Genomic DNA, 72,089 nt, shown 5'->3' with positions numbered 1-72,089 from the left:
AAACCAGTTTGTGATGTGTGCGTTCAACTCACAGAGTTTAATCTTTCTTTTCATAGAGCAGTTTGGAAACACTCTGTTTCTTAAGTCTGCAAGGGGATATTTAGACATCCTTGAGGCCTTCGTTGGAAACGGGGTTTCTTCATATAAAGCTAGACAGATGAATTCTCAGTAACTTCTTTGTGTTGTGTGTATTCAACTGACAGAGTTGAACCTTTCTTTAGACAGAGCAGATTTGAAACACTCTTTTTGTGGATTTTACAGGTGGAGATTTCAAGCGATTTGAGGCCAATTGTATTAAAGGAAATATCTTCGTTTAAAAACTAGACAGAACCATTCTCAGAAACCACTTTGTGATGTGTGCGTTCAACCCACAGAGTTTCACCTTTCTTTTCATAGAGCAGTTTGGAAACACTCTGTTTGTTAAGTTTGCAAGAGGATATTTGGACCCCTTTGAGGCCTTCGTTGCAAACGGGATTTCTCAGTTAAATGCTAGACAGATGAATTCCCAGTAACTTCTTTGTGTTGTGTGTATTCAACTCACAGAGTTGACCCTTCCTTCAGACAGAGCAGTTTTGAAACACTCTTTTTGTGGAATTTGCAAGTGGAGATTTCAAGCGATTTGAGGCCAATCTTAGAAATCGAAATATCTTTGTATAAAAACCAGACAGAATCATTCTCAGAAACCACTTTGTGATGTGTGCATTCAACACAGAGAGTTTAAACTTTCTTTTCATAGAGCAGTTTGGAAACACTCTGTTTCTTAAGTCTGCAAGGGGATATTTAAAACTCTTTGAGGCCTTCGTTGGAAACGGGATTTCTTCATATAAAGCTAGACAGATGAATTCTCAGTAACTTCTTTGTGTTGTGTGTATTGAACTCACAGAGTTGAACCTTTCTTTAGACAGAGCAGATTTGAAACACTCTTTTTGTGGATTTTACAAGTGGAGATTTCAAGGGATTTGAGGCCAATTGTATTAAAGGAAATATCTTCATTTAAAAACTAGACAGAATCATTCTCAGAAACTACTTTGTGATGTGTGCGTTCAACTCACAGAGTTTCACCTTTCTTTTCATAGAGCAGTTTGGAAACACTCTGTTTGTTAAGTTTGCAAGAGGATATTTGGACCCCTTTGAGGCCTTCGTTGGAAACGGGATTTCTCAGTTAAATGCTAGACAGATGAATTCCCAGTAACTTCTTTGTGTTGTGTGTATTCAACTCACAGAGTTGAACCTTCCTTGAGACAGAGCAGTTTTGAAACACTCTTTTTGTGGAATTTGCAAGTGGAGATTTCAAGCGATTTGAGGCCAATCTTAGAAATCGAAATATCTTTGTATAAAAACCAGACAGAATCATTCTCAGAAACCACTTTGTGATGTGTGCATTCAACACAGAGAGTTTAAACTTTCTTTTCATAGAGCAGTTTGGAAACACTCTGTTTCTTAAGTCTGCAAGGGGATATTTAAAACTCTTTGAGGCCTTCGTTGGAAACGGGATTTCTTCATATAAAGCTAGACAGATGAATTCTCAGTAACTTCTTTGTGTTGTGTGTATTCAACTCACAGAGTTGAACCTTTCTTTAGACAGAGCAGATTTGAAACACTCTTTTTGTGGATTTTAAAAGTGGAGATTTCAAGCGATTTGAGGCCAATTGTATTAAAGGAAATATCTTCATTTAAAAACTAGACAGAATCATTCTCAGAAACTACTTTGTGATGTGTGCGTTCAACTCACAGAGTTTCACCTTTCTTTTCATAGAGCAGTTTGGAAACACTCTGTTTGTTAAGTTTGCAAGAGGATATTTGGACCACTTTGAGGCCTTCGTTGGAAACGGGATTTCTCAGTTAAATGCTAGACAGATGAATTCCCAGTAACTTGTGTTGTGTGTATTCAACTCACAGAATTGAATCTTCCTTGAGACAGAGCAGTTTGGAAACACTCTTTTTGTGGAATTTGCAACTGGAGATTTCAAGCGATTTGAGGCCGGTCTTAGAAATTGAAATATCTTTGTATAAAAACTAGACAGAATCATTCTCAGAAACCACTTTGTGATGTGTGCGTTCAACTCACAGAGTTTCACCTTTCTTTTCATAGAGCAGTTTGGAAACACTCTGTTTGTTAAGTTTGCAAGAGGATATTTGGACCACTTTGAGGCCTTCGTTGGAAACGGGATTTCTCATTTAAATGCTAGACAGATGAATTCCCAGTAACTTCTTTGTGTTGTGTGTATTCAACTCACAGAGTTGAATCTTCCTTGAGACAGAGCAGTTTTGAAACACTCTTTTTGTGGAATTTGCAATTGGAGATTTCAAGCGATTTGAGGCCAATCTTAGAAATCGAAATATCTTTGTATAAAAACTAGACAGAATCATTCTCAGAAACCAGTTTGTGATGTGTGCGTTCAACTCACAGAGTTTAATCTTGCTTTTCATAGAGCAGTTTGGAAACACTCTGTTTCTTAAGTCTGCAAGGGGATATTTAGACATCCTTGAGGCCTTCGTTGGAAACGGGATTTCTTCATATAAAGCTAGACAGATGAATTCTCAGTAACTTCTTTGTGTTGTGTGTATTCAACTGACAGAGTTGAACCTTTCTTTAGACAGAGCAGATTTGAAACACTCTTTTTGTGGATTTTACAGGTGGAGATTTCAAGCGATTTGAGGCCAATTGTATTAAAGGAAATATCTTCGTTTAAAAACTAGACAGAACCATTCTCAGAAACTACTTTGTGATGTGTGCGTTCAACTCACAGAGTTTCACCTTTCTTTTCATAGAGCAGTTTGGAAACACTCTGTTTGTTAAGTTTGCAAGAGGATATTTGGACCCCTTTGAGGCCTTCGTTGCAAACGGGATTTCTCAGTTAAATGCTAGACAGATGAATTCCCAGTAACTTCTTTGTGTTGTGTGTATTCAACTCACAGAGTTGACCCTTCCTTCAGACAGAGCAGTTTTGAAACACTCTTTTTGTGGAATTTGCAAGTGGAGATTTCAACCGATTTGAGGCCAATCTTAGAAATCGAAATATCTTTGTATAAAAACCAGACAGAATCATTCTCAGAAACCACTTTGTGATGTGTGCCTTCAACACAGAGAGTTTAAACTTTCTTTTCATAGAGCAGTTTGGAAACACTCTGTTTCTTAAGTCTGCAAGGGGATATTTAAAACTCTTTGAGGCCTTCGTTGGAAACGGGATTTCTTCATATAAAGCTAGACAGATGAATTCTCAGTAACTTCTTTGTGTTGTGTGTATTCAACTCACAGAGTTGAACCTTTCTTTAGACAGAGCAGATTTGAAACACTCTTTCTGTGGATTTTACAAGTGGAGATTTCAAGCGATTTGAGGCCAATTGTATTAAAGGAAATATCTTCATTTAAAAACTAGACAGAATCATTCTCAGAAACTACTTCGTGATGTGTGCGTTCAACTCACAGAGTTTCACCTTTCTTTTCATAGAGCAGTTTGGAAACACTCTGTTTGTTAAGTTTGCAAGAGGATATTTGGACCCCTTTGAGGCCTTCGTTGGAAACGGGATTTCTCAGTTAAATGCTAGACAGATGAATTCCCAGTAACTTCTCTGTGTTGTGTGTACTCAACTCACAGAGTTGAACCTTCCTTGAGACAGAGCAGTTTTGAAACACTCTTTTTGTGGAATTTGCAAGTGGAGATTTCAAGCGATTTGAGGCCAATCTTAGAAATCGAAATATCTTTGTATAAAAACCAGACAGAATCATTCTCAGAAACCACTTTGTGATGTGTGCATTCAACACAGAGAGTTTAAACTTTCTTTTCATAGAGCAGTTTGGAAACACTCTGTTTCTTAAGTCTGCAAGGGGATATTTAAAACTCTTTGAGGCCTTCGTTGGAAACGGGATTTCTTCATATAAAGCTAGACAGATGAATTCTCAGTAACTTCTTTGTGTTGTGTGTATTCAACTCACAGAGTTGAACCTTTCTTTAGACAGAGCAGATTTGAAACACTCTTTTTGTGGATTTTACAAGTGGAGATTTCAAGCGATTTGAGGCCAATTGTATTAAAGGAAATATCTTCATTTAAAAACTAGACAGAATCATTCTCAGAAACTACTTTGTGATGTGTGCGTTCAACTCACAGAGTTTCACCTTTCTTTTCATAGAGCAGTTTGGAAACACTCTGTTTGTTAAGTTTGCAAGAGGATATTTGGACCACTTTGAGGCCTTCGTTGGAAACGGGATTTCTCAGTTAAATGCTAGACAGATGAATTCCCAGTAACTTGTGTTGTGTGTATTCAACTCACAGAATTGAATCTTCCTTGAGACAGAGCAGTTTGGAAACACTCTTTTTGTGGAATTTGCAACTGGAGATTTCAAGCGATTTGAGGCCGGTCTTAGAAATTGAAATATCTTTGTATAAAAACTAGACAGAATCATTCTCAGAAACCACTTTGTGATGTGTGCGTTCAACTCACAGAGTTTCACCTTTCTTTTCATAGAGCAGTTTGGAAACACTCTGTTTGTTAAGTTTGCAAGAGGATATTTGGACCACTTTGAGGCCTTCGTTGGAAACGGGATTTCTCAGTTAAATGCTAGACAGATGAATTCCCAGTAACTTGTGTTGTGTGTATTCAACTCACAGAATTGAATCTTCCTTGAGACAGAGCAGTTTGGAAACACTCTTTTTGTGGAATTTGCAACTGGAGATTTCAAGCGATTTGAGGCCGGTCTTAGAAATTGAAATATCTTTGTATAAAAACTAGACAGAATCATTCTCAGAAACCACTTTGTGATGTGTGCGTTCAACTCACAGAGTTTCACCTTTCTTTTCATAGAGCAGTTTGGAAACACTCTGTTTGTTAAGTTTGCAAGAGGATATTTGGACCACTTTGAGGCCTTCGTTGGAAACGGGATTTCTCATTTAAATGCTAGACAGATGAATTCCCAGTAACTTCTTTGTGTTGTGTGTATTCAACTCACAGAGTTGAATCTTCCTTGAGACAGAGCAGTTTTGAAACACTCTTTTTGTGGAATTTGCAATTGGAGATTTCAAGCGATTTGAGGCCAATCTTAGAAATCGAAATATCTTTGTATAAAAACTAGACAGAATCATTCTCAGAAACCAGTTTGTGATGTGTGCGTTCAACTCACAGAGTATAATCTTTCTTTTCATAGAGTAGTTTGGAAACACTCTGTTTCTTAAGTCTGCAAGGGGATATTTAGACATCCTTGAGGCCTTCGTTGGAAACGGGATTTCTTCATATAAAGCTAGACAGATGAATTCTAAGTAACTTCTTTGTGTTGTGTGTATTCAACTGACAGAGTTGAACCTTTCTTTAGACAGAGCAGATTTGAAACACTCTTTTTGTGGATTTTAAAGGTGGAGATTTCAAGCGATTTGAGGCCAATTGTATTAAAGGAAATATCTTCGTTTAAAAACTAGACAGAACCATTCTCAGAAACTACTTTGTGATGTGTGCGTTCAACTCACACAGTTTCACTTTTCTTTTCATAGAGCAGTTTGGAAACACTCTGTTTGTTAAGTTTGCAAGAGGATATTTGGACCCCTTTGAGGCCTTCGTTGGAAACGGGATTTCTCAGTTAAATGCTAGACAGATGAATTCCCAGTAACTTCCTTGTGTTGTGTGTATTCAACTCACAGAGTTGACCCTTCCTTCAGACAGAGCAGTTTTGAAACTCTCTTTTTGTGGAATTTGCAAGTGGAGATTTCAACCGATTTGAGGCCAATCTTAGAAATCGAAATCTCTTTGTATAAAAACTAGACAGAATCATTCTCAGAAACCAGTTTGTGATGTGTGCGTTCAACTCACAGAGTTTAATCTTTCTTTTCATAGAGCAGTTTGGAAACACTCTGGTTCTTAAGTCTGCAAGGGGATATTTAGACCTCCTTGAGGCCTTCGTTGGAAAAGGGATTTCTTCATATAAAGCTAGACAGATGAATTCTCAGTAACTTCTTTGTGTTGTGTGTATTCAACTCACAGAGTTGAACCTTTCTTTAGACAGAGCAGATTTGAAACACTCTTTTTGTGGATTTTACAAGTGGAGATTTCAAGCGATTTGAGGCCAATTGTATTAAAGGAAATATCTTCGTTTAAAAACTAGACAGAACCATTCTCAGTAACTACTTTGTGATGTGTGCGTTCAACTCACAGAGTTGCACCTTTATTTTCATAGAGCGGTTTGGAAAAACTCTGTTAAGTTTGCAAGAGGATATTTGGACCACTTTGAGGCCTTCGTTGGAAACGGGATTTCTCAGTTAAATGCTAGACAGATGAATTCCCAGTAACTTCTTTGTGTTGTGTGTATTCAACTCACAGAGTTGAACCTTTCTGTAGACAGAGCAGATTTGAAACACTCTTTTTGTGGGTTTTACAAGTGGAGATTTCAAGCGAATTGAGGCCAATCTTAGAAATCGAAATATCTTTTTATAAAAACCAGACAGAATCATTCTCAGAAACCACTTTGTGATGTGTGCATTCAACTCACAGAGTTAAACCTTTCTTTTCATAGAGCAGTTTGGAAACCCTCTGTTTCTTAAGTCTGCAAGGGGATATTTAAACCTCTTTGAGGCCTTCGTTGGAAACGGTATTTCTTATATAAAGCTAGACAGATGAATTCTCAGTAACTTCTTTGTGTTGTGTGTATTCAACTCACAGAGTTGAACCTTTCTTTAGACAGAGCAGATTTGAAACACTCTTTTTGTGGATTTTACAAGTGGAGATTTCAAGCGATTTGAGGACAATTGTATTAAAGGAAATATCTTCGTTTAAAAACTAGACAGAACCATTCTCAGAAACTACTTTGTGATGTGTGCGTTCAACTCACAGTTTCACCTTTCTTTTCACAGAGCAGTTTGGAAACACTCTGTTTGTTAAGTTTGCAAGAGGATATTTGGACCCCTTTGAGGCCTTCGTTGGAAACGGGATTTCTCAGTTAAATGCTAGACAGATGAATTCCCAGTAACTTCTTTGTGTTGTGTGTATTCAACTCACAGAGTTGACCCTTCCTTCAGACAGAGCAGTTTTGAAACACTCTTTTTGTGGAATTTGCAAGTGGAGATTTCAACCGATTTGAGGCCAATCTTAGAAATCGAAATATCTTTGTATAAAAACCAGACAGAATCATTCTCAGAAACCACTTTGTGATGTGTGCATTCAACACAGAGAGTTTAAACTTTCTTTTCATAGAGCAGTTTGGAAACACTCTGTTTCTTAAGTCTGCAAGGGGATATTTAAAACTCTTTGAGGCCTTCGTTGGAAACGGGATTTCTTCATATAAAGCTAGACAGATGAATTCTCAGTAACTTCTTTGGGTTGTGTGTATTCAACTCACAGAGTTGAACCTTTCTTTAGACAGAGCAGATTTGAAACACTCTTTTTGTGGATTTTACAGGTGGAGATTTCAAGCGATTTGAGGCCAATTGTATTAAAGGAAATATCTTCATTTAAAAACTAGACAGAATCATTCTCAGAAACTACTTTGTGATGTGTGCGTTCAACTCACAGAGTTTCACCTTTCTTTTCATAGAGCAGTTTGGAAACACTCTGTTTGTTAAGTTTGCAAGAGGATATTTGGACCCCTTTGAGGCCTTCGTTGGAAACGGGATTTCTCAGTTAAATGCTAGACAGATGAATTCCCAGTAACTTCTCTGTGTTGTGTGTACTCAACTCACAGAGTTGAACCTTCCTTGAGACAGAGCAGTTTTGAAACACTCTTTTTGTGGAATTTGCAAGTGGAGATTTCAAGCGATTTGAGGCCAATCTTAGAAATCGAAATATCTTTGTATAAAAACCAGACAGAATCATTCTCAGAAACCACTTTGTGATGTGTGCATTCAACACAGAGAGTTTAAACTTTCTTTTCATAGAGCAGTTTGGAAACACTCTGTTTCTTAAGTCTGCAAGGGGATATTTAAAACTCTTTGAGGCCTTCGTTGGAAACGGGATTTCTTCATATAAAGCTAGACAGATGAATTCTCAGTAACTTCTTTGTGTTGTGTGTATTCAACTCACAGAGTTGAACCTTTCTTTAGACAGAGCAGATTTGAAACACTCTTTTTGTGGATTTTACAAGTGGAGATTTCAAGCGATTTGAGGCCAATTGTATTAAAGGAAATATCTTCATTTAAAAACTAGACAGAATCATTCTCAGAAACTACTTTGTGATGTGTGCGTTCAACTCACAGAGTTTCACCTTTCTTTTCATAGAGCAGTTTGGAAACACTCTGTTTGTTAAGTTTGCAAGAGGATATTTGGACCACTTTGAGGCCTTCGTTGGAAACGGGATTTCTCAGTTAAATGCTAGACAGATGAATTCCCAGTAACTTGTGTTGTGTGTATTCAACTCACAGAATTGAATCTTCCTTGAGACAGAGCAGTTTGGAATCACTCTTTTTGTGGAATTTGCAACTGGAGATTTCAAGCGATTTGAGGCCGGTCTTAGAAATTGAAATATCTTTGTATAAAAACTAGACAGAATCATTCTCAGAAACCACTTTGTGATGTGTGCGTTCAACTCACAGAGTTTCACCTTTCTTTTCATAGAGCAGTTTGGAAACACTCTGTTTGTTAAGTTTGCAAGAGGATATTTGGACCACTTTGAGGCCTTCGTTGGAAACGGGATTTCTCATTTAAATGCTAGACAGATGAATTCCCAGTAACTTCTTTGTGTTGTGTGTATTCAACTCACAGAGTTGAATCTTCCTTGAGACAGAGCCGTTTTGAAACACTCTTTTTGTGGAATTTGCAATTGGAGATTTCAAGCGATTTGAGGCCAATCTTAGAAATCGAAATATCTTTGTATAAAAACTAGACAGAATCATTCTCAGAAACCAGTTTGTGATGTGTGCGTTCAACTCACAGAGTATAATCTTTCTTTTCATAGAGTAGTTTGGAAACACTCTGTTTCTTAAGTCTGCAAGGGGATATTTAGACATCCTTGAGGCCTTCGTTGGAAACGGGATTTCTTCATATAAAGCTAGACAGATGAATTCTAAGTAACTTCTTTGTGTTGTGTGTATTCAACTGACAGAGTTGAACCTTTCTTTAGACAGAGCAGATTTGAAACACTCTTTTTGTGGATTTTACAGGTGGAGATTTCAAGCGATTTGAGGCCAATTGTATTAAAGGAAATATCTTCGTTTAAAAACTAGACAGAACCATTCTCAGAAACTACTTTGTGATGTGTGCGTTCAACTCACACAGTTTCACTTTTCTTTTCATAGAGCAGTTTGGAAACACTCTGTTTGTTAAGTTTGCAAGAGGATATTTGGACCCCTTTGAGGCCTTCGTTGGAAACGGGATTTCTCAGTTAAATGCTAGACAGATGAATTCCCAGTAACTTCCTTGTGTTGTGTGTATTCAACTCACAGAGTTGACCCTTCCTTCAGACAGAGCAGTTTTGAAACTCTCTTTTTGTGGAATTTGCAAGTGGAGATTTCAACCGATTTGAGGCCAATCTTAGAAATCGAAATCTCTTTGTATAAAAACTAGACAGAATCATTCTCAGAAACCAGTTTGTGATGTGTGCGTTCAACTCACAGAGTTTAATCTTTCTTTTCATAGAGCAGTTTGGAAACACTCTGGTTCTTAAGTCTGCAAGGGGATATTTAGACCTCCTTGAGGCCTTCGTTGGAAAAGGGATTTCTTCATATAAAGCTAGACAGATGAATTCTCAGTAACTTCTTTGTGTTGTGTGTATTCAACTCACAGAGTTGAACCTTTCTTTAGACAGAGCAGATTTGAAACACTCTTTTTGTGGATTTTACAAGTGGAGATTTCAAGCGATTTGAGGCCAATTGTATTAAAGGAAATATCTTCGTTTAAAAACTAGACAGAACCATTCTCAGTAACTACTTTGTGATGTGTGCGTTCAACTCACAGAGTTGCACCTTTATTTTCATAGAGCGGTTTGGAAAAACTCTGTTAAGTTTGCAAGAGGATATTTGGACCACTTTGAGGCCTTCGTTGGAAACGGGATTTCTCAGTTAAATGCTAGACAGATGAATTCCCAGTAACTTCTTTGTGTTGTGTGTATTCAACTCACAGAGTTGAACCTTTCTGTAGACAGAGCAGATTTGAAACACTCTTTTTGTGGGTTTTACAAGTGGAGATTTCAAGCGAATTGAGGCCAATCTTAGAAATCGAAATATCTTTTTATAAAAACCAGACAGAATCATTCTCAGAAACCACTTTGTGATGTGTGCATTCAACTCACAGAGTTAAACCTTTCTTTTCATAGAGCAGTTTGGAAACCCTCTGTTTCTTAAGTCTGCAAGGGGATATTTAAACCTCTTTGAGGCCTTCGTTGGAAACGGTATTTCTTATATAAAGCTAGACAGATGAATTCTCAGTAACTTCTTTGTGTTGTGTGTATTCAACTCACAGAGTTGAACCTTTCTTTAGACAGAGCAGATTTGAAACACTCTTTTTGTGGATTTTACAAGTGGAGATTTCAAGCGATTTGAGGACAATTGTATTAAAGGAAATATCTTCGTTTAAAAACTAGACAGAACCATTCTCAGAAACTACTTTGTGATGTGTGCGTTCAACTCACAGTTTCACCTTTCTTTTCACAGAGCAGTTTGGAAACACTCTGTTTGTTAAGTTTGCAAGAGGATATTTGGACCCCTTTGAGGCCTTCGTTGGAAACGGGATTTCTCAGTTAAATGCTAGACAGATGAATTCCCAGTAACTTCTTTGTGTTGTGTGTATTCAACTCACAGAGTTGACCCTTCCTTCAGACAGAGCAGTTTTGAAACACTCTTTTTGTGGAATTTGCAAGTGGAGATTTCAACCGATTTGAGGCCAATCTTAGAAATCGAAATATCTTTGTATAAAAACCAGACAGAATCATTCTCAGAAACCACTTTGTGATGTGTGCATTCAACACAGAGAGTTTAAACTTTCTTTTCATAGAGCAGTTTGGAAACACTCTGTTTCTTAAGTCTGCAAGGGGATATTTAAAACTCTTTGAGGCCTTCGTTGGAAACGGGATTTCTTCATATAAAGCTAGACAGATGAATTCTCAGTAACTTCTTTGGGTTGTGTGTATTCAACTCACAGAGTTGAACCTTTCTTTAGACAGAGCAGATTTGAAACACTCTTTTTGTGGATTTTACAGGTGGAGATTTCAAGCGATTTGAGGCCAATTGTATTAAAGGAAATATCTTCATTTAAAAACTAGACAGAATCATTCTCAGAAACTACTTTGTGATGTGTGCGTTCAACTCACAGAGTTTCACCTTTCTTTTCATAGAGCAGTTTGGAAACACTCTGTTTGTTAAGTTTGCAAGAGGATATTTGGACCCCTTTGAGGCCTTCGTTGGAAACGGGATTTCTCAGTTAAATGCTAGACAGATGAATTCCCAGTAACTTCTTTGTGTTGTGTGTATTCAACTCACAGAGTTGAACCTTCCTTGAGACAGAGCAGTTTTGAAACACTCTTTTTGTGGAATTTGCAAGTGGAGATTTCAAGCGATTTGAGGCCAATCTTAGAAATCGAAATATCTTTGTATAAAAACCAGACAGAATCATTCTCAGAAACCACTTTGTGATGTGTGCATTCAACACAGAGAGTTTAAACTTTGTTTTCATAGAGCAGTTTGGAAACACTCTGTTTCTTAAGTCTGCAAGGGGATATTTAAAACTCTTTGAGGCCTTCGTTGGAAACGGGATTTCTTCATATAAAGCTAGACAGATGAATTCTCAGTAACTTCTTTGTGTTGTGTGTATTCAACTGACAGAGTTGAACCTTTCTTTAGACAGAGCAGATTTGAAACACTCTTTTTGTGGATTTTAAAAGTGGAGATTTCAAGCGATTTGAGGCCAATTGTATTAAAGGAAATATCTTCATTTAAAAACTAGACAGAATCATTCTCAGAAACTACTTTGTGATGTGTGCGTTCAACTCACAGAGTTTCACCTTTCTTTTCATAGAGCAGTTTGGAAACACTCTGTTTGTTAAGTTTGCCAGAGGATATTTGGACCACTTTGAGGCCTTCGTTGGAAACGGGATTTCTCAGTTAAATGCTAGACAGATGAATTCCCAGTAACTTGTGTTGTGTGTATTCAACTCACAGAATTGAATCTTCCTTGAGACAGAGCAGTTTGGAAACACTCTTTTTGTGGAATTTGCAAGTGGAGATTTCCAGCGATTTGAGGCCAATCTTAGAAATCGAAATATCTTTGTATAAAAACTAGACAGAATCATTCTCAGAAACCAGTTTGTGATGTGTGCGTTCAACTCACAGAGTTTAATCTTTCTTTTCATAGAGCAGTTTGGAAACACTCTGTTTCTTAAGTCTGCAAGGGGATATTTAGACATCCTTGAGGCCTTCGTTGGAAACGGGATTTCTTCATATAAAGCTAGACAGATGAATTCTCAGTAACTTCTTTGTGTTGTGTGTATTCAACTGACAGAGTTGAACCTTTCTTTAGACAGAGCAGATTTGAAACACTCTTTTTGTGGATTTTACAGGTGGAGATTTCAAGCGATTTGAGGCCAATTGTATTAAAGGAAATAGCTTCGTTTAAAAACTAGACAGAACCATTCTCAGAAACTACTTTGTGATGTGTGCGTTCAACTCACCGAGTTTCACCTTTCTTTTTATAGAGCAGTTTGGAAACACTCTGTTTGTTAAGTTTGCAAGAGGATATTTGGACCCCTTTGAGGCCTTCGTTGGAAACGGGATTTCTCAGTTAAATGCTAGACAGATGAATTCCCAGTAACTTCTTTGTGTTGTGTGTATTCAACTCACAGAGTTGACCCTTCCTTCAGACAGAGCAGTTTTGAAACACTCTTTTTGTGGAATTTGCAAGTGGAGATTTCAACCGATTTGAGGCCAATCTTAGAAATCGAAATATCTTTGTATAAAAACCAGACAGAATCATTCTCAGAAACCACTTTGTGATGTGTGCATTCAACACAGAGAGTTTAAACTTTCTTTTCATAGAGCAGTTTGGAAACACTCTGTTTCTTAAGTCTGCAAGGGGATATTTAAAACTCTTTGAGGCCTTCGTTGGAAACGGGATTTCTTCATATAAAGCTAGACAGATGAATTCTCAGTAACTTCTTTGTGTTGTGTGTATTCAACTCACAGAGTTGAACCTTTCTTTAGACAGAGCAGATTTGAAACACTCTTTTTGTGGATTTTACAAGTGGAGATTTCAAGAGATTTGAGGCCAATTGTATTAAAGGAAATATCTTCATTTAAAAACTAGACAGAATCATTCTCAGAAACTACTTTGTGATGTGTGCGTTCAACTCACAGAGTTTCACCTTTCTTTTCATAGAGCAGTTTGGAAACACTCTGTTTGTTAAGTTTGCAAGAGGATATTTGGACCCCTTTGAGGCCTTCGTTGGAAACGGGATTTCTCAGTTAAATGCTAGACAGATGAATTCCCAGTAACTTCTTTGTGTTGTGTGTATTCAACTCACAGAGTTGAACCTTCCTTGAGACAGAGCAGTTTTGAAACACTCTTTTTGTGGAATTTGCAAGTGGAGATTTCAAGCGATTTGAGGCCAATCTTAGAAATCGTAATATCTTTGTATAAAAACCAGACAGAATCATTCTCAGAAACCACTTTGTGATGTGTGCATTCAACACAGAGAGTTTAAACTTTCTTTTCATAGAGCAGTTTGGAAACACTCTGTTTCTTAAGTCTGCAAGGGGATATTTAAAACTCTTTGAGGCCTTCGTTGGAAACGGGATTTCTTCATATAAAGCTAGACAGATGAATTCTCAGTAACTTCTTTGTGTTGTGTGTATTCAACTGACAGAGTTGAACCTTTCTTTAGACAGAGCAGATTTGAAACACTCTTTTTGTGGATTTTAAAAGTGGAGATTTCAAGCGATTTGAGGCCAATTGTATTAAAGGAAATATCTTCATTTAAAAACTAGACAGAATCATTCTCAGAAACTACTTTGTGATGTGTGCGTTCAACTCACAGAGTTTCACCTTTCTTTTCATAGAGCAGTTTGGAAACACTCTGTTTGTTAAGTTTGCAAGAGGATATTTGGACCCCTTTGAGGCCTTCGTTGGAAACGGGATTTCTCAGTTAAATGCTAGACAGATGAATTCCCAGTAACTTCTTTGTGTTGTGTGTATTCAACTCACAGAGTTGACCCTTCCTTCAGACAGAGCAGTTTTGAAACACTCTTTTTGTGGAATTTGCAAGTGGAGATTTCAACCGATTTGAGGCCAATCTTAGAAATCGAAATATCTTTGTATAAAAACCAGACAGAATCATTCTCAGAAACCACTTTGTGATGTGTGCATTCAACACAGAGAGTTTAAACTTTCTTTTCATAGAGCAGTTTGGAAACACTCTGTTTCTTAAGTCTGCAAGGGGATATTTAAAACTCTTTGAGGCCTTCGTTGGAAACGGGATTTCTTCATATAAAGCTAGACAGATGAATTCTCAGTAACTTCTTTGTGTTGTGTGTATTCAACTCACAGAGTTGAACCTTTCTTTAGACAGAGCAGATTTGAAACACTCTTTTTGTGGATTTTACAAGTGGAGATTTCAAGAGATTTGAGGCCAATTGTATTAAAGGAAATATCTTCATTTAAAAACTAGACAGAATCATTCTCAGAAACTACTTTGTGATGTGTGCGTTCAACTCACAGAGTTTCACCTTTCTTTTCATAGAGCAGTTTGGAAACACTCTGTTTGTTAAGTTTGCAAGAGGATATTTGGACCCCTTTGAGGCCTTCGTTGGAAACGGGATTTCTCAGTTAAATGCTAGACAGATGAATTCCCAGTAACTTCTTTGTGTTGTGTGTATTCAACTCACAGAGTTGAACCTTCCTTGAGACAGAGCAGTTTTGAAACACTCTTTTTGTGGAATTTGCAAGTGGAGATTTCAAGCGATTTGAGGCCAATCTTAGAAATCGAAATATCTTTGTATAAAAACCAGACAGAATCATTCTCAGAAACCACTTTGTGATGTGTGCATTCAACACAGAGAGTTTAAACTTTCTTTTCATAGAGCAGTTTGGAAACACTCTGTTTCTTAAGTCTGCAAGGGGATATTTAAAACTCTTTGAGGCCTTCGTTGGAAACGGGATTTCTTCATATAAAGCTAGACAGATGAATTCTCAGTAACTTCTTTGTGTTGTGTGTATTCAACTCACAGAGTTGAACCTTTCTTTAGACAGAGCAGATTTGAAACACTCTTTTTGTGGATTTTAAAAGTGGAGATTTCAAGCGATTTGAGGCCAATTGTATTAAAGGAAATATCTTCATTTAAAAACTAGACAGAATCATTCTCAGAAACTACTTTGTGATGTGTGCGTTCAACTCACAGAGTTTCACCTTTCTTTTCATAGAGCAGTTTGGAAACACTCTGTTTGTTAAGTTTGCAAGAGGATATTTGGACCACTTTGAGGCCTTCGTTGGAAACGGGATTTCTCAGTTAAATGCTAGACAGATGAATTCCCAGTAACTTGTGTTGTGTGTATTCAACTCACAGAATTGAATCTTCCTTGAGACAGAGCAGTTTGGAAACACTCTTTGTGGAATTTGCAACTGGAGATTTCAAGCGATTTGAGGCCGGTCTTACAAATTGAAATATCTTTGTATAAAAACTAGACAGAATCATTCTCAGAAACCACTTTGTGATGTGTGCGTTCAACTCACAGAGTTTCACCTTTCTTTTCATAGAGCAGTTTGGAAACACTCTGTTTGTTAAGTTTGCAAGAGGATATTTGGACCACTTTGAGGCCTTCGTTGGAAACGGGATTTCTCATTTAAATGCTAGACAGATGAATTCCCAGTAACTTCTTTGTGTTGTGTGTATTCAACTCACAGAGTTGAATCTTCCTTGAGACAGAGCAGTTTTGAAACACTCTTTTTGTGGAATTTGCAATTGGAGATTTCAAGCGATTTGAGGCCAATCTTAGAAATCGAAATATCTTTGTATAAAAACTAGACAGAATCATTCTCAGAAACCAGTTTGTGATGTGTGCGTTCAACTCACAGAGTTTAATCTTGCTTTTCATAGAGCAGTTTGGAAACACTCTGTTTCTTAAGTCTGCAAGGGGATATTTAGACATCCTTGAGGCCTTCGTTGGAAACGGGATTTCTTCATATAAAGCTAGACAGATGAATTCTCAGTAACTTCTTTGTGTTGTGTGTATTCAACTGACAGAGTTGAACCTTTCTTTAGACAGAGCAGATTTGAAAAACTCTTTTTGTGGATTTTACAGGTGGAGATTTCAAGCGATTTGAGGCCAATTGTATTAAAGGAAATATCTTCGTTTAAAAACTAGACAGAACCATTCTCAGAAACTACTTTGTGATGTGTGCGTTCAACTCACAGAGTTTCACCTTTCTTTTCATAGAGCAGTTTTGAAACACTCTGTTTGTTAAGTTTGCAAGAGGATATTTGGACCCCTTTGAGGCCTTCGTTGGAAACGGGATTTCTCAGTTAAATGCTAGACAGATGAATTCCCAGTAACTTCTTTGTGTTGTGTGTATTCAACTCACAGAGTTGACCCTTCCTTCAGACAGAGCAGTTTTGAAACACTCTTTTTGTGGAATTTGCAAGTGGAGATTTCAACCGATTTGAGGCCAATCTTAGAAATCGAAATATCTTTGTATAAAAACCAGACAGAATCATTCTCAGAAACCACTTTGTGATGTGTGCATTCAACACAGAGAGTTTAAACTTTCTTTTCATAGAGCAGTTTGGAAACACTCTGTTTCTTAAGTCTGCAAGGGGATATTTAAAACTCTTTGAGGCCTTCGTTGGAAACGGGATTTCTTCATATAAAGCTAGACAGATGAATTCTCAGTAACTTCTTTGTGTTGTGTGTATTCAACTCACAGAGTTGAACCTTCCTTGAGACAGAGCAGTTTTGAAACACTCTTTTTGTGGAATTTGCAAGTGGAGATTTCAAGCGATTTGAGGCCAATCTTAGAAATCGAAATATCTTTGTATAAAAACCAGACAGAATCATTCTCAGAAACCACTTTGTGATGTGTGCATTCAACACAGAGAGTTTAAACTTTCTTTTCATAGAGCAGTTTGGAAACACTCTGTTTCTTAAGTCTGCAAGGGGATATTTAAAACTCTTTGAGGCCTTCGTTGGAAACGGGATTTCTTCATATAAAGCTAGACAGATGAATTCTCAGTAACTTCTTTGTGTTGTGTGTATTCAACTCACAGAGTTGAACCTTTCTTTAGACAGAGCAGATTTGAAACACTCTTTTTGTGGATTTTAAAAGTGGAGATTTCAAGCGATTTGAGGCCAATTGTATTAAAGGAAATATCTTCATTTAAAAACTAGACAGAATCATTCTCAGAAACTACTTTGTGATGTGTGCGTTCAACTCACAGAGTTTCACCTTTCTTTTCATAGAGCAGTTTGGAAACACTCTGTTTGTTAAGTTTGCAAGAGGATATTTGGACCACTTTGAGGCCTTCGTTGGAAACGGGATTTCTCAGTTAAATGCTAGACAGATGAATTCCCAGTAACTTGTGTTGTGTGTATTCAACTCACAGAATTGAATCTTCCTTGAGACAGAGCAGTTTGGAAACACTCTTTGTGGAATTTGCAACTGGAGATTTCAAGCGATTTGAGGCCGGTCTTACAAATTGAAATATCTTTGTATAAAAACTAGACAGAATCATTCTCAGAAACCACTTTGTGATGTGTGCGTTCAACTCACAGAGTTTAATCTTGCTTTTCATAGAGCAGTTTGGAAACACTCTGTTTCTTAAGTCTGCAAGGGGATATTTAGACATCCTTGAGGCCTTCGTTGGAAACGGGATTTCTTCATATAAAGCTAGACAGATGAATTCTCAGTAACTTCTTTGTGTTGTGTGTATTCAACTGACAGAGTTGAACCTTTCTTTAGACAGAGCAGATTTGAAAAACTCTTTTTGTGGATTTTACAGGTGGAGATTTCAAGCGATTTGAGGCCAATTGTATTAAAGGAAATATCTTCGTTTAAAAACTAGACAGAACCATTCTCAGAAACTACTTTGTGATGTGTGCGTTCAACTCACAGAGTTTCACCTTTCTTTTCATAGAGCAGTTTTGAAACACTCTGTTTGTTAAGTTTGCAAGAGGATATTTGGACCCCTTTGAGGCCTTCGTTGGAAACGGGATTTCTCAGTTAAATGCTAGACAGATGAATTCCCAGTAACTTCTTTGTGTTGTGTGTATTCAACTCACAGAGTTGACCCTTCCTTCAGACAGAGCAGTTTTGAAACACTCTTTTTGTGGAATTTGCAAGTGGAGATTTCAACCGATTTGAGGCCAATCTTAGAAATCGAAATATCTTTGTATAAAAACCAGACAGAATCATTCTCAGAAACCACTTTGTGATGTGTGCATTCAACACAGAGAGTTTAAACTTTCTTTTCATAGAGCAGTTTGGAAACACTCTGTTTCTTAAGTCTGCAAGGGGATATTTAAAACTCTTTGAGGCCTTCGTTGGAAACGGGATTTCTTCATATAAAGCTAGACAGATGAATTCTCAGTAACTTCTTTGTGTTGTGTGTATTCAACTCACAGAGTTGAACCTTCCTTGAGACAGAGCAGTTTTGAAACACTCTTTTTGTGGAATTTGCAAGTGGAGATTTCAAGCGATTTGAGGCCAATCTTAGAAATCGAAATATCTTTGTATAAAAACCAGACAGAATCATTCTCAGAAACCACTTTGTGATGTGTGCATTCAACACAGAGAGTTTAAACTTTCTTTTCATAGAGCAGTTTGGAAACACTCTGTTTCTTAAGTCTGCAAGGGGATATTTAAAACTCTTTGAGGCCTTCGTTGGAAACGGGATTTCTTCATATAAAGCTAGACAGATGAATTCTCAGTAACTTCTTTGTGTTGTGTGTATTCAACTCACAGAGTTGAACCTTTCTTTAGACAGAGCAGATTTGAAACACTCTTTTTGTGGATTTTAAAAGTGGAGATTTCAAGCGATTTGAGGCCAATTGTATTAAAGGAAATATCTTCATTTAAAAACTAGACAGAATCATTCTCAGAAACTACTTTGTGATGTGTGCGTTCAACTCACAGAGTTTCACCTTTCTTTTCATAGAGCAGTTTGGAAACACTCTGTTTGTTAAGTTTGCAAGAGGATATTTGGACCACTTTGAGGCCTTCGTTGGAAACGGGATTTCTCAGTTAAATGCTAGACAGATGAATTCCCAGTAACTTGTGTTGTGTGTATTCAACTCACAGAATTGAATCTTCCTTGAGACAGAGCAGTTTGGAAACACTCTTTGTGGAATTTGCAACTGGAGATTTCAAGCGATTTGAGGCCGGTCTTACAAATTGAAATATCTTTGTATAAAAACTAGACAGAATCATTCTCAGAAACCACTTTGTGATGTGTGCGTTCAACTCACACAGTTTAATCTTGCTTTTCATAGAGCAGTTTGGAAACACTCTGTTTCTTAAGTCTGCAAGGGGATATTTAGACATCCTTGAGGCCTTCGTTGGAAACGGGATTTCTTCATATAAAGCTAGACAGATGAATTCTCAGTAACTTCTTTGTGTTGTGTGTATTCAACTGACAGAGTTGAACCTTTCTTTAGACAGAGCAGATTTGAAAAACTCTTTTTGTGGATTTTACAGGTGGAGATTTCAAGCGATTTGAGGCCAATTGTATTAAAGGAAATATCTTCGTTTAAAAACTAGACAGAACCATTCTCAGAAACTACTTTGTGATGTGTGCGTTCAACTCACAGAGTTTCACCTTTCTTTTCATAGAGCAGTTTTGAAACACTCTGTTTGTTAAGTTTGCAAGAGGATATTTGGACCCCTTTGAGGCCTTCGTTGGAAACGGGATTTCTCAGTTAAATGCTAGACAGATGAATTCCCAGTAACTTCTTTGTGTTGTGTGTATTCAACTCACAGAGTTGACCCTTCCTTCAGACAGAGCAGTTTTGAAACACTCTTTTTGTGGAATTTGCAAGTGGAGATTTCAACCGATTTGAGGCCAATCTTAGAAATCGAAATATCTTTGTATAAAAACCAGACAGAATCATTCTCAGAAACCACTTTGTGATGTGTGCATTCAACACAGAGAGTTTAAACTTTCTTTTCATAGAGCAGTTTGGAAACACTCTGTTTCTTAAGTCTGCAAGGGGATATTTAAAACTCTTTGAGGCCTTCGTTGGAAACGGGATTTCTTCATATAAAGCTAGACAGATGAATTCTCAGTAACTTCTTTGTGTTGTGTGTATTCAACTCACAGAGTTGAACCTTCCTTGAGACAGAGCAGTTTTGAAACACTCTTTTTGTGGAATTTGCAAGTGGAGATTTCAAGCGATTTGAGGCCAATCTTAGAAATCGAAATATCTTTGTATAAAAACCAGACAGAATCATTCTCAGAAACCACTTTGTGATGTGTGCATTCAACACAGAGAGTTTAAACTTTCTTTTCATAGAGCAGTTTGGAAACACTCTGTTTCTTAAGTCTGCAAGGGGATATTTAAAACTCTTTGAGGCCTTCGTTGGAAACGGGATTTCTTCATATAAAGCTAGACAGATGAATTCTCAGTAACTTCTTTGTGTTGTGTGTATTCAACTCACAGAGTTGAACCTTTCTTTAGACAGAGCAGATTTGAAACACTCTTTTTGTGGATTTTAAAAGTGGAGATTTCAAGCGATTTGAGGCCAATTGTATTAAAGGAAATATCTTCATTTAAAAACTAGACAGAATCATTCTCAGAAACTACTTTGTGATGTGTGCGTTCAACTCACAGAGTTTCACCTTTCTTTTCATAGAGCAGTTTGGAAACACTCTGTTTGTTAAGTTTGCAAGAGGATATTTGGACCACTTTGAGGCCTTCGTTGGAAACGGGATTTCTCAGTTAAATGCTAGACAGATGAATTCCCAGTAACTTCTTTGTGTTGTGTGTATTCAACTCACAGAGTTGAACCTTCCTTGAGACAGAGCAGTTTTGAAACACTCTTTTTGTGGAATTTGCAAGTGGAGATTTCAAGCGATTTGAGGCCAATCTTAGAAATCGAAATATCTTTGTATAAAAACCAGACAGAATCATTCTCAGAAACCACTTTGTGATGTGTGCATTCAACACAGAGAGTTAAACTTTCTTTTCATAGAGCAGTTTGGAAACACTCTGTTTCTTAAGTCTGCAAGGGGATATTTAAAACTCTTTGAGGCCTTCGTTGGAAACGGGATTTCTTCATATAAAGCTAGACAGATGAATTCTCAGTAACTTCTTTGTGTTGTGTGTATTCAACTCACAGAGTTGAACCTTTCTTTAGACAGAGCAGATTTGAAACACTCTTTTTGTGGATTTTACAAGTGGAGATTTCAAGCGATTTGAGGCCAATTGTATTAAAGGAAATATCTTCATTTAAAAACTAGACAGAATCATTCTCAGAAACTACTTTGTGATGTGTGCGTTCAACTCACAGAGTTTCACCTTTCTTTTCATAGAGCAGTTTGGAAACACTCTTTTTGTTAAGTTTGCCAGAGGATATTTGGACCACTTTGAGGCCTTCGTTGGAAACGGGATTTCTCAGTTAAATGCTAGACAGATGAATTCCCAGTAACTTCTTTGTGTTGTGTGTATTCAACTCACAGAATTGAATCTTCCTTGAGACAGAGCAGTTTGGAAACACTCTTTTTGTGGAATTTGCAAGTGGAGATTTCAAGCGATTTGAGGCCGGTCTTAGAAATTGAAATATCTTTGTATAAAAACTAGACAGAATCATTCTCAGAAACCACTTTGTGATGTGTGCGTTCAACTCACAGAGTTTCACCTTTCTTTTCATAGAGCAGTTTGGAAAGACTCTGTTTGTTAAGTTTGCAAGGGGATATTTGGACCCCTTTGAGGCCTTCGTTGGAAACGGGATTTCTCATTTAAATGCTAGACAGATGAATTCCCAGTAACTTCTTTGTGTTGTGTGTATTCAACTCACAGAGTTGAATCTTCCTTGAGACAGAGCAGTTTTCAAACACTCTTTTTGTGGAATTTGCAAGTGGAGATTTCAAGCGATTTGAGGCCAATTTAGAAATCGAAATATCTTTGTATAAAAACTAGACAGAATCATTCTCAGAAACCAGTTTGTGATGTGTGCGTTCAACTCACAGAGTTTAATCTTTCTTTTCATAGAGCAGTTTGGAAACACTCTGTTTCTTAAGTCTGCAAGGGGATATTTTGACATCCTTGAGGCCTTCGTTGGAAATGGGATTTCTTCATATAAAGCTAGACAGATGAATTCTCAGTAACTTCTTTGTGTTGTGTGTATTCAACTGACAGAGTTGAACCTTTCTTTAGACAGAGCAGATTTGAAACACTCTTTTTGTGGATTTTACAGGTGGAGATTTCAAGCGATTTGAGGCCAATTGTATTAAAGGAAATAGCTTCGTTTAAAAACTAGACAGAACCATTCTCAGAAACTACTTTGTGATGTGTGCGTTCAACTCACAGAGTTTCACCTTTCTTTTCATAGAGCAGTTTGGAAACACTCTGTTTGTTAAGTTTGCAAGAGGATATTTGGACCCCTTTGAGGCCTTCGTTGCAAACGGGATTTCTCAGTTAAATGCTAGACAGATGAATTCCCAGTAACTTCTTTGTGTTGTGTGTATTCAACTCACAGAGTTGACCCTTCCTTCAGACAGAGCAGTTTTGAAACACTCTTTTTGTGGAATTTGCAAGTGGAGATTTCAACCGATTTGAGGCCAATCTTAGAAATCGAAATATCTTTGTATAAAAACCAGACAGAATCATTCTCAGAAACCACTTTGTGATGTGTGCATTCAACACAGAGAGTTTAAACTTTCTTTTCATAGAGCAGTTTGGAAACACTCTGTTTCTTAAGTCTGCAAGGGGATATTTAAAACTCTTTGAGGCCTTCGTTGGAAACGGGATTTCTTCATATAAAGCTAGACAGATGAATTCTCAGTAACTTCTTTGTGTTGTGTGTATTCAACTCACAGAGTTGAACCTTTCTTTAGACAGAGCAGATTTGAAACACTCTTTTTGTGGATTTTACAAGTGGAGATTTCAAGAGATTTGAGGCCAATTGTATTAAAGGAAATATCTTCATTTAAAAACTAGACAGAATCATTCTCAGAAACTACTTTGTGATGTGTGCGTTCAACTCACAGAGTTTCACCTTTCTTTTCATAGAGCAGTTTGGAAACACTCTGTTTGTTAAGTTTGCAAGAGGATATTTGGACCCCTTTGAGGCCTTCGTTGGAAACGGGATTTCTCAGTTAAATGCTAGACAGATGAATTCCCAGTAACTTCTTTGTGTTGTGTGTATTCAACTCACAGAGTTGAACCTTCCTTGAGACAGAGCAGTTTTGAAACACTCTTTTTGTGGAATTTGCAAGTGGAGATTTCAAGCGATTTGAGGCCAATCTTAGAAATCGAAATATCTTTGTATAAAAACCAGACAGAATCATTCTCAGAAACCACTTTGTGATGTGTGCATTCAACACAGAGAGTTTAAACTTTCTTTTCATAGAGCAGTTTGGAAACACTCTGTTTCTTAAGTCTGCAAGGGGATATTTAAAACTCTTTGAGGCCTTCGTTGGAAACGGGATTTCTTCATATAAAGCTAGACAGATGAATTCTCAGTAACTTCTTTGTGTTGTGTGTATTCAACTCACAGAGTTGAACCTTTCTATAGACAGAGCAGATTTGAAACACTCTTTTTGTGGATTTTAAAAGTGGAGATTTCAAGCGATTTGAGGCCAATTGTATTAAAGGAAATATCTTCATTTAAAAAGTAGACAGAATCATTCTCAGAAACTACTTTGTGATGTGTGCGTTCAACTCACAGAGTTTCACCTTTCTTTTCATAGAGCAGTTTGGAAACACTCTGTTTGTTAAGTTTGCAAGAGGATATTTGGACCACTTTGAGGCCTTCGTTGGAAACGGGATTTCTCAGTTAAATGCTAGACAGATGAATTCCCAGTAACTTGTGTTGTGTGTATTCAACTCACAGAATTGAATCTTCCTTGAGACAGAGCAGTTTGGAAACACTCTTTTTGTGGAATTTGCAACTGGAGATTTCAAGCGATTTGAGGCCGGTCTTACAAATTGAAATATCTTTGTATAAAAACTAGACAGAATCATTCTCAGAAACCACTTTGTGATGTGTGCGTTCAACTCACAGAGTTTCACCTTTCTTTTCATAGAGCAGTTTGGAAACACTCTGTTTGTTAAGTTTGCAAGAGGATATTTGGACCACTTTGAGGCCTTCGTTGGAAACGGGATTTCTCATTTAAATGCTAGACAGATGAATTCCCAGTAACTTCTTTGTGTTGTGTGTATTCAACTCACAGAGTTGAATCTTCCTTGAGACAGAGCAGTTTTGAAACACTCTTTTTGTGGAATTTGCAATTGGAGATTTCAAGCGATTTGAGGCCAATCTTAGAAATCGAAATATCTTTGTATAAAAACTAGACAGAATCATTCTCAGAAACCAGTTTGTGATGTGTGCGTTCAACTCACAGAGTTTAATCTTGCTTTTCATAGAGCAGTTTGGAAACACTCTGTTTCTTAAGTCTGCAAGGGGATATTTAGACATCCTTGAGGCCTTCGTTGGAAACGGGATTTCTTCATATAAAGCTAGACAGATGAATTCTCAGTAACTTCTTTGTGTTGTGTGTATTCAACTGACAGAGTTGAACCTTTCTTTAGACAGAGCAGATTTGAAACACTCTTTTTGTGGATTTTACAGGTGGAGATTTCAAGCGATTTGAGGCCAATTGTATTAAAGGAAATATCTTCGTTTAAAAACTAGACAGAACCATTCTCAGAAACTACTTTGTGATGTGTGCGTTCAACTCACAGAGTTTCACCTTTCTTTTCATAGAGCAGTTTGGAAACACTCTGTTTGTTAAGTTTGCAAGAGGATATTTGGACCCCTTTGAGGCCTTCGTTGGAAACGGGATTTCTCAGTTAAATGCTAGACAGATGAATTCCCAGTAACTTCTTTGTGTTGTGTGTATTCAACTCACAGAGTTGACCCTTCCTTCAGACAGAGCAGTTTTGAAACACTCTTTTTGTGGAATTTGCAAGTGGAGATTTCAACCGATTTGAGGCCAATCTTAGAAATCGAAATATCTTTGTATAAAAACCAGACAGAATCATTCTCAGAAACCACTTTGTGATGTGTGCATTCAACACAGAGAGTTTAAACTTTCTTTTCATAGAGCAGTTTGGAAACACTCTGTTTCTTAAGTCTGCAAGGGGATATTTAAAACTCTTTGAGGCCTTCGTTGGAAACGGGATTTCTTCATATAAAGCTAGACAGATGAATTCTCAGTAACTTCTTTGTGTTGTGTGTATTCAACTCACAGAGTTGAACCTTTCTTTAGACAGAGCAGATTTGAAACACTCTTTTTGTGGGTTTTACAAGTGGAGATTTCAAGCGATTTGTGGCCACTTGTATTAAAGGAAATATCTTCGTTTAAAAACTAGACGTAACCATTCTGAGAAACTACTTTATGATGAGTGCGTTCAACTCACAGAGTTTCACCTTTCTTTTCATAGAGCAGTTTGGAAAGACTCTGTTTGTTAAGTTTGCAAGGGGATATTTGGACCCCTTTGAGGCCTTCGTTGGAAACGGGATTTCTCAGTTAAATGCTAGATAGATGAATTCCCAGTAACTTCTTTGTGTTGTGTGTATTCAACTCACAGAGTTGAACCTTCCTTCAGACAGAGCAGTTTTGAAACACTCTTTTTGTGGAATTTGCAACTGGAGATTTCAAGCGATTTGAGGCCAATCTTAGAAATCGAAATATCTTTGTATAAAAACCAGAGAGAATCATTCTCAGAAACCACTTTGTGATGTGTGCATTCAACTCACAGAGTTAAACCTTTCTTTTCATAGAGCAGTTTGGAAACACTCTGTTTCTTAAGTCTGCAAGGGGATATTTAAAACTCTTTGAGGCCTTCGTTGGAAACGGGATTTCTTCATATAAAGCTAGACAGATGAATTCTCAGTAACTTCTTTGTGTTGTGTGTATTCAACTCACAGAGTTGAACCTTTCTTTAGACAGAGCAGATTTGAAACACTCTTTTTGTGGATTTTACAAGTGGAGATTTCAAGCGCTTTGAGGCCAATTGTATTAAAGGAAATATCTTCATTTAAAAACTAAACAGAATCATTCTCAGAAACTACTTTGTGATGTGTGCGTTCAACTCACAGAGTTTCACCTTTCTTTTCATAGAGCAGTTTGGAAACACTCTGTTTGTTAAGTTTGCAAGAGGATATTCGGACCCCTTTGAGGCCTTCGTTGGAAACGGGATTTCTCAGTTAAATGCTAGACAGATGAATTCCCAGTAACTTCTTTGTGTTGTGTGTATTCAACTCACAGAGTTGACCCTTCCTTGAGACAGAGCAGTTTTGAAACACTCTTTTTGTGGAATTTGCAAGTGGAGATTTCAAGCGATTTGAGGCCAATCTTAGAAATCGAAATATCTTTGTATAAAAACCAGACAGAATCATTCTCAGAAACCACTTTGTGATGTGTGCATTCAACACAGAGAGTTTAAACTTTCTTTTCATAGAGCAGTTTGGAAACACTCTGTTTCTTAAGTCTGCAAGGGGATATTTAAAACTCTTTGAGGCCTTCGTTGGAAACGGGATTTCTTCATATAAAGCTAGACAGATGAATTCTCAGTAACTTCTTTGTGTTGTGTGTATTCAACTCACAGAGTTGAACCTTTCTTTAGACAGAGCAGATTTGAAACACTCTTTTTGTGGATTTTACAAGTGGAGATTTCAAGCGATTTGAGGCCAATTGTATTAAAGGAAATATCTTCATTTAAAAACTAGACAGAATCATTCTCAGAAACTACTTTGTGATGTGTGCGTTCAACTCACAGAGTTTCACCTTTCTTTTCATAGAGCAGTTTGGAAACACTCTGTTTGTTAAGTTTGCAAGAGGATATTTGGACCACTTTGAGGCCTTCGTTGGAAACGGGATTTCTCAGTTAAATGCTAGACAGATGAATTCCCAGTAACTTCTTTGTGTTGTGTGTATTCAACTCACAGAGTTGAATCTTCCTTGAGACAGAGCAGTTTTGAAACACTCTTTTTGTGGAATTTGCAATTGGAGATTTCAAGCGATTTGAGGCCAATCTTAGAAATCGAAATATCTTTGTATAAAAACCAGAGAGAATCATTCTCAGAAACCACTTTGTGATGTGTGCATTCAACTCACAGAGTTAAACCTTTCTTTTCATAGAGCAGTTTGGAAACACTCTGTTTCTTAAGTCTGCAAGGGGATATTTAAAACTCTTTGAGGCCTTCGTTGGAAACGGGATTTCTTCATATAAAGCTAGACAGATGAATTCTCAGTAACTTCTTTGTGTTGTGTGTATTCAACTCACAGAGTTGAACCTTTCTTTAGACAGAGCAGATTTGAAACACTCTTTTTGTGGATTTTACAAGTGGAGATTTCAAGCGCTTTGAGGCCAATTGTATTAAAGGAAATATCTTCATTTAAAAACTAAACAGAATCATTCTCAGAAACTACTTTGTGATGTGTGCATTCAACTCACAGAGTTTCACCTTTGTTTTCATAGAGCAGTTTGGAAACACTCTGTTTGTTAAGTTTGCAAGAGGATATTTGGACCCCTTTGAGGCCTTCGTTGGAAACGGGATTTCTCAGTTAAATGCTAGACAGATGAATTCCCAGTAACTTCTTTGTGTTGTGTGTATTCAACTCACAGAGTTGACCCTTCCTTCAGACAGAGCAGTTTTGAAACACTCTTTTTGTGGAATTTGCAAGTGGAGATTTCAACCGATTTGAGGCCAATCTTAGAAATCGAAATATCTTTGTATAAAAACCAGACAGAATCATTCTCAGAAACCACTTTGTGATGTGTGCATTCAACACAGAGAGTTTAAACTTTCTTTTCATAGAGCAGTTTGGAAACACTCTGTTTCTTTAGTCTGCAAGGGGATATTTAAAACTCTTTGAGGCCTTCGTTGGAAACGGGATTTCTTCATATAAAGCTAGACAGATGAATTCTCAGTAACTTCTTTGTGTTGTGTGTATTCAACTGACGGAGTTGAATCTTTCTTTAGACACAGCAGATTTGAAACACTCTTTTTGTGGATTTTACAGGTGGAGATTTCAAACGATTTGAGGCCAATTGTATTAAAGGAAATATCTTCGTTTAAAAACTAGACAGAACCATTCTCAGAAACTACTTTGTGATGTGTGCGTTCAACTCACAGAGTTTCACCTTTCTTTTCATAGAGCAGTTTGGAAACACTCTGTTTGTTAAGTTTGCAAGAGGATATTTGGACCCCTTTGAGGCCTTCGTTGGAAACGGGATTTCTCAGTTAAATGCTAGACAGATGAATTCCCAGTAACTTCTTTGTGTTGTGTGTATTCAACTCACAGAGTTGACCCTTCTTTCAGACAGAGCAGTTTTGAAACACTCTTTTTGTGGAATTTGCAAGTGGAGATTTCAAGCGATTTGAGGCCAATCTTAGAAATCGAAATATCTTTGTATAAAAACCAGACAGAATCATTCTCAGAAACCACTTTGTGATGTGTGCATTCAACACAGAGAGTTTAAACTTTCTTTTCATAGAGCAGTTTGGAAACACTCTGTTTCTTAAGTCTGCAAGGGGATATTTAGACCTCCTTGAGGCCTTCGTTGGAAACGGGATTTCTTCATATAAAGCTAGACAGATGAATTCTCAGTAACTTCTTTCTGTTGTGTGTATTGAACTCACAGAGTTGAACCTTTCTTTAGACAGAGCAGATTTGAAACACTCTTTTTGTGGGTTTTACAAGTGGAGATTTCAAGCGATTTGAGGCCACTTGTATTAAAGGAAATATCTTCGTTTAAAAACTAGACAGAACCATTCTCAGAAACTACTTTATGATGAGTGCGTTCAACTCACAGAGTTTCACCTTTCTTTTCATAGAGCAGTTTGGAAAGACTCTGTTTGTTAAATTTGCAAGGGGATATTTGGACCCCTTTGAGGCCTTCGTTGGAAACGGGATTTCTCAGTTAAATGCTAGACAGATGAATTCCCAGTAACTTCTTTGTGTTGTGTGTATTCAACTCACAGAGTTGAATCTTCCTTGAGACAGAGCAGTTTTCAAACACTCTTTTTGTGGAATTTGCAATTGGAGATTTCATGCGATTTGAGGCCAATCTTAGAAATCGAAATATCTTTGTATAAAAACCAGACAGAATCATTCTCAGAAACCACTTTGTGATGTGTGCCTTCAACTCACAGAGTTCAATCTTTCTTTTCATAGAGTAGTTTGGAAACACTCTGTTTCTTAAGTCTGCAAGGGCATATTTAGACCTCATTGAGGCCTTCGTTGGAAACGGGATTTCTTCATATAAAGCTAGACAGATGAATTCTCAGTAACTTCTTTGTGTTGTGTGTATTCAACTGACAGAGTTGAACCTTTCTTTAGACAGAGCAGATTTGAAACACTCTTTTTGTGGATTTTACAGGTGGAGATTTCAAGCGATTTGAGGCCAATTGTATTAAAGGAAATATCTTCGTTTAAAAACTAGACAGAACCATTCTCAGAACCTACTTTGTGATGTGTGCGTTCAACTCACAGAGTTTCACCTTTCTTTTCACAGAGCAGTTTGGAAACACTCTGTTTGTTAAGTTTGCAAGAGGATATTTGGACCCCTTTGAGGCCTTCGTTGGAAACGGGATTTCTCAGTTAAATGCTAGACAGATGAATTCCCAGTAACTTCTTTGTGTTGTGTGTATTCAACTCACAGAGTTGACCCTTCCTTCAGACAGAGCAGTTTTGAAACACTCTTTTTGTGGAATTTGCAACTGGAGATTTCAAGCGATTTGAGGCCAATCTTAGAAATCAAAATATCTTTGTATAAAAACCAGACAGAATCATTCTCAGAAACCACTTTGTGATGTGTGCATTCAGCTCACAGAGTTTACCTTTCTTTTCATAGAGCAGTTTGGAAACACTCTGTTTCTTAAGTCTGCAAGGGGATATTTAGACCTCCTTGAGGCCTTTGTTGGAAACGAGATTTCTTCATATAAAGCCAGACAGATGAATTCTCAGTAACTTCTTTGTGTTGTGTGTATTCAACTCACAGAGTTGAACCTCTCTTTAGACAGAGCAGATTTGAAACACTCTTTTTGTGGATTTTACAATTGGAGATTTCAAGCGATTTGAGGCCAATTGTATTAAAGGAAATATCTTCATTTAAAAACTAGACAGAATCATTCTCAGAAACTACTTTGTGATGTGTGCGTTCAACTCACAGAGTTTCACCTTTCTTTTCATAGAGCAGTTTGGAAACACTCTGTTTGTTAAGTTTGCAAGAGGATATTTGGACCACTTTGAGGCCTTCGTTGGAAACGGGATTTCTCAGTTAAATGCTAGACAGATGAATTCCCAGTAACTTCTTTGTGTTGTGTGTATTCAACTCACAGAATTGAATCTTCCTTGAGACAGAGCAGTTTTGAAACACTCTTTTTGTGGAATTTGCAACTGAAGATTTCAAGCGATTTGAGGCCAGTCTTAGAAATTGAAATATCTTTGTATAAAAACTAGACAGAATCATTCTCAGAAACCACTTTGTGATGTGTGCGTTCAACTCACAGAGTTTCACCTTTCTTTTCATAGAGCAGTTTGGAAACACTCTGTTTGTTAAGTTTGCAAGCGGATATTTGGACCACTTTGAGGCCTTCGTTGGAAACGGGATTTCTCAGTTAAATGCTAGACAGATGAATTCCCAGTAACTTCTTTGTGTTGTGTGTATTCAACTCACAGAGTTGAATCTTCCTTGAGACAGAGCAGTTTTGAAACACTCTTTTTGTGGAATTTGCAAGTGGAGATTTCAAGCGATTTGAGGCCAGTCTTAGAAATCGAAATATCTTTGTATAAAAACTAGACAGAATCATTCTCAGAAACTTCTTTATGATGTGTGCGTTCAACTCAGAGAGTTTAAACTTTCTTTTCATAGAGCAGTTTGGAAACACTCTGTTTCTTAAGTCTGCAAGGGGATATTTAGACCTCCTTGAGGCCTTCGTTGGAAACGGGATTTCTTCATATAAAGCTAGACAGATGAATTCTCAGTAACTTCTTTGTGTTGTGTGTATTGAACTCACAGAGTTGAACCTTTCTTTAGACAGAGCAGATTTGAAACACTCTTTTTGTGGGTTTTACAAGTGGAGATTTCAAGCGATTTGTGGCCACTTGTATTAAAGGAAATATCTTCGTTTAAAAACTAGACGTAACCATTCTCAGAAACTACTTTATGATGAGTGCGTTCAACTCACAGAGTTTCACCTTTCTTTTCATAGAGCAGTTTGGAAAGACTCTGTTTGTTAAGTTTGCAAGGGGATATTTGGACCCCTTTGAGGCCTTCGTTGGAAACGGGATTTCTCAGTTAAATGCTAGATAGATGAATTCCCAGTAACTTCTTTGTGTTGTGTGTATTCAACTCACAGAGTTGAACCTTCCTTTAGACAGAGCAGTTTTGAAACACTCTTTTTGTGGAATTTGCAAGTGGAGATTTCAAGCGATTTGTGGCCAATCTTAGAAATCGAAATATCTTTGTATAAAAACCAGACAGATTCATTCTCAGAAACCACTTTGAGATGTGTGCATTCAACTCAGAGAATTTAAACTTTCTTTTCATAGAGCAGTTTGGAAACACTCTGTTTCTTAAGTCTGCAAGGGGATATTTGGACCATTTTGAGGCCTTCGTTGGAAACGGGATTTCTCAGTTAAATGCTAGACAGATGAATTCCCAGTAACTTCTTTGTGTTGTGTGTATTCAACTCACAGAGTTGAACCTTTCTTTAGACAGAGCAGATTTGAAACACTCTTTTTGTGGGTTTTACAAGTGGAGATTTCAAGCGATTTGAGGCCAATCTTAGAAATCGAAATATCTTTGTATAAAAACTAGACAGAATCATTCTCAGAAACCAGTTTGTGATGTGTGCGTTCTACTCACAGAGTTTAATCTTTCTTTTCATAGAGCAGTTTGGAAACACTCTGTTTCTTAAGTCTGCAAGGGGATATTTAGACATCCTTGAGGCCTTCGTTGGAAACGGGATTTCTTCATATAAAGCTAGACAGATGAATTCTCAGTAACTTCTTTGTGTTGTGTGTATTGAACTCACAGAGTTGAACCTTTCTTTAGACAGAGCAGATTTGAAACACTCTTTTTGTGGATTTTACAGGTGGAGATTTCAAGCGATTTGAGGCCAATTGTATTAAAGGAAATATCTTCGTTTAAAAACTAGACAGAACCATTCTCAGAAACTACTTTGTGATGTGTGCGTTCAACTCACAGAGTTTCACCTTTCTTTTCATAGAGCAGTTTGGAAACACTCTGTTTGTTAAGTTTGCAAGAGGATATTTGGACCCCTTTGAGGCCTTCGTTGGAAACGGGATTTCTCAGTTAAATGCTAGACAGATGAATTCCCAGTAACTTCTTTGTGTTGTGTGTATTCAACTCACAGAGTTGACCCTTCCTTCAGACAGAGCAGTTTTGAAACACTCTTTTTGTGGAATTTGCAAGTGGAGATTTCAAGCGATTTGAGGCCAGTCTTAGAAATCGAAATATCTTTGTATAAAAACTAGACAGAATCATTCTCAGAAACTTCTTTATGATGTGTGCGTTCAACTCAGAGAGTTTAAACTTTCTTTTCATAGAGCAGTTTGGAAACACTCTGTTTCTTAAGTCTGCAAGGGGATATTTAGACCTCCTTGTGGCCTTCGTTGGAAACGGGATTTCTTCATATAAAGCTAGACAGATGAATTCTCAGTAACTTCTTTGTGTTGTGTGTATTCAACTCACAGAGTTGAACCTTTCTTTAGACAGAGCAGATTTGAAACACTCTTTTTGTGGGTTTTACAAGTGGAGATTTCAAGCGATTTGTGGCCACTTGTATTAAAGGAAATATCTTCGTTTAAAAACTAGACGTAACCATTCTCAGAAACTACTTTATGATGAGTGCGTTCAACTCACAGAGTTTCACCTTTCTTTTCATAGAGCAGTTTGGAAAGACTCTGTTTGTTAAGTTTGCAAGGGGATATTTGGACCCCTTTGAGGCCTTCGTTGGAAACGGGATTTCTCAGTTAAATGCTAGATAGATGAATTCCCAGTAACTTCTTTGTGTTGTGTGTATTCAACTCACAGAGTTGAACCTTCCTTTAGACAGAGCAGTTTTGAAACACTCTTTTTGTGGAATTTGCAAGTGGAGATTTCAAGCGATTTGTGGCCAATCTTAGAAATCGAAATATCTTTGTATAAAAACCAGACAGATTCATTCTCAGAAACCACTTTGTGATGTGTGCATTCAACTCAGAGAGTTTAAACTTTCTTTTCATAGAGCAGTTTGGAAACACTCTGTTTCTTAAGTCTGCAAGGGGATATTTGGACCACTTTGAGGCCTTCGTTGGAAACGGGATTTCTCAGTTAAATGCTAGACAGATGAATTCCCAGTAACTTCTTTGTGTTGTGTGTATTCAACTCACAGAGTTGAACCTTTCTTTAGACAGAGCAGATTTGAAACACTCTTTTTGTGGATTTTACAGGTGGAGATTTCAAGCGATTTGAGGCCAATTGTATTAAAGGAAATATCTTCGTTTAAAAACTAGACAGAACCATTCTCAGAAACTACTTTGTGATGTGTGCGTTCAACTCACAGAGTTTCACCTTTCTTTTCATAGAGCAGTTTGGAAACACTCTGTTTGTTAAGTTTGCAAGAGGATATTTGGACCCCTTTGAGGCCTTCGTTGGAAACGGGATTTCTCAGTTAAATGCTAGACAGATGAATTCCCAGTAACTTCTTTGTGTTGTGTGTATTCAACTCACAGAGTTGACCCTTCCTTCAGACAGAGCAGTTTTGAAACACTCTTTTTGTGGAATTTGCAAGTGGAGATTTCAACCGATTTGAGGCCAATCTTAGAAATCGAAATATCTTTGTATAAAAACCAGACAGAATCATTCTCAGAAACCACTTTGTGATGTGTGCATTCAACACAGAGAGTTTAAACTTTCTTTTCATAGAGCAGTTTGGAAACACTCTGTTTCTTAAGTCTGCAAGGGGATATTTAAAACTCTTTGAGGCCTTCGTTGGAAACGGGATTTCTTCATATAAAGCTAGACAGATGAATTCTCAGTAACTTCTTTGTGTTGTGTGTATTCAACTCACAGAGTTGAACCTTTCTTTAGACAGAGCAGATTTGAAACACTCTTTTTGTGGATTTTACAATTGGAGATTTCAAGCGATTTGAGGCCAATTGTATTAAAGGAAATATCTTCATTTAAAAACTAGAGAGAATCATTCTCAGAAACTACTTTGTGATGTGTGCGTTCAACTCACAGAGTTTCACCTTTCTTTTCATAGAACAGTTTGGAAACACTCTGTTTGTTAAGTTTGCAAGAGGATATTTGGACCACTTTGAGGCCTTCGTTGGAAACGGGATTTCTCAGTTAAATGCTAGACAGATGAATTCCCAGTAACTTCTTTGTGTTGTGTGTATTCAACTCACAGAATTGAATCTTCCTTGAGACAGAGCAGTTTTGAAACACTCTTTTTGTGGAATTTGCAACTGGAGATTTCAAGCGATTTGAGGCCAGTCTTAGAAATTGAAATATCTTTGTATAAAAACTAGACAGAATCATTCTCAGAAACCACTTTGTGATGTGTGCGTTCAACTCACAGAGTTTCACCTTTCTTTTCATAGAGCAGTTTGGAAACACTCTGTTTGTTAAGTTTGCAAGAAGATATTTGGACCACTTTGAGGCCTTCGTTGGAAACGGGATTTCTCAGTTAAATGCTAGATAGATGAATTCCCAGTAACTTCTTTGTGTTGTGTGTATTCAACTCACAGAGTTGAACCTTCCTTTAGACAGAGCAGTTTTGAAACACTCTTTTTGTGGAATTTGCAAGTGGAGATTTCAAGCGATTTGTGGCCAATCTTAGAAATCGAAATATCTTTGTATAAAAACCAGACAGATTCATTCTCAGAAACCACTTTGTGATGTGTGCATTCAACTCAGAGAGTTTAAACTTTCTTTTCATAGAGCAGTTTGGAAACACTCTGTTTCTTAAGTCTGCAAGGGGATATTTGGACCACTTTGAGGCCTTCGTTGGAAACGGGATTTCTCAGTTAAATGCTAGACAGATGAATTCCCAGTAACTTCTTTGTGTTGTGTGTATTCAACTCACAGAGTTGAACCTTTCTTTAGACAGAGCAGATTTGAAACACTCTTTTTGTGGATTTTACAGGTGGAGATTTCAAGCGATTTGAGGCCAATTGTATTAAAGGAAATATCTTCGTTTAAAAACTAGACAGAACCATTCTCAGAAACTACTTTGTGATGTGTGCGTTCAACTCACAGAGTTTCACCTTTCTTTTCATAGAGCAGTTTGGAAACACTCTGTTTGTTAAGTTTGCAAGAGGATATTTGGACCCCTTTGAGGCCTTCGTTGGAAACGGGATTTCTCAGTTAAATGCTAGACAGATGAATTCCCAGTAACTTCTTTGTGTTGTGTGTATTCAACTCACAGAGTTGACCCTTCCTTCAGACAGAGCAGTTTTGAAACACTCTTTTTGTGGAATTTGCAAGTGGAGATTTCAACCGATTTGAGGCCAATCTTAGAAATCGAAATATCTTTGTATAAAAACCAGACAGAATCATTCTCAGAAACCACTTTGTGATGTGTGCATTCAACACAGAGAGTTTAAACTTTCTTTTCATAGAGCAGTTTGGAAACACTCTGTTTCTTAAGTCTGCAAGGGGATATTTAAAACTCTTTGAGGCCTTCGTTGGAAACGGGATTTCTTCATATAAAGCTAGACAGATGAATTCTCAGTAACTTCTTTGTGTTGTGTGTATTCAACTCACAGAGTTGAACCTTTCTTTAGACAGAGCAGATTTGAAACACTCTTTTTGTGGATTTTACAATTGGAGATTTCAAGCGATTTGAGGCCAATTGTATTAAAGGAAATATCTTCATTTAAAAACTAGAGAGAATCATTCTCAGAAACTACTTTGTGATGTGTGCGTTCAACTCACAGAGTTTCACCTTTCTTTTCATAGAACAGTTTGGAAACACTCTGTTTGTTAAGTTTGCAAGAGGATATTTGGACCACTTTGAGGCCTTCGTTGGAAACGGGATTTCTCAGTTAAATGCTAGACAGATGAATTCCCAGTAACTTCTTTGTGTTGTGTGTATTCAACTCACAGAATTGAATCTTCCTTGAGACAGAGCAGTTTTGAAACACTCTTTTTGTGGAATTTGCAACTGGAGATTTCAAGCGATTTGAGGCCAGTCTTAGAAATTGAAATATCTTTGTATAAAAACTAGACAGAATCATTCTCAGAAACCACTTTGTGATGTGTGCGTTCAACTCACAGAGTTTCACCTTTCTTTTCATAGAGCAGTTTGGAAACACTCTGTTTGTTAAGTTTGCAAGAAGATATTTGGACCACTTTGAGGCCTTCGTTGGAAACGGGATTTCTCAGTTAAATGCTAGATAGATGAATTCCCAGTAACTTCTTTGTGTTGTGTGTATTCAACTCACAGAGTTGAACCTTCCTTTAGACAGAGCAGTTTTGAAACACTCTTTTTGTGGAATTTGCAAGTGGAGATTTCAAGCGATTTGTGGCCAATCTTAGAAATCGAAATATCTTTGTATAAAAACCAGACAGATTCATTCTCAGAAACCACTTTGTGATGTGTGCATTCAACTCAGAGAGTTTAAACTTTCTTTTCATAGAGCAGTTTGGAAACACTCTGTTTCTTAAGTCTGCAAGGGGATATTTGGACCACTTTGAGGCCTTCGTTGGAAACGGGATTTCTCAGTTAAATGCTAGACAGATGAATTCCCAGTAACTTCTTTGTGTTGTGTGTATTCAACTCACAGAGTTGAACCTTTCTTTAGACAGAGCAGATTTGAAACACTCTTTTTGTGGGTTTTACAAGTGGAGATTTCAAGCGATTTGAGGCCAATCTTAGAAATCGAAATATCTTTGTATAAAAACTAGACAGAATCATTCTCAGAAACCAGTTTGTGATGTGTGCGTTCTACTCACAGAGTTTAATCTTTCTTTTCATAGAGCAGTTTGGAAACACTCTGTTTCTTAAGTCTGCAAGGGGATATTTAGACATCCTTGAGGCCTTCGTTGGAAACGGGATTTCTTCATATAAAGCTAGACAGATGAATTCTCAGTAACTTCTTTGTGTTGTGTGTATTCAACTGACAGAGTTGAACCTTTCTTTAGACAGAGCAGATTTGAAACACTCTTTTTGTGGATTTTACAGGTGGAGATTTCAAGCGATTTGAGGCCAATTGTATTAAAGGAAATATCTTCGTTTAAAAACTAGACAGAACCATTCTCAGAAACTACTTTGTGATGTGTGCGTTCAACTCACAGAGTTTCACCTTTCTTTTCATAGAGCAGTTTGGAAACACTCTGTTTGTTAAGTTTGCAAGAGGATATTTGGACCCCTTTGAGGCCTTCGTTGGAAACGGGATTTCTCAGTTAAATGCTAGACAGATGAATTCCCAGTAACTTCTTTGTGTTGTGTGTATTCAACTCACAGAGTTGACCCTTCCTTCAGACAGAGCAGTTTTGAAACACTCTTTTTGTGGAATTTGCAAGTGGAGATTTCAACCGATTTGAGGCCAATCTTAGAAATCGAAATATCTTTGTATAAAAACCAGACAGAATCATTCTCAGAAACCACTTTGTGATGTGTGCATTCAACACAGAGAGTTTAAACTTTCTTTTCATAGAGCAGTTTGGAAACACTCTGTTTCTTAAGTCTGCAAGGGGATATTTAAAACTCTTTGAGGCCTTCGTTGGAAACGGGATTTCTTCATATAAAGCTAGACAGATGAATTCTCAGTAACTTCTTTGTGTTGTGTGTATTCAACTCACAGAGTTGAACCTTTCTTTAGACAGAGCAGATTTGAAACACTCTTTTTGTGGATTTTACAAGTGGAGATTTCAAGCGATTTGAGGCCAATTGTATTAAAGGAAATATCTTCATTTAAAAACTAGACAGAATCATTCTCAGAAACTACTTTGTGATGTGTGCGTTCAACTCACAGAGTTCCACCTTTCTTTTCATAGAGCAGTTTGGAAACACTCTGTTTGTTAAGTTTGCAAGAGGATATTTGGACCCCTTTGAGGCCTTCGTTGGAAACGGGATTTCTCAGTTAAATGCTAGACAGATGAATTCCCAGTAACTTCTTTGTGTTGTGTGTATTCAACTCACAGAGTTGAACCTTCCTTGAGACAGAGCAGTTTTGAAACACTCTTTTTGTGGAATTTGCAAGTGGAGATTTCAAGCGATTTGAGGCCAATCTTAGAAATCGAAATATCTTTGTATAAAAACCAGACAGAATCATTCTCAGAAACCACTTTGTGATGTGTGCATTCAACACAGAGAGTTTAAACTTTCTTTTCATAGAGCAGTTTGGAAACACTCTGTTTCTTAAGTCTGCAAGGGGATATTTAAAACTCTTTGAGGCCTTCGTTGGAAACGGGATTTCTTCATATAAAGCTAGACAGATGAATTCTCAGTAACTTCTTTGTGTTGTGTGTATTCAACTCACAGAGTTGAACCTTTCTTTAGACAGAGCAGATTTGAAACACTCTTTTTGTGGATTTTACAAGTGGAGATTTCAAGCGATTTGAGGCCAATTGTATTAAAGGAAATATCTTCATTTAAAAACTAGACAGAATCATTCTCAGAAACTACTTTGTGATGTGTGCGTTCAACTCACAGAGTTTCACCTTTCTTTTCATAGAGCAGTTTGGAAACACTCTGTTTGTTAAGTTTGCAAGAGGATATTTGGACCCCTTTGAGGCCTTCGTTGGAAACGGGATTTCTCAGTTAAATGCTAGAGAGATGAATTCCCAGTAACTTCTTTGTGTTGTGTGTATTCAACTCACAGAGTTGAACCTTCCTTCAGACAGAGCAGTTTTGAAACACTCTTTTTGTGGAATTTGCAAGTGGAGATTTCAAGCGATTTGAGGCCAATCTTAGAAATCGAAATATCTTTGTATAAAAACCAGACAGAATCATTCTCAGAAACCACTTTGTGATGTGTGCATTCAACACAGAGAGTTTAAACTTTCTTTTCATAGAGCAGTTTGGAAACACTCTGTTTGTTAAGTCTGCAAGGGGATATTTAAAACTCTTTGAGGCCTTCGTTGGAAACGGGATTTCTTCATATAAAGCTAGACAGATGAATTCTCAGTAACTTCTTTGTGTTGTGTGTATTCAACTCACAGAGTTGAACCTTTCTTTAGACAGAGCAGATTTGAAACACTCCTTTTGTGGATTTTACAAGTGGAGATTTCAAGCGATTTGAGGCCAATTGTATTAAAGGAAATATCTTCATTTAAAAACTAGACAGAATCATTCTCAGAAACTACTTTGTGATGTGTGCCTTCAACTCACAGAGCTTCACCTTTCTTTTCATAGAGCAGTTTGGAAACACTCTGTTTGTTAAGTTTGCAAGAGGATATTTGGACCACTTTGAGGCCTTCGTTGGAAAAGGGATTTCTCAGTTAAATGCTAGACAGATGAATTCCCAGTAACTTCTTTGTGTTGTGTGTATTCAACTCACAGAATTGAATCTTCCTTGAGACAGAGCAGTTTGGAAACACTCTTTTTGTGGAATTTGCAACTGGAGATTTCAAGCGATTTGAGGCCGGTCTTAGAAATTGAAATATCTTTGTATAAAAACTAGACAGAATCATTCTCAGAAACCACTTTGTGATGTGTGCGTTCAACTCACAGAGTTTCACCTTTCTTTTCATAGAGCAGTTTGGAAAGACTCTGTTTGTTAAGTTTGCAAGGGGATATTTGGACCCCTTTGAGGCCTTCGTTGGAAACGGGATTTCTCATTTAAATGCTAGACAGATGAATTCCCAGTAACTTCTTTGTGTTGTGTGTATTCAACTCACAGAGTTGACCCTTCCTTCAGACAGAGCAGTTTTGAAACACTCTTTTTGTGGAATTTGCAACTGGAGATTTCTAGCGATTTGAGGCCAATCTTACAAATCAAAATATCTTTGTATAAAAACCAGACAGAATCATTCTCAGAAACCACTTTGTGATGTGTGCATTCAGCTCACAGAGTTTACCTTTCTTTTCATAGAGCAGTTTGGAAACACTCTGTTTCTTAAGTCTGCAAGGGGATATTTAGACCTCCTTGAGGCCTTTGTTGGAAACGAGATTTCTTCATATAAAGCCAGACAGATGAATTCTCAGTAACTTCTTTGTGTTGTGTGTATTCAACTCACAGAGTTGAACCTCTCTTTAGACAGAGCAGATTTGAAACACTCTTTTTGTGGATTTTACAAGTGGAGATTTCAAGCGATTTGAGGCCAATTGTATTAAAGGAAATATCTTCATTTAAAAACTAGACAGAATCATTCTCAGAAACCACTTTGTGATGTGTGCATTCAACTCACAGAGTTAAACCTTTCTTTTCATAGAGCAGTTTGGAAACACTCTGTTTCTTAAGTCTGCAAGGGGATATTTAAAACTCTTTGAGGCCTTCGTTGGAAACGGGATTTCTTCATATAAAGCTAGACAGATGAATTCTCAGTAACTTCTTTGTGTTGTGTGTATTCAACTCACAGAGTTGAACCTTTCTTTAGACAGAGCAGATTTGAAACACTCTTTTTGTGGATTTTACAATTGGAGATTTCAAGCGATTTGAGGCCAATTGTATTAAAGGAAATATCTTCATTTAAAAACTAGACAGAATCATTCTCAGAAACTACTTTGTGATGTGTGCGTTCAACTCACAGAGTTTCACCTTTCTTTTCATAGAGCAGTTTGGAAACACTCTGTTTGTTAAGTTTGCAAGAGGATATTTGGACCCCTTTGAGGCCTTCGTTGGAAACGGGATTTCTCAGTTAAATGCTAGACAGATGAATTCCCAGTAACTTCTTTGTGTTGTGTGTATTCAACTCACAGAATTGAATCTTCCTTGAGACAGAGCAGTTTTGAAACACTCTTTTTGTGGAATTTGCAACTGGAGATTTCAAGCGATTTGAGGCCAATCTTAGAAATCGAAATATCTTTGTATAAAAACTAGACAGAATCATTCTCAGAAACCAGTTTGTGATGTGTGCGTTCTACTCACAGAGTTTAATCTTTCTTTTCATAGAGCAGTTTGGAAACACTCTGTTTCTTAAGTCTGCAAGGGGATATTTAGACATCCTTGAGGCCTTCGTTGGAAACGGGATTTCTTCATATAAAGCTAGACAGATGAATTCTCAGTAACTTCTTTGTGTTGTGTGTATTCAACTGACAGAGTTGAACCTTTCTTTAGACAGAGCAGATTTGAAACACTCTTTTTGTGGATTTTACAGGTGGAGATTTCAAGCGATTTGAGGCCAATTGTATTAAAGGAAATATCTTCGTTTAAAAACTAGACAGAACCATTCTCAGAAACTACTTTGTGATGTGTGCGTTCAACTCACAGAGTTTCACCTTTCTTTTCATAGAGCAGTTTGGAAACACTCTGTTTGTTAAGTTTGCAAGAGGATATTTGGACCCCTTTGAGGCCTTCGTTGGAAACGGGATTTCTCAGTTAAATGCTAGACAGATGAATTCCCAGTAACTTCTTTGTGTTGTGTGTATTCAACTCACAGAGTTGAACCTTTCTTTAGACAGAGCAGATTTGAAACACTCTTTTTGTGGGTTTTACAAGTGGAGATTTCAAGCGAATTGAGGCCAATCTTAGAAATCGAAATATCTTTTTTATAAAAACCAGACAGAATCATTCTCAGAAACCACTTTGTGATGTGTGCATTCAACTCACAGAGTTAAACCTTTCTTTTCATAGAGCAGTTTGGAAACCCTCTGTTTCTTAAGTCTGCAAGGGGATATTTAAACCTCTTTGAGGCCTTCGTTGGAAACGGTATTTCTTATATAAAGCTAGACAGATGAATTCTCAGTAACTTCTTTGTGTTGTGTGTATTCAACTCACAGAGTTGAACCTTTCTTTAGACAGAGCAGATTTGAAACACTCTTTTTGTGGATTTTACAAGTGGAGATTTCAAGCGATTTGAGGCCAATTGTATTAAAGGAAATATCTTCGTTTAAAAACTAGACAGAACCATTCTCAGAAACTACTTTGTGATGTGTGCGTTCAACTCACAGAGATTAACCTTTCTTTTCATAGAGCAGTTTGGAAACACTCTGTTTGTTAAGTTTGCAAGAGGATATTTGGACCCCTTTGAGGCCTTCGTTGGAAACGGGATTTCTCAGGTAAATGCTAGACAGATGAATTCCCAGTAACTTCTTTGTGTTGTGTGTATTCAACTCACAGAGTTGAACCTTCCTTGAGACAGAGCAGTTTTGAAACACTCTTTTTGTGGAATTTGCAAGTGGAGATTTCAAGCGATTTGAGGCCAATCTTAGAAATCGAAATATCTTTGTATAAAAACCAGACAGAATCATTCTCAGAAACCACTTTGTGATGTGTGCATTCAACACAGAGAGTTTAAACTTTCTTTTCATAGAGCAGTTTGGAAACACTCTGTTTCTTAAGTCTGCAAGGGGATATTTAAAACTCTTTGAGGCCTTCGTTGGAAACGGGATTTCTTCATATAAAGCTAGACAGATGAATTCTCAGTAACTTCTTTGTGTTGTGTCTATTCAACTCACAGAGTTGAACCTTTCTTTAGACAGAGCAGATTTGAAACACTCTTTTTGTGGATTTTACAAGTGGAGATTTCAAGCGATTTGAGGCCAATTGTATTAAAGGAAATATCTTCATTTAAAAACTAGACAGAATCATTCTCAGAAACTACTTTGTGATGTGTGCGTTCAACTCACAGAGTTTCACCTTTCTTTTCATAGAGCAGTTTGGAAACACTCTGTTTGTTAAGTTTGCAAGAGGATATTTGGACCACTTTGAGGCCTTCGTTGGAAACGGGATTTCTCAGTTAAATGCTAAACAGATGAATTCCCAGTAACTTCTTTGTGTTGTGTGTATTCAACTCACAGAATTGAATCTTCCTTGAGACAGAGCAGTTTGGAAACACTCTTTTTGTGGAATTTGCAAGTGGAGATTTCAAGCGATTTGAGGCCAATTTAGAAATCGAAATATCTTTGTATAAAAACCAGACAGAATCATTCTCAGAAACCAGTTTGTGATGTGTGCGTTCAACTCACAGAGTTTAATCTTTCTTTTCATAGAGCAGTTTGGAAACACTCTGTTTCTTAAGTCTGCAAGGGGATATTTAGACATCCTTGAGGCCTTCGTTGGAAACGGGATTTCTTCATATAAAGCTAGACAGATGAATTCTCAGTAACTTCTTTGTGTTGTGTGTATTCAACTGACAGAGTTGAACCTTTCTTTAGACAGAGCAGATTTGAAACACTCTTTTTGTGGATTTTACAGGTGGAGATTTCAAGCGATTTGAGGCCAATTGTATTAAAGGAAATATCTTCGTTTAAAAACTAGACAGAACCATTCTCAGAAACTACTTTGTGATGTGTGCGTTCAACTCACAGAGTTTCACCTTTCTTTTCATAGAGCAGTTTGGAAACACTCTGTTTGTTAAGTTTGCAAGAGGATATTTGGACCCCTTTGAGGCCTTCGTTGGAAACGGGATTTCTCAGGTAAATGCTAGACAGATGAATTCCCAGTAACTTCCTTGTGTTGTGTGTATTCAACTCACAGAGTTGACCCTTCCTTCAGACAGAGCAGTTTTGAAACACTCTTTTTGTGGAATTTGCAAGTGGAGATTTCAACCGATTTGAGGCCAATCTTAGAAATCGAAATATCTTTGTATAAAAACTAGACAGAATCATTCTCAGAAACCAGTTTGTGATGTGTGCGTTAAACTCACAGAGTTTAATCTTTCTTTTCATAGAGCAGTTTGGAAACACTCTGTTTCTTAAGTCTGCAAGGGGATATTTAGACCTCCTTGAGGCCTTCGTTGGAAAAGGGATTTCTTCATATAAAGCTAGACAGATGAATTCTCAGTAACTTCTTTGTGTTGTGTGTATTCAACTCACAGAGTTGAACCTTTCTTTAGACAGAGCAGATTTGAAACACTCTTTTTGTGGATTTTACAAGTGGAGATTTCAAGCGATTTGAGGCCAATTGTATTAAAGGAAATATCTTCGTTTAAAAACTAGAGAGAACCATTCTCAGTAACTACTTTGTGATGTGTGCGTTCAACTCACAGAGTTGCACCTTTATTTTCATAGAGCGGTTTGGAAAAACTCTGTTAAGTTTGCAAGAGGATATTTGGACCACTTTGAGCCCTTCGTTGGAAACGGGATTTCTCAGGTAAATGCTAGACAGATGAATTCCCAGTAACTTCTTTGTGTTGTGTGTATTCAACTCACAGAGTTGAACCTTTCTTTAGACAGAGCAGATTTGAAACACTCTTTTTGTGGGTTTTACAAGTGGAGATTTCAAGCGAATTGAGGCCAATCTTAGAAATCGAAATATCTTTTTATAAAAACCAGACAGAATCATTCTCAGAAACCACTTTGTGATGTGTGCATTCAACTCACAGAGTTAAACCTTTCTTTTCATAGAGCAGTTTGGAAACACTCTGTTTCTTAAGTCTGCAAGGGGATATTTAAACCTCTTTGAGGCCTTCGTTGGAAACGGTATTTCTTATATAAAGCTAGACAGATGAATTCTCAGTAACTTCTTTGTGTTGTGTGTATTCAACTCACAGAGTTGAACCTTTCTTTAGACAGAGCAGATTTGAAACACTCTTTTTGTGGATTTTACAATTGGAGATTTCAAGCGATTTGAGGACAATTGTATTAAAGGAAATATCTTCATTTAAAAACTAGACAGAATCATTCTCCGAAACTACTTTGTGATGTGTGCGTTCAACTCACAGAGCTTCACCTTTCTTTTCATAGAGCAGTTTGGAAACACTCTGTTTGTTAAGTTTGCAAGAGGATATTTGGACCACTTTGAGGCCTTCGTTGGGAACGGGATTTCTCAGTTAAATGCTAGACAGATGAATTCCCAGTTACTTCTTTGTGTTGTGTGTATTCAACTCACAGAGTTGAATCTTCCTTGAGACAGAGCAGTTTTGAAACACTCTTTTTGTGGAATTTGCAAGTGGAGATTTCAAGCGATTTGAGGCCAGTCTTAGAAATCGAAACATCTTTGTATAAAAACTAGACAGAATCATTCTCAGAAACCACTTTGTGATGTGTGCGTTCAACTCACAGAGTTTAACCTTTCTTTCCATAGAGCAGTTTGGAAACACTCTGTTTCTTAAGTCTGCAAGGAGATACTTAGACCTCCTTGAGGCCTTCGTTGGAAACGGGATTTCTTCATATAAAGCTAGACAGATGAATTCTCAGTAACTTCTTTGTGTTGTGTGTATTCAACTCACAGAGTTGAACCTTTCTTTACACAGAGCAGATTTGAAACACTCTTTTTGTGGATTTTACAAGTGGAGATTTCAAGCGATTTGAGGCCAATTGTATTAAAGGAGATATCTTCGTTTAAAAACTAGACAGAACCATTCTCAGAAACTTCTTTATGATGTGTGCGTTCAACTCACAGAGTTTCACCTTTCTTTTCATAGAGGAGTTTGGAAAGACTCTGTTTGTTAAGTTTGCAAGGGGATATTTGGACCCCTTTGAGGCCTTCGTTGGAAACGGGATTTCTCAGTTAAATCCTAGACACATGAATTCCCAGTAACTTCTTTGTGTTGTGTGTATTCAACTCACAGAATTGAACCTTCCTTTAGACAGAGCAGTTTTGAAACACTCTTTTTGTGGAATTTGCAAGTGGAGATTTCAAGCGATTTGAGGCCAATCTTAGAAATCGAAATATCTTTGTATAAAAACCAGACAGAATCATTCTCAGAAACCACTTTGTGATGGGTGCATTCAACACAGAGAGTTTCAACTTTCTTTTCATAGAGCAGTTTGGAAACACTCTGTTTCTTAAGTCTTCAAGGGGATATTTAGACCTCCTTGAGGCCTTCGTTGGAAACGGGATTTCTTCATATAAAGCTAGACAGATGAATTCTCAGTAACTTCTTTGTGTTGTGTGTATTCAACTGACAGAGTTGAACCTTTCTTTAGACAGAGCAGATTTGAAACACTCTTTTTGTGGATTTTACAAGTGGAGATTTCAAGCGATTTGAGGCCAATTTTATTAAAGGAAATATCTTCGTTTAAAAACTAGACAGAACCATTCTCAGAAACTACTTTGTGATGTGTGCGTTCAACTCACAGAGATTAACCTTTCTTTTCATAGAGCAGTTTGGAAACACTCTGTTTGTTAAGTTTGCAAGAGGATATTTGGACCCCTTTGAGGCCTTCGTTGGAAACGGGATTTCTCAGTTAAATGCTAGACAGATGAATTCCCAGTAACTTCTTTGTGTTGTGTGTATTCAACTCACAGAGTTGAACCTTCCTTGAGACAGAGCAGTTTTGAAACACTCTTTATGTGGAATTTGCAAGTGGAGATTTCAAGCGATTTGAGGCCAATCTTAGAAATCGAAATATCTTTGTATAAAAACCAGACAGAATCATTCTCAGAAACCACTTTGTGATGTGTGCATTCAACACAGAGAGTTTAAACTTTCTTTTCATAGAGCAGTTTGGAAACACTCTGTTTCTTAAGTCTGCAAGGGGATATTTTAAACTCTTTGAGGCCTTCGTTGGAAACGGGATTTCTTCATATAAAGCTAGACAGATGAATTCTCAGTAACTTCTTTGTGTTGTGTGTATTCAACTCACAGAGTTGAACCTTTCTTTAGACAGAGCAGATTTGAAACACTCTTTTTGTGGATTTTAAAAGTGGAGATTTCAAGCGATTTGAGGCCAATTGTATTAAAGGAAATATCTTCATTTAAAAACTAGACAGAATCATTCTCAGAAACTACTTTGTGATGTGTGCGTTCAACTCACAGAGTTTCACCTTTCTTTTCATAGAGCAGTTTGGAAACACTCTGTTTGTTAAGTTTGCAAGAGGATATTTGGACCACTTTGAGGCCTTCGTTGGAAACGGGATTTCTCAGTTAAATGCTAGACAGATGAATTCCCAGTAACTTCTTTGTGTTGTGTGTATTCAACTCACAGAATTGAATCTTCCTTGAGACAGAGCAGTTTGGAAACACTCTTTTTGTGGAATTTGCAAGTGGAGATTTCAAGCGATTTGAGGCCAATTTAGAAATCGAAATATCTTTGTATAAAAACTAGACAGAATCATTCTCAGAAACCAGTTTGTGATGTGTGCGTTCAACTCACAGAGTTTAATCTTTCTTTTCATAGAGCAGTTTGGAAACACTCTGTTTCTTAAGTCTGCAAGGGGATATTTAGACATCCTTGAGGCCTTCGTTGGAAACGGGATTTCTTCATATAAAGCTAGACAGATGAATTCTCAGTAACTTCTTTGTGTTGTGTGTATTCAACTGACAGAGTTGAACCTTTCTTTAGACAGAGCAGATTTGAAACACTCTTTTTGTGGATTTTACAGGTGGAGATTTCAAGCGATTTGAGGCCAATTGTATTAAAGGAAATATCTTCGTTTAAAAACTAGACAGAACCATTCTCAGAAACTACTTTGTGATGTGTGCGTTCAACTCACAGAGTTTCACCTTTCTTTTCATAGAGCAGTTTGGAAACACTCTGTTTGTTAAGTTTGCAAGAGGATATTTGGACCCCTTTGAGGCCTTCGTTGGAAACGGGATTTCTCAGGTAAATGCTAGACAGATGAATTCCCAGTAACTTCCTTGTGTTGTGTGTATTCAACTCACAGAGTTGACCCTTCCTTCAGACAGAGCAGTTTTGAAACACTCTTTTTGTGGAATTTGCAAGTGGAGATTTCAACCGATTTGAGGCCAATCTTAGAAATCGAAATATCTTTGTATAAAAACTAGACAGAATCATTCTCAGAAACCAGTTTGTGATGTGTGCGTTAAACTCACAGAGTTTAATCTTTCTTTTCATAGAGCAGTTTGGAAACACTCTGTTTCTTAAGTCTGCAAGGGGATATTTAGACCTCCTTGAGGCCTTCGTTGGAAAAGGGATTTCTTCATATAAAGCTAGACAGATGAATTCTCAGTAACTTCTTTGTGTTGTGTGTATTCAACTCACAGAGTTGAACCTTTCTTTAGACAGAGCAGATTTGAAACACTCTTTTTGTGGATTTTACAAGTGGAGATTTCAAGCGATTTGAGGCCAATTGTATTAAAGGAAATATCTTCGTTTAAAAACTAGAGAGAACCATTCTCAGTAACTACTTTGTGATGTGTGCGTTCAACTCACAGAGTTGCACCTTTATTTTCATAGAGCGGTTTGGAAAAACTCTGTTAAGTTTGCAAGAGGATATTTGGACCACTTTGAGCCCTTCGTTGGAAACGGGATTTCTCAGGTAAATGCTAGACAGATGAATTCCCAGTAACTTCTTTGTGTTGTGTGTATTCAACTCACAGAGTTGAACCTTTCTTTAGACAGAGCAGATTTGAAACACTCTTTTTGTGGGTTTTACAAGTGGAGATTTCAAGCGAATTGAGGCCAATCTTAGAAATCGAAATATCTTTTTATAAAAACCAGACAGAATCATTCTCAGAAACCACTTTGTGATGTGTGCATTCAACTCACAGAGTTAAACCTTTCTTTTCATAGAGCAGTTTGGAAACCCTCTGTTTCTTAAGTCTGCAAGGGGATATTTAAACCTCTTTGAGGCCTTCGTTGGAAACGGTATTTCTTATATAAAGCTAGAGAGATGAATTCTCAGTAACTTCTTTGTGTTGTGTGTATTCAACTCACAGAGTTGAACCTTTCTTTAGACAGAGCAGATTTGAAACACTCTTTTTGTGGATTTTACAAGTGGAGATTTCAAGCGATTTGAGGACAATTGTATTAAAGGAAATATCTTCATTTAAAAACTAGACAGAATCATTCTCCGAAACTACTTTGTGATGTGTGCGTTCAACTCACAGAGCTTCACCTTTCTTTTCATAGAGCAGTTTGGAAACACTCTGTTTGTTAAGTTTGCAAGAGGATATTTGGACCACTTTGAGGCCTTCGTTGGGAACGGGATTTCTCAGTTAAATGCTAGACAGATGAATTCCCAGTAACTTCTTTGTGTTGTGTGTATTCAACTCACAGAGTTGAATCTTCCTTGAGACAGAGCAGTTTTGAAACACTCTTTTTGTGGAATTTGCAAGTGGAGATTTCAAGCGATTTGAGGCCAGTCTTAGAAATCGAAACATCTTTGTATAAAAACTAGACAGAATCATTCTCAGAAACCACTTTGTGATGTGTGCGTTCAACTCACAGAGTTTAACCTTTCTTTTCATAGAGCAGTTTGGAAACACTCTGTTTCTTAAGTCTTCAAGGGGATATTTAGACCTCCTTGAGGCCTTCGTTGGAAACGGGATTTCTTCATATAAAGCTAGACAGATGAATTCTCAGTAACTTCTTTGTGTTGTGTGTATTCAACTGACAGAGTTGAACCTTTCTTTAGACAGAGCAGATTTGAAACACTCTTTTTGTGGATTTTACAAGTGGAGATTTCAAGCGATTTGAGGCCAATTGTATTAAAGGAGATATCTTCGTTTAAAAACTAGACAGAACCATTCTCAGAAACTACTTTGTGATGTGTGCGTTCAACTCACAGAGATTAACCTTTCTTTTCATAGAGCAGTTTGGAAACACTCTGTTTGTTAAGTTTGCAAGAGGATATTTGGACCCCTTTGAGGCCTTCGTTGGAAACGGGATTTCTCAGTTAAATGCTAGACAGATGAATTCCCAGTAACTTCTTTGTGTTGTGTGTATTCAACTCACAGAGTTGAACCTTCCTTGAGACAGAGCAGTTTTGAAACACTCTTTATGTGGAATTTGCAAGTGGAGATTTCAAGCGATTTGAGGCCAATCTTAGAAATCGAAATATCTTTGTATAAAAACCAGACAGAATCATTCTCAGAAACCACTTTGTGATGTGTGCATTCAACACAGAGAGTTTAAACTTTCTTTTCATAGAGCAGTTTGGAAACACTCTGTTTCTTAAGTCTGCAAGGGGATATTTTAAACTCTTTGAGGCCTTCGTTGGAAACGGGATTTCTTCATATAAAGCTAGACAGATGAATTCTCAGTAACTTCTTTGTGTTGTGTGTATTCAACTCACAGAGTTGAACCTTTCTTTAGACAGAGCAGATTTGAAACACTCTTTTTGTGGATTTTAAAAGTGGAGATTTCAAGCGATTTGAGGCCAATTGTATTAAAGGAAATATCTTCATTTAAAAACTAGACAGAATCATTCTCAGAAACTACTTTGTGATGTGTGCGTTCAACTCACAGAGTTTCACCTTTCTTTTCATAGAGCAGTTTGGAAACACTCTGTTTGTTAAGTTTGCAAGAGGATATTTGGACCACTTTGAGGCCTTTGTTGGAAACGGGATTTCTCAGTTAAATGCTAGACAGATGAATTCCCAGTAACTTCTTTGTGTTGTGTGTATTCAACTCACAGAATTGAATCTTCCTTGAGACAGAGCAGTTTGGAAACACTCTTTTTGTGGAATTTGCAAGTGGAGATTTCAAGCGATTTGAGGCCGGTCTTAGAAATTGAAATATCTTTGTATAAAAACTAGACAGAATCATTCTCAGAAACCACTTTGTGATGTGTGCGTTCAACTCACAGAGTTTCACCTTTCTTTTCATAAAGCATTTTGGAAAGACTCTGTTTGTTAAGTTTGCAAGGGGATATTTGGACCCCTTTGAGGCCTTCGTTGGAAACGGGATTTCTCATTTAAATGCTAGACAGATGAATTCCCAGTAACTTCTTTGTGTTGTGTGTATTCAACTCACAGAGTTGAATCTTCCTTGAGACAGAGCAGTTTTCTAACACTCTTCTTGTGGAATTTGCAAGTGGAGATTTCAAGCGATTTGAGGCCAATTTAGAAATCGAAATATCTTTGTATAAAAACTAGACAGAATCATTCTCAGAAACCAGTTTGTGATGTGTGCGTTCAACTCACAGAGTTTAATCTTTCTTTTCATAGAGCAGTTTGGAAACACTCTGTTTCTTAAGTCTGCAAGGGGATATTTAGACATCCTTGAGGCCTTCGTTGGAAACGGGGTTTCTTCATATAAAGCTAGACAGATGAATTCTCAGTAACTTCTTTGTGTTGTGTGTATTCAACTGACAGAGTTGAACCTTTCTTTAGACAGAGCAGATTTGAAACACTCTTTTTGTGGATTTTACAGGTGGAGATTTCAAGCGATTTGAGGCCAATTGTATTAAAGGAAATATCTTCGTTTAAAAACTAGACAGAACCATTCTCAGAAACCACTTTGTGATGTGTGCGTTCAACCCACAGAGTTTCACCTTTCTTTTCATAGAGCAGTTTGGAAACACTCTGTTTGTTAAGTTTGCAAGAGGATATTTGGACCCCTTTGAGGCCTTCGTTGCAAACGGGATTTCTCAGTTAAATGCTAGACAGATGAATTCCCAGTAACTTCTTTGTGTTGTGTGTATTCAACTCACAGAGTTGACCCTTCCTTCAGACAGAGCAGTTTTGAAACACTCTTTTTGTGGAATTTGCAAGTGGAGATTTCAACCGATTTGAGGCCAATCTTAGAAATCGAAATATCTTTGTATAAAAACCAGACAGAATCATTCTCAGAAACCACTTTGTGATGTGTGCATTCAACACAGAGAGTTTAAACTTTCTTTTCATAGAGCAGTTTGGAAACACTCTGTTTCTTAAGTCTGCAAGGGGATATTTAAAACTCTTTGAGGCCTTCGTTGGAAACGGGATTTCTTCATATAAAGCTAGACAGATGAATTCTCAGTAACTTCTTTGTGTTGTGTGTATTGAACTCACAGAGTTGAACCTTTCTTTAGACAGAGCAGATTTGAAACACTCTTTTTGTGGATTTTACAAGTGGAGATTTCAAGCGATTTGAGGCCAATTGTATTAAAGGAAATATCTTCATTTAAAAACTAGACAGAATCATTCTCAGAAACTACTTTGTGATGTGTGCGTTCAACTCACAGAGTTTCACCTTTCTTTTCATAGAGCAGTTTGGAAACACTCTGTTTGTTAAGTTTGCAAGAGGATATTTGGACCACTTTGAGGCCTTCGTTGGAAACGGGATTTCTCAGTTAAATGCTAGACAGATGAATTCCCAGTAACTTCTTTGTGTTGTGTGTATTCAACTCACAGAGTTGAACCTTCCTTGAGACAGAGCAGTTTTGAAACACTCTTTTTGTGGAATTTGCAAGTGGAGATTTCAAGCGATTTGAGGCCAATCTTAGAAATCGAAATATCTTTGTATAAAAACCAGACAGAATCATTCTCAGAAACCACTTTGTGATGTGTGCATTCAACACAGAGAGTTTAAACTTTCTTTTCATAGAGCAGTTTGGAAACACTCTGTTTCTTAAGCCTGCAAGGGGATATTTAAAACTCTTTGAGGCCTTCGTTGGAAACGGGATTTCTTCATATAAAGCTAGACAGATGAATTCTCAGTAACTTCTTTGTGTTGTGTGTATTCAACTCACAGAGTTGAACCTTTCTTTAGACAGAGCAGATTTGAAACACTCTTTTTGTGGATTTTAAAAGTGGAGATTTCAAGCGATTTGAGGCCAATTGTATTAAAGGAAATATCCTCATTTAAAAACTAGACAGAATCATTCTCAGAAACTACTTTGTGATGTGTGCGTTCAACTCACAGAGTTTCACCTTTCTTTTCATAGAGCAGTTTGGAAACACTCTGTTTGTTAAGTTTGCAAGAGGATATTTGGACCACTTTGAGGCCTTCGTTGGAAACGGGATTTCTCAGTTAAATGCTAGACAGATGAATTCCCAGTAACTTGTGTTGTGTGTATTCAACTCACAGAATTGAATCTTCCTTGAGACAGAGCAGTTTGGAAACACTCTTTTTGTGGAATTTGCAACTGGAGATTTCAAGCGATTTGAGGCCGGTCTTAGAAATTGAAATATCTTCGTATAAAAACTAGACAGAATCATTCTCAGAAACCACTTTGTGATGTGTGCGTTCAACTCACAGAGTTTCACCTTTCTTTTCATAGAGCAGTTTGGAAACACTCTGTTTGTCAAGTTTGCAAGAGGATATTTGGACCACTTTGAGGCCTTCGTTGGAAACGGGATTTCTCATTTAAATGCTAGACAGATGAATTCCCAGTAACTTCTTTGTGTTGTGTGTATTCAACTCACAGAGTTGAATCTTCCTTGAGACAGAGCAGTTTTGAAACACTCTTTTTGTGGAATTTGCAATTGGAGATTTCAAGCGATTTGAGGCCAATCTTAGAAATCGAAATATATTTGTATAAAAACTAGACAGAATCATTCTCAGAAACCAGTTTGTGATGTGTGCGTTCAACTCACAGAGTTTAATCTTGCTTTTCATAGAGCAGTTTGGAAACACTCTGTTTCTTAAGTCTGCAAGGGGATATTTAGACATCCTTGAGGCCTTCGTTGGAAACGGGATTTCTTCATATAAAGCTAGACAGATGAATTCTCAGTAACTTCTTTGTGTTGTGTGTATTCAACTGACAGAGTTGAACCTTTCTTTAGACAGAGCAGATTTGAAACACTCTTTTTGTGGATTTTACAGGTGGAGATTTCAAGCGATTTGAGGCCAATTGTATTAAAGGAAATATCTTCGTTTAAAAACTAGACAGAACCATTCTCAGAAACTACTTTGTGATGTGTGCGTTCAACTCACAGAGTTTCACCTTTCTTTTCATAGAGCAGTTTGGAAACACTCTGTTTGTTAAGTTTGCAAGAGGATATTTGGACCCCTTTGAGGCCTTCGTTGCAAACGGGATTTCTCAGTTAAATGCTAGACAGATGAATTCCCAGTAACTTCTTTGTGTTGTGTGTATTCAACTCACAGAGTTGACCCTTCCTTGAGACAGAGCAGTTTTGAAACACTCTTTATGTGGAATTTGCAAGTGGAGATTTCAAGCGATTTGAGGCCAATCTTAGAAATCGAAATATCTTTGTATAAAAACCAGACAGAATCATTCTCAGAAACCACTTTGTGATGTGTGCATTCAACACAGAGAGTTTAAACTTTCTTTTCATAGAGCAGTTTGGAAACACTCTGTTTCTTAAGTCTGCAAGGGGATATTTTAAACTCTTTGAGGCCTTCGTTGGAAACGGGATTTCTTCATATAAAGCTAGACAGATGAATTCTCAGTAACTTCTTTGTGTTGTGTGTATTCAACTCACAGAGTTGAACCTTTCTTTAGACAGAGCAGATTTGAAACACTCTTTTTGTGGATTTTAAAAGTGGAGATTTCAAGCGATTTGAGGCCAATTGTATTAAAGGAAATATCTTCATTTAAAAACTAGACAGAATCATTCTCAGAAACTACTTTGTGATGTGTGCGTTCAACTCACAGAGTTTCACCTTTCTTTTCATAGAGCAGTTTGGAAACACTCTGTTTGTTAAGTTTGCAAGAGGATATTTGGACCACTTTGAGGCCTTCGTTGGAAACGGGATTTCTCAGTTAAATGCTAGACAGATGAATTCCCAGTAACTTCTTTGTGTTGTGTGTATTCAACTCACAGAATTGAATCTTCCTTGAGACAGAGCAGTTTGGAAACACTCTTTTTGTGGAATTTGCAAGTGGAGATTTCAAGCGATTTGAGGCCAATTTAGAAATCGAAATATCTTTGTATAAAAACTAGACAGAATCATTCTCAGAAACCAGTTTGTGATGTGTGCGTTCAACTCACAGAGTTTAATCTTTCTTTTCATAGAGCAGTTTGGAAACACTCTGTTTCTTAAGTCTGCAAGGGGATATTTAGACATCCTTGAGGCCTTCGTTGGAAACGGGATTTCTTCATATAAAGCTAGACAGATGAATTCTCAGTAACTTCTTTGTGTTGTGTGTATTCAACTGACAGAGTTGAACCTTTCTTTAGACAGAGCAGATTTGAAACACTCTTTTTGTGGATTTTACAGGTGGAGATTTCAAGCGATTTGAGGCCAATTGTATTAAAGGAAATATCTTCGTTTAAAAACTAGACAGAACCATTCTCAGAAACTACTTTGTGATGTGTGCGTTCAACTCACAGAGTTTCACCTTTCTTTTCATAGAGCAGTTTGGAAACACTCTGTTTGTTAAGTTTGCAAGAGGATATTTGGACCCCTTTGAGGCCTTCGTTGGAAACGGGATTTCTCAGGTAAATGCTAGACAGATGAATTCCCAGTAACTTCCTTGTGTTGTGTGTATTCAACTCACAGAGTTGACCCTTCCTTCAGACAGAGCAGTTTTGAAACACTCTTTTTGTGGAATTTGCAAGTGGAGATTTCAACCGATTTGAGGCCAATCTTAGAAATCGAAATATCTTTGTATAAAAACTAGACAGAATCATTCTCAGAAACCAGTTTGTGATGTGTGCGTTAAACTCACAGAGTTTAATCTTTCTTTTCATAGAGCAGTTTGGAAACACTCTGTTTCTTAAGTCTGCAAGGGGATATTTAGACCTCCTTGAGGCCTTCGTTGGAAAAGGGATTTCTTCATATAAAGCTAGACAGATGAATTCTCAGTAACTTCTTTGTGTTGTGTGTATTCAACTCACAGAGTTGAACCTTTCTTTAGACAGAGCAGATTTGAAACACTCTTTTTGTGGATTTTACAAGTGGAGATTTCAAGCGATTTGAGGCCAATTGTATTAAAGGAAATATCTTCGTTTAAAAACTAGAGAGAACCATTCTCAGTAACTACTTTGTGATGTGTGCGTTCAACTCACAGAGTTGCACCTTTATTTTCATAGAGCGGTTTGGAAAAACTCTGTTAAGTTTGCAAGAGGATATTTGGACCACTTTGAGCCCTTCGTTGGAAACGGGATTTCTCAGGTAAATGCTAGACAGATGAATTCCCAGTAACTTCTTTGTGTTGTGTGTATTCAACTCACAGAGTTGAACCTTTCTTTAGACAGAGCAGATTTGAAACACTCTTTTTGTGGGTTTTACAAGTGGAGATTTCAAGCGAATTGAGGCCAATCTTAGAAATCGAAATATCTTTTTATAAAAACCAGACAGAATCATTCTCAGAAACCACTTTGTGATGTGTGCATTCAACTCACAGAGTTAAACCTTTCTTTTCATAGAGCAGTTTGGAAACCCTCTGTTTCTTAAGTCTGCAAGGGGATATTTAAACCTCTTTGAGGCCTTCGTTGGAAACGGTATTTCTTATATAAAGCTAGACAGATGAATTCTCAGTAACTTCTTTGTGTTGTGTGTATTCAACTCACAGAGTTGAACCTTTCTTTAGACAGAGCAGATTTGAAACACTCTTTTTGTGGATTTTACAAGTGGAGATTTCAAGCGATTTGAGGACAATTGTATTAAAGGAAATATCTTCATTTAAAAACTAGACAGAATCATTCTCCGAAACTACTTTGTGATGTGTGCGTTCAACTCACAGAGCTTCACCTTTCTTTTCATAGAGCAGTTTGGAAACACTCTGTTTGTTAAGTTTGCAAGAGGATATTTGGACCACTTTGAGGCCTTCGTTGGGAACGGGATTTCTCAGTTAAATGCTAGACAGATGAATTCCCAGTAACTTCTTTGTGTTGTGTGTATTCAACTCACAGAGTTGAATCTTCCTTGAGACAGAGCAGTTTTGAAACACTCTTTTTGTGGAATTTGCAAGTGGAGATTTCAAGCGATTTGAGGCCAGTCTTAGAAATCGAAACATCTTTGTATAAAAACTAGACAGAATCATTCTCAGAAACCACTTTGTGATGTGTGCGTTCAACTCACAGAGTTTAACCTTTCTTTCCATAGAGCAGTTTGGAAACACTCTGTTTCTTAAGTCTGCAAGGAGATACTTAGACCTCCTTGAGGCCTTCGTTGGAAACGGGATTTCTTCATATAAAGCTAGACAGATGAATTCTCAGTAACTTCTTTGTGTTGTGTGTATTCAACTCACAGAGTTGAACCTTTCTTTACACAGAGCAGATTTGAAACACTCTTTTTGTGGATTTTACAAGTGGAGATTTCAAGCGATTTGAGGCCAATTGTATTAAAGGAGATATCTTCGTTTAAAAACTAGACAGAACCATTCTCAGAAACTTCTTTATGATGTGTGCGTTCAACTCACAGAGTTTCACCTTTCTTTTCATAGAGGAGTTTGGAAAGACTCTGTTTGTTAAGTTTGCAAGGGGATATTTGGACCCCTTTGAGGCCTTCGTTGGAAACGGGATTTCTCAGTTAAATCCTAGACACATGAATTCCCAGTAACTTCTTTGTGTTGTGTGTATTCAACTCACAGAATTGAACCTTCCTTTAGACAGAGCAGTTTTGAAACACTCTTTTTGTGGAATTTGCAAGTGGAGATTTCAAGCGATTTGAGGCCAATCTTAGAAATCGAAATATCTTTGTATAAAAACCAGACAGAATCATTCTCAGAAACCACTTTGTGATGGGTGCATTCAACACAGAGAGTTTCAACTTTCTTTTCATAGAGCAGTTTGGAAACACTCTGTTTCTTAAGTCTTCAAGGGGATATTTAGACCTCCTTGAGGCCTTCGTTGGAAACGGGATTTCTTCATATAAAGCTAGACAGATGAATTCTCAGTAACTTCTTTGTGTTGTGTGTATTCAACTGACAGAGTTGAACCTTTCTTTAGACAGAGCAGATTTGAAACACTCTTTTTGTGGATTTTACAAGTGGAGATTTCAAGCGATTTGAGGCCAATTGTATTAAAGGAAATATCTTCGTTTAAAAACTAGACAGAACCATTCTCAGAAACTACTTTGTGATGTGTGCGTTCAACTCACAGAGATTAACCTTTCTTTTCATAGAGCAGTTTGGAAACACTCTGTTTGTTAAGTTTGCAAGAGGATATTTGGACCCCTTTGAGGCCTTCGTTGGAAACGGGATTTCTCAGTTAAATGCTAGACAGATGAATTCCCAGTAACTTCTTTGTGTTGTGTGTATTCAACTCACAGAGTTGAACCTTCCTTGAGACAGAGCAGTTTTGAAACACTCTTTATGTGGAATTTGCAAGTGGAGATTTCAAGCGATTTGAGGCCAATCTTAGAAATCGAAATATCTTTGTATAAAAACCAGACAGAATCATTCTCAGAAACCACTTTGTGATGTGTGCATTCAACACAGAGAGTTTAAACTTTCTTTTCATAGAGCAGTTTGGAAACACTCTGTTTCTTAAGTCTGCAAGGGGATATTTTAAACTCTTTGAGGCCTTCGTTGGAAACGGGATTTCTTCATATAAAGCTAGACAGATGAATTCTCAGTAACTTCTTTGTGTTGTGTGTATTCAACTCACAGAGTTGAACCTTTCTTTAGACAGAGCAGATTTGAAACACTCTTTTTGTGGATTTTAAAAGTGGAGATTTCAAGCGATTTGAGGCCAATTGTATTAAAGGAAATATCTTCATTTAAAAACTAGACAGAATCATTCTCAGAAACTACTTTGTGATGTGTGCGTTCAACTCACAGAGTTTCACCTTTCTTTTCATAGAGCAGTTTGGAAACACTCTGTTTGTTAAGTTTGCAAGAGGATATTTGGACCACTTTGAGGCCTTCGTTGGAAACGGGATTTCTCAGTTAAATGCTAGACAGATGAATTCCCAGTAACTTCTTTGTGTTGTGTGTATTCAACTCACAGAATTGAATCTTCCTTGAGACAGAGCAGTTTGGAAACACTCTTTTTGTGGAATTTGCAAGTGGAGATTTCAAGCGATTTGAGGCCGGTCTTAGAAATTGAAATATCTTTGTATAAAAACTAGACAGAATCATTCTCAGAAACCACTTTGTGATGTGTGCGTTCAACTCACAGAGTTTCACCTTTCTTTTCATAAAGCATTTTGGAAAGACTCTGTTTGTTAAGTTTGCAAGGGGATATTTGGACCCCTTTGAGGCCTTCGTTGGAAACGGGATTTCTCATTTAAATGCTAGACAGATGAATTCCCAGTAACTTCTTTGTGTTGTGTGTATTCAACTCACAGAGTTGAATCTTCCTTGAGACAGAGCAGTTTTCTAACACTCTTCTTGTGGAATTTGCAAGTGGAGATTTCAAGCGATTTGAGGCCAATTTAGAAATCGAAATATCTTTGTATAAAAACTAGACAGAATCATTCTCAGAAACCAGTTTGTGATGTGTGCGTTCAACTCACAGAGTTTAATCTTTCTTTTCATAGAGCAGTTTGGAAACACTCTGTTTCTTAAGTCTGCAAGGGGATATTTAGACATCCTTGAGGCCTTCGTTGGAAACGGGGTTTCTTCATATAAAGCTAGACAGATGAATTCTCAGTAACTTCTTTGTGTTGTGTGTATTCAACTGACAGAGTTGAACCTTTCTTTAGACAGAGCAGATTTGAAACACTCTTTTTGTGGATTTTACAGGTGGAGATTTCAAGCGATTTGAGGCCAATTGTATTAAAGGAAATATCTTCGTTTAAAAACTAGACAGAACCATTCTCAGAAACCACTTTGTGATGTGTGCGTTCAACCCACAGAGTTTCACCTTTCTTTTCATAGAGCAGTTTGGAAACACTCTGTTTGTTAAGTTTGCAAGAGGATATTTGGACCCCTTTGAGGCCTTCGTTGCAAACGGGATTTCTCAGTTAAATGCTAGACAGATGAATTCCCAGTAACTTCTTTGTGTTGTGTGTATTCAACTCACAGAGTTGACCCTTCCTTCAGACAGAGCAGTTTTGAAACACTCTTTTTGTGGAATTTGCAAGTGGAGATTTCAACCGATTTGAGGCCAATCTTAGAAATCGAAATATCTTTGTATAAAAACCAGACAGAATCATTCTCAGAAACCACTTTGTGATGTGTGCATTCAACACAGAGAGTTTAAACTTTCTTTTCATAGAGCAGTTTGGAAACACTCTGTTTCTTAAGTCTGCAAGGGGATATTTAAAACTCTTTGAGGCCTTCGTTGGAAACGGGATTTCTTCATATAAAGCTAGACAGATGAATTCTCAGTAACTTCTTTGTGTTGTGTGTATTGAACTCACAGAGTTGAACCTTTCTTTAGACAGAGCAGATTTGAAACACTCTTTTTGTGGATTTTACAAGTGGAGATTTCAAGCGATTTGAGGCCAATTGTATTAAAGGAAATATCTTCATTTAAAAACTAGACAGAATCATTCTCAGAAACTACTTTGTGATGTGTGCGTTCAACTCACAGAGTTTCACCTTTCTTTTCATAGAGCAGTTTGGAAACACTCTGTTTGTTAAGTTTGCAAGAGGATATTTGGACCACTTTGAGGCCTTCGTTGGAAACGGGATTTCTCAGTTAAATGCTAGACAGATGAATTCCCAGTAACTTCTTTGTGTTGTGTGTATTCAACTCACAGAGTTGAACCTTCCTTGAGACAGAGCAGTTTTGAAACACTCTTTTTGTGGAATTTGCAAGTGGAGATTTCAAGCGATTTGAGGCCAATCTTAGAAATCGAAATATCTTTGTATAAAAACCAGACAGAATCATTCTCAGAAACCACTTTGTGATGTGTGCATTCAACACAGAGAGTTTAAACTTTCTTTTCATAGAGCAGTTTGGAAACACTCTGTTTCTTAAGCCTGCAAGGGGATATTTAAAACTCTTTGAGGCCTTCGTTGGAAACGGGATTTCTTCATATAAAGCTAGACAGATGAATTCTCAGTAACTTCTTTGTGTTGTGTGTATTCAACTCACAGAGTTGAACCTTTCTTTAGACAGAGCAGATTTGAAACACTCTTTTTGTGGATTTTAAAAGTGGAGATTTCAAGCGATTTGAGGCCAATTGTATTAAAGGAAATATCTTCATTTAAAAACTAGACAGAATCATTCTCAGAAACTACTTTGTGATGTGTGCGTTCAACTCACAGAGTTTCACCTTTCTTTTCATAGAGCAGTTTGGAAACACTCTGTTTGTTAAGTTTGCAAGAGGATATTTGGACCACTTTGAGGCCTTCGTTGGAAACGGGATTTCTCAGTTAAATGCTAGACAGATGAATTCCCAGTAACTTGTGTTGTGTGTATTCAACTCACAGAATTGAATCTTCCTTGAGACAGAGCAGTTTGGAAACACTCTTTTTGTGGAATTTGCAACTGGAGATTTCAAGCGATTTGAGGCCGGTCTTAGAAATTGAAATATCTTCGTATAAAAACTAGACAGAATCATTCTCAGAAACCACTTTGTGATGTGTGCGTTCAACTCACAGAGTTTCACCTTTCTTTTCATAGAGCAGTTTGGAAACACTCTGTTTGTCAAGTTTGCAAGAGGATATTTGGACCACTTTGAGGCCTTCGTTGGAAACGGGATTTCTCATTTAAATGCTAGACAGATGAATTCCCAGTAACTTCTTTGTGTTGTGTGTATTCAACTCACAGAGTTGAATCTTCCTTGAGACAGAGCAGTTTTGAAACACTCTTTTTGTGGAATTTGCAATTGGAGATTTCAAGCGATTTGAGGCCAATCTTAGAAATCGAAATATATTTGTATAAAAACTAGACAGAATCATTCTCAGAAACCAGTTTGTGATGTGTGCGTTCAACTCACAGAGTTTAATCTTGCTTTTCATAGAGCAGTTTGGAAACACTCTGTTTCTTAAGTCTGCAAGGGGATATTTAGACATCCTTGAGGCCTTCGTTGGAAACGGGATTTCTTCATATAAAGCTAGACAGATGAATTCTCAGTAACTTCTTTGTGTTGTGTGTATTCAACTGACAGAGTTGAACCTTTCTTTAGACAGAGCAGATTTGAAACACTCTTTTTGTGGATTTTACAGGTGGAGATTTCAAGCGATTTGAGGCCAATTGTATTAAAGGAAATATCTTCGTTTAAAAACTAGACAGAACCATTCTCAGAAACTACTTTGTGATGTGTGCGTTCAACTCACAGAGTTTCACCTTTCTTTTCATAGAGCAGTTTGGAAACACTCTGTTTGTTAAGTTTGCAAGAGGATATTTGGACCCCTTTGAGGCCTTCGTTGCAAACGGGATTTCTCAGTTAAATGCTAGACAGATGAATTCCCAGTAACTTCTTTGTGTTGTGTGTATTCAACTCACAGAGTTGACCCTTCCTTGAGACAGAGCAGTTTTGAAACACTCTTTTTGTGGAATTTGCAAGTGGAGATTTCAAGCGATTTGAGGCCAATCTTAGAAATCGAAATATCTTTGTATAAAAACCAGACAGAATCATTCTCAGAAACCACTTTGTGATGTGTGCATTCAACACAGAGAGTTTAAACTTTGTTTTCATAGAGCAGTTTGGAAACACTCTGTTTCTTAAGTCTGCAAGGGGATATTTAAAACTCTTTGAGGCCTTCGTTGGAAACGGGATTTCTTCATATAAAGCTAGACAGATGAATTCTCAGTAACTTCTTTGTGTTGTGTGTATTCAACTCACAGAGTTGAACCTTTCTTTAGACAGAGCAGATTTGAAACACTCTTTTTGTGGATTTTAAAAGTGGAGATTTCAAGCGATTTGAGGCCAATTGTATTAAAGGAAATATCTTCATTTAAAAACTAGACAGAATCATTCTCAGAAACTACTTTGTGATGTGTGCGTTCAACTCACAGAGTTTCACCTTTCTTTTCATAGAGCAGTTTGGAAACACTCTGTTTGTTAAGTTTGCAAGAGGATATTTGGACCACTTTGAGGCCTTCGTTGGAAACGGGATTTCTCAGTTAAATGCTAGACAGATGAATTCCCAGTAACTTCTTTGTGTTGTGTGTATTCAACTCACAGAATTGAATCTTCCTTGAGACAGAGCAGTTTGGAAACACTCTTTTTGTGGAATTTGCAAGTGGAGATTTCAAGCGATTTGAGGCCGGTCTTAGAAATTGAAATATCTTTGTATAAAAACTAGACAGAATCATTCTCAGAAACCACTTTGTGATGTGTGCGTTCAACTCACAGAGTTTCACCTTTCTTTTCATAAAGCATTTTGGAAAGACTCTGTTTGTTAAGTTTGCAAGGGGATATTTGGACCCCTTTGAGGCCTTCGTTGGAAACGGGATTTCTCATTTAAATGCTAGACAGATGAATTCCCAGTAACTTCTTTGTGTTGTGTGTATTCAACTCACAGAGTTGAATCTTCCTTGAGACAGAGCAGTTTTCTAACACTCTTCTTGTGGAATTTGCAAGTGGAGATTTCAAGCGATTTGAGGCCAATTTAGAAATCGAAATATCTTTGTATAAAAACTAGACAGAATCATTCTCAGAAACCAGTTTGTGATGTGTGCGTTCAACTCACAGAGTTTAATCTTTCTTTTCATAGAGCAGTTTGGAAACACTCTGTTTCTTAAGTCTGCAAGGGGATATTTAGACATCCTTGAGGCCTTCGTTGGAAACGGGGTTTCTTCATATAAAGCTAGACAGATGAATTCTCAGTAACTTCTTTGTGTTGTGTGTATTCAACTGACAGAGTTGAACCTTTCTTTAGACAGAGCAGATTTGAAACACTCTTTTTGTGGATTTTACAGGTGGAGATTTCAAGCGATTTGAGGCCAATTGTATTAAAGGAAATATCTTCGTTTAAAAACTAGACAGAACCATTCTCAGAAACCACTTTGTGATGTGTGCGTTCAACCCACAGAGTTTCACCTTTCTTTTCATAGAGCAGTTTGGAAACACTCTGTTTGTTAAGTTTGCAAGAGGATATTTGGACCCCTTTGAGGCCTTCGTTGCAAACGGGATTTCTCAGTTAAATGCTAGACAGATGAATTCCCAGTAACTTCTTTGTGTTGTGTGTATTCAACTCACAGAGTTGACCCTTCCTTCAGACAGAGCAGTTTTGAAACACTCTTTTTGTGGAATTTGCAAGTGGAGATTTCAACCGATTTGAGGCCAATCTTAGAAATCGAAATATCTTTGTATAAAAACCAGACAGAATCATTCTCAGAAACCACTTTGTGATGTGTGCATTCAACACAGAGAGTTTAAACTTTCTTTTCATAGAGCAGTTTGGAAACACTCTGTTTCTTAAGTCTGCAAGGGGATATTTAAAACTCTTTGAGGCCTTCGTTGGAAACGGGATTTCTTCATATAAAGCTAGACAGATGAATTCTCAGTAACTTCTTTGTGTTGTGTGTATTGAACTCACAGAGTTGAACCTTTCTTTAGACAGAGCAGATTTGAAACACTCTTTTTGTGGATTTTACAAGTGGAGATTTCAAGCGATTTGAGGCCAATTGTATTAAAGGAAATATCTTCATTTAAAAACTAGACAGAATCATTCTCAGAAACTACTTTGTGATGTGTGCGTTCAACTCACAGAGTTTCACCTTTCTTTTCATAGAGCAGTTTGGAAACACTCTGTTTGTTAAGTTTGCAAGAGGATATTTGGACCACTTTGAGGCCTTCGTTGGAAACGGGATTTCTCAGTTAAATGCTAGACAGATGAATTCCCAGTAACTTCTTTGTGTTGTGTGTATTCAACTCACAGAGTTGAACCTTCCTTGAGACAGAGCAGTTTTGAAACACTCTTTTTGTGGAATTTGCAAGTGGAGATTTCAAGCGATTTGAGGCCAATCTTAGAAATCGAAATATCTTTGTATAAAAACCAGACAGAATCATTCTCAGAAACCACTTTGTGATGTGTGCATTCAACACAGAGAGTTTAAACTTTCTTTTCATAGAGCAGTTTGGAAACACTCTGTTTCTTAAGCCTGCAAGGGGATATTTAAAACTCTTTGAGGCCTTCGTTGGAAACGGGATTTCTTCATATAAAGCTAGACAGATGAATTCTCAGTAACTTCTTTGTGTTGTGTGTATTCAACTCACAGAGTTGAACCTTTCTTTAGACAGAGCAGATTTGAAACACTCTTTTTGTGGATTTTAAAAGTGGAGATTTCAAGCGATTTGAGGCCAATTGTATTAAAGGAAATATCTTCATTTAAAAACTAGACAGAATCATTCTCAGAAACTACTTTGTGATGTGTGCGTTCAACTCACAGAGTTTCACCTTTCTTTTCATAGAGCAGTTTGGAAACACTCTGTTTGTTAAGTTTGCAAGAGGATATTTGGACCACTTTGAGGCCTTCGTTGGAAACGGGATTTCTCAGTTAAATGCTAGACAGATGAATTCCCAGTAACTTGTGTTGTGTGTATTCAACTCACAGAATTGAATCTTCCTTGAGACAGAGCAGTTTGGAAACACTCTTTTTGTGGAATTTGCAACTGGAGATTTCAAGCGATTTGAGGCCGGTCTTAGAAATTGAAATATCTTCGTATAAAAACTAGACAGAATCATTCTCAGAAACCACTTTGTGATGTGTGCGTTCAACTCACAGAGTTTCACCTTTCTTTTCATAGAGCAGTTTGGAAACACTCTGTTTGTCAAGTTTGCAAGAGGATATTTGGACCACTTTGAGGCCTTCGTTGGAAACGGGATTTCTCATTTAAATGCTAGACAGATGAATTCCCAGTAACTTCTTTGTGTTGTGTGTATTCAACTCACAGAGTTGAATCTTCCTTGAGACAGAGCAGTTTTGAAACACTCTTTTTGTGGAATTTGCAATTGGAGATTTCAAGCGATTTGAGGCCAATCTTAGAAATCGAAATATCTTTGTATAAAAACTAGACAGAATCATTCTCAGAAACCAGTTTGTGATGTGTGCGTTCAACTCACAGAGTTTAATCTTGCTTTTCATAGAGCAGTTTGGAAACACTCTGTTTCTTAAGTCTGCAAGGGGATATTTAGACATCCTTGAGGCCTTCGTTGGAAACGGGATTTCTTCATATAAAGCTAGACAGATGAATTCTCAGTAACTTCTTTGTGTTGTGTGTATTCAACTGACAGAGTTGAACCTTTCTTTAGACAGAGCAGATTTGAAACACTCTTTTTGTGGATTTTACAGGTGGAGATTTCAAGCGATTTGAGGCCAATTGTATTAAAGGAAATATCTTCGTTTAAAAACTAGACAGAACCATTCTCAGAAACTACTTTGTGATGTGTGCGTTCAACTCACAGAGTTTCACCTTTCTTTTCATAGAGCAGTTTGGAAACACTCTGTTTGTTAAGTTTGCAAGAGGATATTTGGACCCCTTTGAGGCCTTCGTTGCAAACGGGATTTCTCAGTTAAATGCTAGACAGATGAATTCCCAGTAACTTCTTTGTGTTGTGTGTATTCAACTCACAGAGTTGACCCTTCCTTGAGACAGAGCAGTTTTGAAACACTCTTTTTGTGGAATTTGCAAGTGGAGATTTCAAGCGATTTGAGGCCAATCTTAGAAATCGAAATATCTTTGTATAAAAACCAGACAGAATCATTCTCAGAAACCACTTTGTGATGTGTGCATTCAACACAGAGAGTTTAAACTTTGTTTTCATAGAGCAGTTTGGAAACACTCTGTTTCTTAAGTCTGCAAGGGGATATTTAAAACTCTTTGAGGCCTTCGTTGGAAACGGGATTTCTTCATATAAAGCTAGACAGATGAATTCTCAGTAACTTCTTTGTGTTGTGTGTATTCAACTCACAGAGTTGAACCTTTCTTTAGACAGAGCAGATTTGAAACACTCTTTTTGTGGATTTTAAAAGTGGAGATTTCAAGCGATTTGAGGCCAATTGTATTAAAGGAAATATCTTCATTTAAAAACTAGACAGAATCATTCTCAGAAACTACTTTGTGATGTGTGCGTTCAACTCACAGAGTTTCACCTTTCTTTTCATAGAGCAGTTTGGAAACACTCTGTTTGTTAAGTTTGCAAGAGGATATTTGGACCCCTTTGAGGCCTTCGTTGGAAACGGGATTTCTCAGTTAAATGCTAGACAGATGAATTCCCAGTAACTTCTTTGTGTTGTGTGTATTCAACTCACAGAATTGAATCTTCCTTGAGACAGAGCAGTTTGGAAACACTCTTTTTGTGGAATTTGCAAGTGGAGATTTCAAGCGATTTGAGGCCGGTCTTAGAAATTGAAATATCTTTGTATAAAAACTAGACAGAATCATTCTCAGAAACCACTTTGTGATGTGTGCGTTCAACTCACAGAGTTTCACCTTTCTTTTCATAGAGCAGTTTGGAAAGACTCTGTTTGTTAAGTTTGCAAGGGGATATTTGGACCCCTTTGAGGCCTTCGTTGGAAACGGGATTTCTCAGTTAAATGCTAGACAGATGAATTCCCAGTAACTTCTTTGTGTTGTGTGTATTCAACTCACAGAGTTGAATCTTCCTTGAGACAGAGCAGTTTTCAAACACTCTTTTTGTGGAATTTGCAAGTGGAGATTTCAAGCGATTTGAGGCCAATTTAGAAATCGAAATATCTTTGTATAAAAACTAGACAGAATCATTCTCAGAAACCAGTTTGTGATGTGTGCGTTCAACTCACAGAGTTTAATCTTTCTTTTCATAGAGCAGTTTGGAAACACTCTGTTTCTTAAGTCTGCAAGGGGATATTTAGACATCCTTGAGGCCTTCGTTGGAAACGGGATTTCTTCATATAAAGCTAGACAGATGAATTCTCAGTAACTTCTTTGTGTTGTGTGTATTCAACTGACAGAGTTGAACCTTTCTTTAGACAGAGCAGATTTGAAACACTCTTTTTGTGGATTTTACAGGTGGAGATTTCAAGCGATTTGAGGCCAATTGTATTAAAGGAAATATCTTCGTTTAAAAACTAGACAGAACCATTCTCAGAAACTACTTTGTGATGTGTGCGTTCAACTCACAGAGTTTCACCTTTCTTTTCATAGAGCAGTTTGGAAACACTCTGTTTGTTAAGTTTGCAAGAGGATATTTGGACCCCTTTGAGGCCTTCGTTGGAAACGGGATTTCTCAGGTAAATGCTAGACAGATGAATTCCCAGTAACTTCCTTGTGTTGTGTGTATTCAACTCACAGAGTTGACCCTTCCTTCAGACAGAGCAGTTTTGAAACACTCTTTTTGTGGAATTTGCAAGTGGAGATTTCAACCGATTTGAGGCCAATCTTAGAAATCGAAATATCTTTGTATAAAAACTAGACAGAATCATTCTCAGAAACCAGTTTGTGATGTGTGCGTTAAACTCACAGAGTTTAATCTTTCTTTTCATAGAGCAGTTTGGAAACACTCTGTTTCTTAAGTCTGCAAGGGGATATTTAGACCTCCTTGAGGCCTTCGTTGGAAAAGGGATTTCTTCATATAAAGCTAGACAGATGAATTCTCAGTAACTTCTTTGTGTTGTGTGTATTCAACTCACAGAGTTGAACCTTTCTTTAGACAGAGCAGATTTGAAACACTCTTTTTGTGGATTTTACAAGTGGAGATTTCAAGCGATTTGAGGCCAATTGTATTAAAGGAAATAGCTTCGTTTAAAAACTAGACAGAACCATTCTCAGTAACTACTTTGTGATGTGTGCGTTCAACTCACAGAGTTGCACCTTTATTTTCATAGAGCGGTTTGGAAAAACTCTGTTAAGTTTGCAAGAGGATATTTGGACCCCTTTGAGGCCTTCGTTGGAAACGGGATTTCTCAGTTAAATGCTAGACAGATGAATTCCCAGTAACTTCTTTGTGTTGTGTGTATTCAACTCACAGAGTTGAACCTTTCTTTAGACAGAGCAGATTTGAAACACTCTTTTTGTGGGTTTTACAAGTGGAGATTTCAAGCGAATTGAGGCCAATCTTAGAAATCGAAATATCTTTTTATAAAAACCAGACAGAATCATTCTCAGAAACCACTTTGTGATGTGTGCATTCAACTCACAGAGTTAAACCTTTCTTTTCATAGAGCAGTTTGGAAACCCTCTGTTTCTTAAGTCTGCAAGGGGATATTTAAACCTCTTTGAGGCCTTCGTTGGAAACGGTATTTCTTATATAAAGCTAGACAGATGAATTCTCAGTAACTTCTTTGTGTTGTGTGTATTCAACTCACAGAGTTGAACCTTTCTTTAGACAGAGCAGATTTGAAACACTCTTTTTGTGGATTTTACAAGTGGAGATTTCAAGCGATTTGAGGACAATTGTATTAAAGGAAATATCTTCATTTAAAAACTAGACAGAATCATTCTCCGAAACTACTTTGTGATGTGTGCGTTCAACTCACAAAGCTTCACCTTTCTTTTCATAGAGCAGTTTGGAAACACTCTGTTTGTTAAGTTTGCAAGAGGATATTTGGACCACTTTGAGGCCTTCGTTGGGAACGGGATTTCTCAGTTAAATGCTAGACAGATGAATTCACAGTAACTTCTTTGTGTTGTGTGTATTCAACTCACAGAGTTGAATCTTCCTTGAGACAGAGCAGTTTTGAAACACTCTTTTTGTGGAATTTGCAAGTGGAGATTTCAAGCGATTTGAGGCCAGTCTTAGAAATCGAAACATCTTTGTATAAAAACTAGACAGAATCATTCTCAGAAACCACTTTGTGATGTGTGCGTTCAACTCACAGAGTTTAACCTTTCTTTCCATAGAGCAGTTTGGAAACACTCTGTTTCTGAAGTCTGCAAGGAGATACTTAGACCTCCTTGAGGCCTTCGTTGGAAACGGGATTTCTTCATATAAAGCTAGACAGATGAATTCTCAGTAACTTCTTTGTGTTGTGTGTATTCAATTCACAGAGTTGAACCTTTCTTTACACAGAGCAGATTTGAAACACTCTTTTTGTGGATTTTACAAGTGGAGATTTCAAGCGATTTGAGGCCAATTGTATTAAAGGAGATATCTTCGTTTAAAAACTAGACAGAACCATTCTCAGAAACTTCTTTATGATGTGTGCGTTCAACTCACAGAGTTTCACCTTTCTTTTCATAGAGCAGTTTGGAAAGACTCTGTTTGTTAAGTTTGCAAGGGGATATTTGGACCCCTTTGAGGCCTTCGTTGGAAACGGGATTTCTCAGTTAAATCCTAGACACATGAATTCCCAGTAACTTCTTTGTGTTGTGTGTATTCAACTCACAGAATTGAACCTTCCTTTAGACAGAGCAGTTTTGAAACACTCTTTTTGTGGAATTTGCAAGTGGAGATTTCAAGCGATTTGAGGCCAATCTTAGAAATCGAAATGTCTTTGTATAAAAACCAGACAGAATCATTCTCAGAAACCACTTTGTGATGGGTGCATTCAACACAGAGAGTTTCAACTTTCTTTTCATAGAGCAGTTTGGAAACACTCTGTTTCTTAAGTCTGCAAGGGGATATTTAGACCTCCTTGTGGCCTTCGTTGGAAACGGGATTTCTTCATATAAAGCTAGACAGATGAATTCTCAGTAACTTCTTTGTGTTGTGTGTATTCAACTCACAGAGTTGAACCTTTCTTTAGACAGAGCAGATTTGAAACACTCTTTTTGTGGATTTTACAAGTGGAGATTTCAAGCGATTTGAGGCCAATTGTATTAAAGGAGATATCTTCGTTTAAAAACTAGACAGAACCATTCTCAGAAACTTCTTTATGATGTGTGCGTTCAACTCACAGAGTTTCACCTTTCTTTTCATAGAGCAGTTTGGAAAGACTCTGTTTGTTAAGTTTGCAAGAGGATATTTGGACCCCTTTGAGGCCTTCGTTGGAAACGGGATTTCTCAGTTAAATCCTAGACACATGAATTCCCAGTAACTTCTTTGTGTTGTGTGTATTCAACTCACAGAATTGAACCTTCCTTTAGACAGAGCAGTTTTGAAACACTCTTTTTGTGGAATTTGCAAGTGGAGATTTCAAGCGATTTGAGGCCAATCTTAGAAATCGAAATATCTTTGTATAAAAACCAGACAGAATCATTCTCAGAAACCACTTTGTGATGGGTGCATTCAACACAGAGAGTTTCAACTTTCTTTTCATAGAGCAGTTTGGAAACACTCTGTTTCTTAAGTCTGCAAGGGGATATTTACACCTCCTTGAGCCCTTCGTTGGAAACGGGATTTCTTCATATAAAGCTAGACAGATGAATTCTCAGTAACTTCTTTGTGTTGTGTGTATTCAACTCACAGAGTTGAACCTTTCTTTAGACAGAGCAGATTTGAAACACTCTTTTTGTGGATTTTACAAGTGGAGATTTCAAGCGATTTGAGGCCAATTATATTAAAGGAAATATCTTCGTTTAAAAACTAGACAGAACCATTCTCAGAAACTACTTTGTGATGTGTGCGTTCAACTCACAGAGATTAACCTTTCTTTTCATAGAGCAGTTTGGAAACACTCTGTTTGTTAAGTTTGCAAGAGGATATTTGGACCCCTTTGAGGCCTTCGTTGGAAACGGGATTTCTCAGTTAAATGCTAGACAGATGAATTCCCAGTAACTTCTTTGTGTTGTGTGTATTCAACTCACAGAGTTGAACCTTCCTTGAGACAGAGCAGTTTTGAAACACTCTTTTTGTGGAATTTGCAAGTGGAGATTTCAAGCGATTTGAGGCCAATCTTAGAAATCGAAATATCTTTGTATAAAAACCAGACAGAATCATTCTCAGAAACCACTTTGTGATGTGTGCATTCAACACAGAGAGTTTAAACTTTCTTTTCATAGAGCAGTTTGGAAACACTCTGTTTCTTAAGTCTGCAAGGGGATATTTAAAACTCTTTGAGGCCTTCGTTGGAAACGGGATTTCTTCATATAAAGCTAGACAGATGAATTCTCAGTAACTTCTTTGTGTTGTGTGTATTCAACTCACAGTGTTGAACCTTTCTTTAGACAGAGCAGATTTGAAACACTCTTTTTGTGGATTTTAAAAGTGGAGATTACAAGCGATTTGAGGCCAATTGTATTAAAGGAAATATCTTCATTTAAAAACTAGACAGAATCATTCTCAGAAACTACTTTGTGATGTGTGCGTTCAACTCACAGAGTTTCACCTTTCTTTTCATAGAGCAGTTTGGAAACACTCTGTTTGTTAAGTTTGCAAGAGGATATTTGGACCACTTTGAGGCCTTCGTTGGAAACGGGATTTCTCAGTTAAATGCTAGACAGATGAATTCCCAGTAACTTCTTTGTGTTGTGTGTATTCAACTCACAGAATTGAATCTTCCTTGAGACAGAGCAGTTTGGAAACACTCTTTTTGTGGAATTTGCAAGTGGAGATTTCAAGCGATTTGAGGCCGGTCTTAGAAATTGAAATATCTTTGTATAAAAACTAGACAGAATCATTCTCAGAAACCACTTTGTGATGTGTGCGTTCAACTCACAGAGTTTCACCTTTCTTTTCATAGAGCAGTTTGGAAAGACTCTGTTTGTTAAGTTTGCAAGGGGATATTTGGACCC

This window comes from Pan troglodytes, chromosome 8 (genome assembly GCF_028858775.2).
Source record: "Pan troglodytes isolate AG18354 chromosome 8, NHGRI_mPanTro3-v2.0_pri, whole genome shotgun sequence".
Lineage (NCBI taxonomy): Eukaryota > Metazoa > Chordata > Mammalia > Primates > Hominidae > Pan > Pan troglodytes.
This window is presented reverse-complemented; position numbering follows the sequence as displayed.